This window comes from Hoplias malabaricus, chromosome 9, assembly GCF_029633855.1.
Source record: "Hoplias malabaricus isolate fHopMal1 chromosome 9, fHopMal1.hap1, whole genome shotgun sequence".
In the NCBI taxonomy this organism is placed as follows: Eukaryota; Metazoa; Chordata; class Actinopteri; order Characiformes; family Erythrinidae; genus Hoplias; species Hoplias malabaricus.
The window spans coordinates 37,514,671-37,570,510 of record NC_089808.1 but is presented as its reverse complement, the minus strand read 5'-3'; the positions used below and the strand labels follow the sequence as shown (position 1 = coordinate 37,570,510).

Genomic DNA, 55,840 nt, shown 5'->3' with positions numbered 1-55,840 from the left:
GTGTATGATGTGTTTCTCCTGGTCAGTGGGACAGCTGGTTTTGAGTCCTGCTGGGTATTTTTATTTCATTTTTGCCAGAAGTTACATAACACAAGCTTCCTGTCTCTTGACTTCACAGAGGTTGTGCAACATTCACATTGGGAACGTGTGTTTGGATCTGATTATAATTAAAGCTGGGGGGAATGAGAGGATACAGAGACAAAGTATTGCATTTTACAAAGAAAGTGCACCAGTTGTTTGTCTTTATTTGTATTTAGTTTTCTATTTAGTGTATATTATGATGAAAATAATGCAGCCATATGTGCCACAGAATAGAGTTTACAGTAGGGCTTAACTAAAAACTCCCACACAAACCCCACAAGCTAGTGTAATAGTTCATTCTTTTTGGTAGTAATAATGGAGGGTTCCTAGGAAACCTTTGGGTTGAACATTAACTTTCTCAGGCCCATGGAGAAGAAATGTACTAAGCTAAAATTCTATTAAGCTCCTATTCAACTGGGGGGGTTGTAACTCCTTCAGAAATTATGCAATTAATGTTTTAACTAAATTACATTGATAAAAGATTTCAGATATAGATTCTGATAGATGCGCTATATTTGCTCGGCTGCCTCTGTACACATATGAACTGGAGTGACATTCCATTTTTAATCCACTGGGTCTGATAGTATGTTGGCCCACCCTTTTCAGCTATAATAGCTTCAACGCTTCCAAGAAGGCTTTCCGCAAGGTTTAAGAGTGTGTTTATGTGAGTTTTTAAACAATATTTTCAGAAGCACCTTTGTGAGGTCAGAAACTTATGTTGGACAAGAGCCTGGCTCACAGTCTCTGCTCTAATTCATCTTGTAATTCAATGTGTTCTATTCAATGTGTCGGGTTGAGGTCAGGATTCTGTGCAGGCCAGTCAAGTTCTTTCACATCACACTTATTTATTCATGTCTTAATGGACCTTGTCATATTGGAACAAAAAGGGGCCATCCCCAAAATGTTCCCACAAAGTTTGGAGCATGAAAAAGTTCAAAATCCCTTGGTATGCTGAAGTATTGAGTATTCCTTTTACTGGAACGAATTGGCCAAGCTCAACTTCTGAGCTTCCACTTTATTATAATATAAAAGTTATTGGAAGTGATTGGAACACCTGAATTCAATGATTTGGATAGGTAATTGAACACTTTTGCCATATAGTGTAAGTGTATGGAACTCCAAAATACCCAATTTATATATACAGTCCTGATAGAAAAGGAAAGGGTCTTCTTAAAACTTTTGCCAAGTACAAAAAGTTGGGACACTAAACAAATTGTGAATAAAAACTGAATGCAATGATATGGAGATGGCAAATGTCAATATTTTATTTGTAATAGAACATAGATGACAGATCAAAAGTTTAATCTGAGTAAATGTAACATTTTAAAGTAAAAATATGTTGATTCAAAATTTCACAGTGTCAACAAATCCCAAAAAGTTGGAATTGGATTTGGAGTTGGACTTTTGGAATCCGGTTTGTAGTTGGAACTTTATATGTATCTCATATCTATGTATGCTGTAGTTTTAATACTATACCTCACAGGAACCAAGGACCTAGGTCAAACCCAGAAAAACAACCCGAGACTATTACCCTGTTGGTCTGTTCATTCTGGTAAGTACCATTCTCCTGCTAACTCAGATTTTGTCCAGCACACTGACAGATAATTAATCGTGACTAATCACTGCAGAGAACATGTTTCCAGTGTTCCAGAGTTCAATGCTTGTGCAGATGTTGCTTCCACAGGCTGTTTGGAACTATGTAGTGAGACATATTGGGTTTTGTTTGTACTTTCCACAGTATCAAACCAAACTATTTCTCCACATTTCTTTTTGTGGTCCTTTATGATAAATGATGAAAACTGAAACAAGGCAAGGCAAGACAGTTTGTGTTTTAGATAAATCTCATTTTCTTAAGGCCATGTGTGTGTGTGTGTGTTTCTCAAGGACTTGTCTCATGCCCTTTTTTACTGTGTGTTATTGCTGTACGTTGCGTTCTTGTTCTCAGGAGGATTAAAACACATCTGGACCTCTGTGAGCGTGTATTTTTAGTTGAGATTCACATGATTTAACAAGCTTGTAATTCACCAACTCAGTCACTTTTAAGAAAATCCCCCGTAAGCAGCACTATGCAGTGCTTTGTGGCATTAAAACATATTTTATTCTATAGTCTATAGCAGTGGTATATACTTTTTATAAACCTACTTAACTTTTGTGAATTTATTTTTATAGCAATGTTTTTATTATTATTATTATTATTATTATTATTATTATTATTATTATTATTTTGGGACCAAAACGGTCAGATTTAGCATTAAAAGGAACACAAGCAATTACTTTTACATTACACTTATAGCTTCAAAATTACTGTGAAACTGCACCATGTAACTTTTGGAGGAAGGTAGGAAACCACCCCCACTCTCTTCCGCCCCACATTGATTTCAGTACAGTGCTATGAAAGTCAGTTACACTAGGGGGAGCACCAGGAGCGAACAACCCAAATCTTACCTAGTGTTCCTTTAAAGCATAAAGAGTAATTTTTTTAAAGTTTTTTTTTTTTTTTTTTAAGAAATATGTTTTCACTTTCTTGTTTACTACATGATTTCTGCTAAAGAATTCAGGTCTTCATTATAGGGTTTTAATTTTCATAATGCACTAGCTTTATTCTATATATATTTATAGTGGGTGACAGGTCAGAACTAATTTAGTAGCTGGATTCTGTTATAGTATGGAGCCATGCTGTAATAATCCATGCAGAATTGAATTGGTCTTGATGTACTGAAATAAACAAGGCCTTCCAAGAAAATATTATATTGTCTGGATGTTGCTTCAAAACCTGTTTTGTTCAGCATTAAAAGTGCCATCACAGATGTGCAAGTCATGAATTCTATATGAAATAATACATACTGGCTTTTGAACTGTGGGCTTTGAACAAGCTGGATGGTCACTTTCCTCTTTAACTTGGAGAATGCAGCATCCTAATGTAGTGGAGGATGGATCCATATCAAGAAATGAAAAATTAAGACTCTGACTCTCTATTCTCTTTTATATAAAAGGAGAAGATGGGGCCTGCATTCCACAGAGTGTGCATGCTGAAAGACTACGCACCCCCCCACACACACACACACAAACCTATATCTGATAGCCAGAAGGCTAAGCAGAACACTTTTCATTGACCCCCAGGATGACACTGAGTGGTCCTCTTCAAACTTTATTATGACCAGATGACTAATAAACCAAAAGATCATCTTTATCACCCTCAGCGCCGGACTGTCGAACAGCTTACCTTATCGCAAAATCAGCAGATGGCCACAGGACTGGCTAATGGGGACCTCGCAATGCGAGTTGAAACCAATAAATAGCATGGACCAACAGTGCCCCAAGTGGACGTTTGCGATATCATATGCCACCCTAATCACCTTCTCCCTCTCCCTCAAAAGAGAATCATCTTGGACGCTTATGTTTCTGCTGAAACTAAGCATGTATTATGCAATGCATTATTCATTTTATCCTCTGTTATTTTCAGGTGACTGTCTACTAACTAACTGAGTGATGTGAATTAATGTTTTAATCACAAAGAAATATATATATATATATAATTTGATAAAAATACTCCAGTATACTCTTTATGATATATGCAGGTATGTATGAAGTATTAATTCATTGAGGTTATATATTTGCCAAAACATAAGTGGTCTTTTTCTTTCTTTGGAACTGGAGACGGTCACGTGGACTCCCCAAACTCAGGAACCAGTCAGAGGATGGCGACCTCCCAAGTGGGCGTGACCACGCCACCTATGAAAAAGGGAGTCACTTCCCCTTGCTTGCTTTCTCTCTCACTCTCACTCTCTCCTTACGCTCTCTTACGCCCTTGTTTTCTTGACGCTCTTGTCTCTTGTTTTTTTCTGATGCTCTCTCATTTTGTTTCTCTCTACGCTGACGGAGCCAAATCTTCCAAAACACTCTTAAAAGAAGACAGACCTTCAGGCGATGCCTTGTGTCAGTTAGCATTGCAATAGAGAATTGAAAGAGTAACAAGTGCGTTTAATTGTCAGTAATCCTGAACTTTCAACTTTTTAAATTGTGCTCGTTTTTTGTAGCCCAATCCAAGTTAAATTTTACGACTGATCTAAGCAGGTGAAACTTATTTTGGCCAGAATAAGAGCCACCGCTGAAATTAGTTGGACATTTCAAATTAGTATTAGTTATTTGCCTCGGAGTACCTCGCTTCTGAGAATCGGAGGAAAACAGCGCACTTCCTTGCAACATTCTCCCTCACTCCGGGAAAAACCAGCCAGGCCAGCAGTAATCTGTGAAGGGACTCCCCCGACTGACGTCACACCGTCTAAGGACGCCAAAAGTGGTTTTGAGCCATTGCAGTGATTTCCACTACAGAATGTTGTCTGCTTTTAATTCAGTGCCACCTGAGCCTTGAGAAATTATATTTTTGATTTTTTTTAACTGTTTGCCTATGCAGTTGCCTATGCAGTTGCCTATTGCCATCTTCAGAAAACTTAGCAGCTCTGAGATGCTCTTTGTCACTGGCCTGGTGCCAATTAACGTAGAGTACTTTACTGCATTACTTAACCATAACCCTTTCTGGAACGTGTTTCTGGTATAAAATTTAAATAAATAATTAAATATATAAATATAAATAAATAAACTGATAATAAAATAAATGTTCCAACAATGTATTTGTTCTATTGTTGCAATAACCACAGTATTGTAATACCACACTGTTGACTGCCCAACCGTGTTGAATGGCAAGCAGCCATCACAACCACAATGTATATGTGTTTTCGCTTTTTTGCCAGGTCTTTCTTGTATTAAACTTTAGTGTGTGTGTGTAATGAATGTAAAAAAAATATTTAAAAATCATTAAAAACTAAAGTTGGGTGTTACTTTTCCCAACTGTTGGCATCTGAACTGCTGCTGCTGAACAGCTGAAAGTCAGTCTTCTTTTATCGAATTGAAACAATGCCAGCAAACCTATTTGCAAAATCAAAAGCAACTTTGCCAGTTTGGGATCATTTTGGATTACAACCAAATGAAAAGTGAGAGACAGCCAGTTCAGATGAGGCAATGAGGAAAATCTGTGCCAGAAATGTTGCTATGGAATACAATGAAATACATCAAATGTGAGATACCATCTAGCTACCTGTCATCCAACTATCAAAGCTCAACTGCCTCCACCAGCATCAAGTCATGGAGCAGACTCAAACAAACAGTTCGCGCTGATCTCAGCCGACAATTAGGTGTACAACACCAGAATCAGGATAAATTAAGTAGTTTGGGGCAGTCATATCACATATCTCAGTGTTGAGTCTGTTAAATCACAGTAATTCTTTCAACATTCTTGCAAAAGCTTTATTTAAATGTTTGCACATCACTGCATTCTGTTTTTATTTACAGTACATTTTGCACAGAATCCCAGCTTATCTGGAAATGGGGTTACATCAGCTTACTAATCAGTAATGTTGTACATACCTGATGTATGTGCTTGTAAATTGTGCATCAGAAAATACATATTTAGTCCTAAAAGGGAACGCTGAATATTAATGAAATATGCACACTATATTTTCAAAAATATTTAATAATAAATATAATTTGTAGGGGGGGCGGCACGGTGGCACAGCAGGTAGTGTCGCAGTCACACAGCTCCAGGGGCCTGGAGGTTGTGGGTTCGATTCCCACTCCGGGTGACTGTCTGTGAGGAGTTGGTGTGTTCTCCCCGTGTCCGCGTGGGTTTCCTCCGGGTGCTCCGGTTTCCTCCCACAGTCCAAAAACACACGTTGCAGGTGGATTGGCGACTCAAAAGTGTCCGTAGGTGTGAGTGTGTGAGTGAATGTGTGTGTGTGTCACCCTGTGAAGGACTGGCGTCCCCTCCAGGGTGTATTCCCGCCTTGCGCCCGATGATTCCAGGTAGGCTCTGGACCCCCCGCGACCCTAAATTGGATAAGAGGTTACAGATAATGGATGGATAATTTGTAGGGAAGGATGAACTGATTGAAAATGTAACGCAAATTTCAAACAGTTCTTACAAAGTAGGCTATTGTCTTATTCTCTTCCAGGGCTGAGAGAGAGAGAACAGTGAGTTAAATATCTGTACATGGTTTGCGTTGTCAGAAGTGGACACTCCTCTGAAGAGCTGCAGTAACTTTCTCGAGCTAAGCCATAGACAGTTTTGCACAGGAGGTACAAGACATTAAAAACTATGAGGATAAAAATACCTGTTTTATTTGTGCTTTTTGTAAAGGTGACACATTGCTTTGCTGGATCAGGTATGGCAAGTCTTTTTTCCTCTTAAACAAAGCACTGCCCCTCATCTCCAGTAATGTGGAACACTTAAACAGTGTTAGAACATATTTAATTGATTTCTAAATTCTTTACAAGGAACTATGGTGTTTGTTTGAAAATGTTAGAACTAGTATCCTGTTTTTATTGCAAAATTGGTTGTGTTTAATATGTGTGGAATAAATCCTAACTTTGAGCACAGATGTTAAATCCAATAACTGCATAAACATGCGCAGGGTTGTGTTCTCTGTTAAGTTGAATTATTTTGCAATTTGATCTGATGCAGCCAAACTTTTGTACACCGTTCTCTCAAAGAACACCTTTTCCAGAAAATACATATATTGTATGCAAATGTAGAATGCAATTATTTGCAATGCACTTAAACCCTATATTTGATTAGAAATTGTACAAATTCAATCCAAATGTTGAAATATATATAAAGGGCGTATGGCTATTCAGTTTATTGGCAAGTTAGTGATGTGATTTTTTTTTTATGTAGCATATTAAAATATAATATAGATTATAAGCAAATTAGAAACCATTGATAATCATTTGTAAAAGAGATACTTAAAGTGTCAGATAAATTATTGAAAATGTCAGTGTAAAAAATAAGCTCAGATCTGAGAATGTGAATTTAGTTATTACAAAAGTCAAGGTACAAACCACATTATGATTAATGTATAAAAAGACACTCTGTCAGTGTGTATTTCATTGAGCTAGGTGTAAAATTGTTATATTTATTAACAAATATATGATGAAGCTGACAGGATTAATGGAGAAGTCCTAAAATTATAAAAGTCAGAATTCAGCAAGATCTGAGATTTAACAGTTTAGATGGGTGAGAGTTCACTATTTGGCAAATAATATGTCCAAATAATAATTCTCCCTCTGGGAATCCAATGGATGAGTCTGGGTTTGGTGGTTGCCAGGAGAACGTTACTTGTCTGACTGTATTGTACCAAGTGTAAGATTGGTTGAGGGGGGATTATGGAGTTGGGTTGTATTTCAGGATTTGGACTCTGACCTAAGGAACTCTTAATGCTTCAGCATACCAAGAGATTTTGGACAAATTCATTCTTCCAAACTGTGGGAACAGTTTGAGAATGGACACTTGCCGCTCCAACATGACAGTGCACCTGTGCAAAAAGCAAGGTCTGTAAAGACATGGATGAGCGAGTTTGGTGTGGAAGAACTTGACTGGCCTGCACAGAGTCCTGACCTCAACCTGATAGAACCTCTTTGGGAGGATTTAGAGTGGAGACTGTGACCTCACAAATGCGCTTCTGGAAGAACGGTCAAATATTCCCTTAAACACTCTCCTAAACCTTGTGGAAAGCCTTCACAAAAGATTTGAAACTGTTATAGCCATAAAGAGTGGGCCAACATCATATTAAACCCTATGGATTAAAAGTGGGATGTAACTGAAGTTCATATGTGTACAAGGGCAGATGAGCAAATATTTTGGCAATATAGTAAACTGCATGGGCTCAGAAACACTTCTTATAACCACTTTCTTTGAAAACAGCTTTTCATTGGATCCACATATGCTAGTTAAACCTCACAAATGTATTGAACATATCGTATATAAATGGGTTTCAGAAAAGCTGCTGCCTTCTCAGGGCCTGATGGATCACAATTTTATATTCAAATCACAATTTTATATTCTTCATGGAAATCCTTAATTTTGCATCTTCCAGGCTAGAGTGTACATGGAAAACACTTTAACTGAGATCCTGAGCTGCTGAGCAGCTGAAATTCCACAACATACTAGAATAGAAAAACATCACTTTCCAAAATACAGCAATTGGTTCTTTCAGTCCACAAACATTTACAGAGTGTTGTTAAAAGAAAAGGTGATGCAATACAGTGGTAAACATGGAAAGTTTTGCTGGCATCATGTTCAAAATGGGAACATATTTAAAAAAAATCTTTCTTTTTTTCAACATTTAAAATGTTTCTGTCATTTCACAGATGGGACATTTCTGATCTACAATGCCCATAAGAACCAGTGTCTAGGAGACAGCCTGCAAGAGCTGACTCTGTGTAACCCTCAGGACCCCAAACTGCAGTTCCGTTGGACTTCAGACAGCCGCATCTTTAATGTTGCCCAGAAGAAATGCCTCGGCACAGGGGTCAAGAGTGAGGGCAATAAACTGCAGTGGTTCATCTGTGATTCCAGCAGTGATTTTCAGAAGTGGGAGTGCCAGGACAACACTCTGTTTGGCCTGAAGAATGAGTCTCTCTACTTGTCCCTTCAGGGGGACACTTCTGTACTGACACTGTCCACAGACCCAGGGGACAAGAGCAAGTGGACAATCCATGGAACGACAGACAGTGTTTGCTCTCAACTCTATGAAGGTATTAGTATGCATCTTAATAAAGACTGAATAATGCAGCAATACTTGTAACATTGATTTTAAAGATCTTGAGAAACTCAGGTTATATACTCAAAAAACACCAAACATTAAGGTCACTCAAAATGCAGCAAACACCTATAGATATATCGTAACAGTGGCAGATGTCTAAGTCTGGGACTTATTAGACACTAAGAAAACAGAGATCATGTGTACATTGGGAAAGACTAGACCAGGTGCAATGAGAGCATATTACGTGCCAACAGAGAGAGTGAGCTAATCTGGGCAGTATTCTGGTGGGATTACTTAGGTCCAGCTGTTCATGTGGATTTCAGTTTGACAAGTGTTGGCTTGATTAACTTAATTTTAAAAAAGTTTAAAATATTTGCTATGTGCGTTGGAAGAGCTGTCAATTAAATAACGTACTGATGAACTATAATTTATTCTTTTTTTTTTTTTACAGAACTATACACACAAGGAAATGCTCTTGGACGTCCATGTAATTTTCCATTCCACTTCAACAATAAATGGTACACAAACTGCATAACAGACGGTCGTTCATCCAAACAGCCGTGGTGTGCAATTGAAAATGAATATGAGCCCAATCAGCTCTGGGGTTACTGCCCTACTCAGGAAATTGGTAAATGCAGTATTAATCATTTGAAAGACACTGAACACATCAAAAAGAAAAGAAATAGACCTGCTCATGAAACTTGACATATGCCTGATTTCCTGTTTGCAGTTGAAGAGTTGTGGAGGAAAAGTCCTGTGACAGATGTGTATTACCAGTTGAACCAAGTGTCTTTCCTAAACTGGTATCAGGCCAGGAAGAGCTGTCAGCAACAGGGTGGAGATCTGCTGAGCATCACTGAGCCTCATGAACAAACTTTCATATCAGGTATAGGCTTCTATGGCTCCTGAGAGAAAACAAGTTTTTTAGCTCAGTACCAATGCAGACCAGTCTAGCAGTGACAGAGTTGGCAATAATAATCTGATATGTCTCTGTATTTATCTCATACATAGCTACTTTTCCTGGAGAGCATTTTGCAGCATTTAAGAGCACAGAAGCGAACTGCCTCTTCATGTGATAAAAGGAAGATAAATGAATTGATCATTCTGAAAAATCTGAACATGCTTCTGCTGACTAAAAGCCTGTGGATTATCTAATATATTGAAACCCAAGGGCATAAATTTTACATTGGTGGGGACATATGAATCTACACATCTATAGGGAGAGGCACAGCCAATCACACTGGCCATATGTGTTAAGGGGAGGTAGGACTAGAGTAGAGAAAATAATTTAACCCTTTTTAACGTCTAGGTTAATGAGACGTTGACAGCCCTTTTATTGGGGGAGAGGATCAAATTATTGGTGGGGACAATTCAATAATCGCTGGATATTGGTGGGAACACGTCATCTCCATCCATGCTAATTCCACACCCTGATGATATCATTTTGCAATCTTATTTCAGTTTCAGATCCTCATTTTGATCCAATTCTGTACTGACCTTGTTGCAAATGTTTCACTCTACAATTACACTATTTCTAATATGTTGCCTTCAAAACTAAACAGGTCCCTCGTACCTCGCTTGGTTTGGCCTTGAGCTCTGAAAGCAAATGGGAAGTGTCTTAAATGCCTGTATAAAAAAAACTGGACTTGATCAATTACATTTTAGAGAGCATTTTTGTGTGTACAGAAATGTCCTCAATGCTGCTTGCTCTGCATATTTTTTCGCCTATTATAAATGATGGCAGCTCTATGCCCACTCTGAGGCTATAAACAAACTTCAACCTCTACCTCAATCTACCCACATTTCTTCTGCTCAGTGCTAGGCTTTTCAGGATTTGTTTTTATCAGGGTTACAATTAGCAGCATCTATCAGCATTTTTGTACTTTTACACTGTTTTCTTTCTCTCTAGTTACTCAGTGGAATGTAGATCGCTCCTATTTCACCCATATTGCTTCATTTACAGTCTCTGGGATCATCTCCAAATCATCTCTTTTTTCTTGTCAGCTGGACCCTGTCCCTCTGCTATCTCTTGTCCTGTAGCTTGTCTTATTGATGAATGAATGAATGAAATAATGCACTCTTGGATTCCTCATCAGTAATAAAACCTCTGAGAGAGTGTCACATATACATTTGTCAATATGTTTGAAATAGCTGTAGGATTCTTGTGACATATTTACAGACATTGATACTAAAAAAAATTAACTGAATACTCTATATGCTTTTTTCTAACAACCTTTGATGGTAGAGCAAAGATGGCCTGTTGATAGATTCTTGACCTTTTTGGGGGTTAGAATTAATACAAACTCTTGTTTATGTTTGAAAAAAACTTTAAAAAGCTATAATTTGGTATTTATAATTTTGTTGTTTCACAGGGCTAACTGAGAGCACAGGTCCAGCCTTGTGGACAGGACTGAACAGTTTAGATGCCTCTAGTGGATGGCGTTGGGTCAATGGACAACCTTTATGTTATTTGAAATGGCTCAGTGGTAAGTCTTTTTTTTTTTTTATCTAAACTCTACAGCAATTTTCCTCAATGGATTATGTGTCAGGATATGATATTTCTTTAATCTGATAATTAATTCTTTTATTTCTTATGTTTGTGTGTTTCTGTTAAAAGGCCAACCATCTTCTCTACCAGGCCATAGCTGTGGGGTCTTAAGTCAGCTTTATGATTCTGAATGGTCCACTGCTCTTTGCTCTGAGAAACATGGATATATCTGTCAAAGAGGTGTTTCCACTCCCACTGTTCCACCAGGTAATCAGTGTTTCCTCCATGAAATGCTCTTTGAAATCAGTTGGTCTTTGATATTCTGGAAATGTTTTTGTCTGCTTCTGTCCAATTGTTCACACAGGTTCTTGCACCAATTCATGGATCCCTTACTCTGGCCACTGCTACCTCCTCTATCGAACAAAGAAAACGTGGCAGGAGGCAAAAGACACCTGTCAACATGAAGGTGGAGATCTGCTGAGCATTCTCAGTGTAGAAGAGCAGAGCTTTGTCATCTCACAACTCGGATACTGTAAGTTACATTGCATGTCTGAAGAACCATTTGCTAGTACGGACCATGTCTGTGAAGGCTGAAATGGAGTGACCAAACTCAGACATATTTTTGGGCAGACGTTCAAAGCAGCTTTGGAACGTGTGCAAAGCCAAACCCCCCAGTTGGATAGATGAATGCAAGAGAAAGGTCCGATACGGGGGTGGGAGTGAGTTTGTCCAACATAGAAATTATGTGAGATTAGTGAGTTTATATAAGGTTGAGGTGAGGAGAAAAGGCTCATGTAGAACTCAGGGTTTATTAGTCATAAACACACTAATGGAACAAAAATTGGGAGATTTAACTTGTTTCTTTTAAAGCAATTTCCTCATTTACATGTAAGGAAATATAAGTGAGGAACTCTGACCTGTTTATTGTCATGTTTAAAAACGGCCTAACTTTGACAGTGGATGGAGGAGCTTGGGCTCCATCCCAAATACCCTATATCCTACATAGTGTACTTCATGTATTATACAACTAAAGCTACTACTACAACCAGTGTATTAAAGATGAAGCCTGTATAGCATTTTTTTGGGTGCAAAAACTTATTTTATGTCACACCTATATTGTGCACTACAAAGGGAATGGAGAAATGTGAAATGCAGCCTGTAGCTTACGTCATCTTAAAGGCAAAACTATGTGAGATGAACATGTTTTAATATTTCTTATAAAAGAAATTTGACTTTTTGGGACATAATCTACAGAATTTAGACTGGTCACTTTCAGAGACATCTCCATTTCCCCAGCCCAGATTGGAATCAGAGATAGCACCCAGAGGGTTGTAAAACCAACACTACAGGCCACTTCAGGCCCTGTTTATGACCCAAGCTCTCTAAAAGGGTAAAGATAGGAACCTTAAGTCCCATTGGTTAAAACAGTTTCAAGTTGCATATTGGATATGACTGTGTAAAATTAATTCCAGTTGGACAATCAAAAATGGAATTATAAGCATGTGTTTAAAATTACCTTTCATATTAACTTCATTTAGGAACTACAAAGACTTTCACATATGAGTATTATTTGGTTAAGAACGATGTAAAACATGGTTTTGTCTGAATATTTTACATTACATGAGCATGATTCAGAAATCTAGTCTTTGTCTAGTCAAGTGTCATGAATTATATGTGATGTCATTACTCTAGGGATGTTCTAGTCTAAAAGAACATCCAATCAGAGGCAAGAGATGCTCCAATCCTCAATCCCTGAGGACCAATCAGGCCTTCAAGGTGGGGTTTCTGAAATCTGGTTTAAAAACCAGTGGCATGGAAATAACTCTTTGTAAGCTTATTTATAAGCTGAAATAATGTCTCAGATCTATAATTAAATATTTGAAAACTTATACAAAGGTGTCACTATCCATCATAATAATGATTGGCATAGGATATTTTACATTTTATCCAGTGTATGTTTATATTACTTGTCTAGTTTACCTAGGGACTGCTGTGAACAGAGCAGCTGACAACATGCGAAAGACCTTGTTGGGCTGAATTAAGCTAGCAACCCGTAGCAGCACTAGCCACAGTGTGATCAACCATATGGATGCAACCAATAAAGGCTACATTGAGACTTATAGATGAAATACTCCTTGAGTCTGTGAGAGCAGGGGAGGAGGATGATTCACTGGAGGATTACATGGCTACGTACAATGGAACAGCTTCGACTACGAGAAAGGAGATTAACATGTGTGGATGGGAAAAGGTGACATCGGTAAGAGGACTGAGGATACATCAAGGAAAGAAAAGGTGCTTGGATGAGGGAGTACAGGGGCCCCATATTGAGCAATACTTGTTAAGGGGTTGGTCAAGTCAGTCCGCTGAAGTCCAGCGACAGGTTACTCACCACATTACACAAGATATCAACACCTCTGTTACTACTGAGGAGAACACAAGCACAAATGTACAGGAAGGTGAATTTTATGCTAACGAGAGGAATGGTAGAGAGCAGGAGAGGGTGAAACAAGGGGTGAAAGAGAAAGTTAGAGAATGAAAGTAAAATGGCCAGCTGTAGCAGATAAGGTAGGGTTGAAGTGTATAAATGATGATTTGAAAGGTATATTGACTGGTTTGAAGGGATCAGCAGAAAATAAGTTGAATAGTTTGGGTAAAGTTATTTATGAATATGGAATGGCAAGGTTTGTTATGTTGCAGAAAAAGGAAAGGGGACAAGACACAGTGAAGTCAAGACGGCAAATGGATATAGATGAAGTAATACATGAGTTAAGGGCTCTTAGACAGCAGTGGAGGCGAGTAGGGGAAGAGGAAAGAGAGGTTATTAAGGCACTACAGAAAGTGCTTAAGGATAAGCTGGCTGTGTTGAGAAGAGCAGAGAACTTGAGGAAAAGAAGGAAAAAGAAGCAATGTGCAAAGACAGCCTTCTTCACATTATGTGAAGACCTTATTTGGTAAGGAGATGGGAATGTAAAAGTTGGAAAGAGGCAATTAGAGGAGCATTTTAAAGTAAGTATATAATGATAAGGATAAAGCAAAGGAGCTAGAGTTGCCACAATATATTCCACTACTAGGTAAAATAGAGCAGTAAATGGAGGTTAGCCCACCAAAATGGAGTGAGGTTCAAGATGTGGTCGATCATGCAAAGGCAGGTTTTGCTCCAGGGCCTAATTGTGTCCCGTATTGCAAGTATTCACCTGAGGTCTTGATGTTTTTGTGGAGGTTGATGGTTATATTAGAAAAGAAAAGGATCATTCCAAAAGAGTGGAGGAAGGTAAGCATCACCCTTATCCCTAAGGGGAAAGATGCTGTGGGTTTAGAATAGCTCTGGCCTATAAGAATGCTAACTGCATGAATGTAAACACAGATGGACTGCTACCAAACTAAACAGTTGAAGTTACAAATGAGTATCTGTGGTGATTTAAACAATGACTAAAGACTTATAGACAAGTTAAAATTCAATCACGTACATTCCCATTTCATACTTAAACATACAATTAAACTTTAAAAGATGTGGAGCTTCTGAATGGAAACAAACAGGAGTTACCCCAAATTGTCTACTTTCCCTTTAAGTATCTGACTCTGTTATTTCTTGAATATACACAGCAGAGACAGATAAAGTGTGGATTGGTTTTAATGATCTCAAGACCAAGATGCTTTTTGAGTGGAGTGACAACTCCAGTGTCCCCTTTGTCTTCTGGGACAAAAACAAACCAAGTGACAAAACTGCCCTTAAAGAAGACTGTGTTATAATGAGAGGAGAGGTAAGAGAGAAGTCAGCTACATGCCCACATGCATGGAGCCAGCAACAAAGATCAAAAAATCATTGCTAAAACTGTAGGAACAATTTATTCAATATTTATTTAATCTGTTTCTTGTCTAGGAGGGAAAGTGGGCTGATGAAATCTGTCAGAAGAAGTATGGATACATCTGTAAGAAAAAAACTATTTCAGATCAATCCAGCTATATCACAAGCAGAGGCTGCAAACCTGTAAGTGTTTGAAGCACTACTGGGAGAAGCAGTAACAGTATTAGACTCGAGTGTTGGACATGGGGTTAATGAGTAACATTTTACTTTATAAATTGCATATACATGTATAAATCTCAATTCTAAAAAAAATAGGACTGTAAAAATTGTTAGTACACTTGCAGAAAAGAGCGTATATTTGAATCTACAAATACAAGATATGATTGTACAACGCTCAATGAAAGACATGTCAAAGCTTCCCAGAAACACTGCAGACTTATTGAGAATCAAACTCACCTAAAAATTACTGAGACATGGTGGAAATGCACATTGCATTATGACAAACCATTAAATAAAATAATGGCTGTTGGGCAAAATATACATAATGTAGATTTGTTAAATGTGTGAAGTTCAAAAGCCAGGGTCTGTCGTGGTGTAAGGCTGTATAGATGCTAGGATTGTCAAGGAATTTGGAACAGGAATTGGTACATGTTTGCAGGCATTACGTATGAATTTGATCTTTTGAAAAAATATCTACTTCTCATATATTTTCATATCTTTTTATCTTGGCTACTCAAGGGTTGGATGAGGTATGGTTACTACTGCTACCTCACAGGAGCAGAGACTAAAACCTTTGAGGAGGCCAAGCAGACTTGTGAGAAAACTGGATCTTATTTAGTCGACATTACAGACAGGTCAGAGATCCCTTTTATAATGAAACAGTACAATTTCATCAAATTTGTTTATTCTTGTTTACCAAGTGGATGCCATTATACAGTATTTTACTATTGGGCTAGGAATTGGATCTCAAAAAGATCAGTCTTTATTCTCTGAATCTTTTTTTCCTCAGGACTGAAAATGCATTCTTGGTCAGCTTAATTGGGGCACAATCAGACAAGCATTTCTGGATCGGACTGTCCAACCAAAAAGATCGACATGTGTTTGAGTGGACAAATACCAAGGAGGTATCCTTTGCCCACTTCAATGAAGAAATGCCAGGTATAGCCTGATATAATGGGCTTCATCTGTAAAATACATACAATTTAAAGAGATTTATAATGCTATTGTTTAATAACTGCAAATACAATATTACAGGAGGAAAACAAGGCTGTGTTGCCATGACCACTGGAGTACTTGCTGGATTATGGGATGTGTTGAGCTGCCATAATGAGGAGAAATATATCTGCAAGCAGAAAGCTGAGGGAGTAATCACAACTCTGCCCCCACCAACCACACCACCTCTTGGTTGCAGTGAGGGCTGGTATCCACTTGTAAACAGACATTACTGTGTCAAGGTATAATCAGAATAATCAAAATTTATAATACAGTGATAAATTGGGACAATGCTGTTTGTATATTTAAACTACTACATTTGAATTCAAAACGTTTGTTGGGGGAAAATTAATGATATAACAAGGTGACTGAAAGGATGGGTTACAATCATAATTTTACAAAACTTAATTCAGTAAAAGTCACATTTATCCCCACCACAGATTCCATGTCAACAAATTATAATTATTAAGTTGTTTAGGATTTGTACTTTGTAGATGGCACATGCTATTTTACAATGAATGTTTTCAGTGATTGTGGGTAATGAGAGAACAGACTAATTGGGGAAATGCACTGTAAATGTGAAATAGCTGAGATGTTTGGTGTTTTAACTGTGTAAAACCCAAAATTAGAAAAAAAGAGCACCCCTTATGATGTATAAGGAGGCCTCTGATGCAAAAATTGAAGGGTTACCTACATTTTTATGTTTTAGTAAGTTTTTAAAGAAATGTTGCAACATTGCAACATCGGGGCTGGATGGGAGCAGAATTGGTGTATTTGCACTCGCACTGTCAAAACAAATGTACCGGACAACTAATGGTTGATTTGCACAGTAAAATGTTTACAAATCTCTATAACAGTAAATATCATAATTAATAATCACACAGCGGTCATACTTTTACGAATCTAAATGTATTGGGCAAAAACAAATTATAGAATGAAAACTTTGGTGCAAACCGAGGATGCGCTGGAGAAACCCAGATTAGCGGGAGATGTGTTCATGTACAGTGGTACCCAAAAAGCCGTTCTTTTCATCTGAAAAGCACCGACGCACACCACACTTCCTGCAAAGGGTATAGGTGTAGCCTTTATTACAGTGTCTGCAGCATCCTTTCTTTATTTTTACAGGGAAATGTGCAATAAAGTCCTTGCACACATCCACTGGTTGTACACATAACCTCCTCTGAGCAGTCACAGGTCTCTGTGATATTACTGTCATGGTTGTCAAAGGGCTCTGTGATGTCACTGGTGACACAGGGCTCTGTGATCATGTCTTCTGACACAAACTTCTGGAAGTACTCTAGTGGTGTGCGGAAGGAAACAGCACCACTGGTGACATCTGGACCAGAGAAATCAGTATATCGAATAGTGAAATCCTTTTTCAGCCAGCGATATCAGTCCCGGAGCATAGTCCGATAAGTTGTTTGGCATGGTTTGGTTGCCTCAACGTCCTCATCATCATCAGCTGGGCAATCAGTGGGTGTCCACTGGACCTGCATCCTCATTCATCTCCTCATTACTTGATTCGCTGGTGTCTGATTCCATTTCAAAGTCACTGTCTCCAGTTTGGACAGCTTCAGTGATGCCTTTCACAGTGTAAACACATTTCCTTGTTTGTACCTAGTTGTAGTCCGGAATGGAAAAAATAGTGGGAAGAATTAGAGAATGCTAAAGTCTGAATCATTTTCATGCAAATTAATGCTAATTATGTGATACATTCCACCCAAGACATACAATACTATGTGACCACTTAGATCAACATACTAAAAGGAACACCCAGACCACTTAAATCCACACAGTCAAGAATATTTACACCTGTCCCCACACCCATACACTAACCATCCTACACAACCAGTGTCTGGCTTTAGATATTTGAGCAAAAAAAGCCAAAAAAAAAAAAAAAAAAAAACAGATGTATATGTATTTTTATAGATAAATAAAAAATAGAAAATAAGTTTCAAATACTGCTACTGGAAGGGCTTGCAATACCACAACAATGAATTGTGTTTTCATACCAAATTACTCAACTCTGTTCTAAACAGATACAAAAATAAATAAATAAATAAACAAAATAAAACCAGAAATTGCAATTAATCAAACACATTTTATTTCTAGTAGTAATAAGTAAGTATTTCAAAAAATGAGAACATTTGACAAGTGCTATGTCCTCATGCATTGTGCAAGGTGCATATGTCACCCAACGTTGTAAAAAAAGACATAACAAGCTGAAAATCTAAGTCGGTGCATGCATTCATCTATAATTTAGTAATTACATGTTCTAGACATTCTAATAATCACAAAAAAACAAGAAAAATCATTACCTTCAAGGACTAGTTGCCTCTTTGGACCTCCATATATCTGGTGCATCATTCGGAGCAATTTTCAAATATTTGAATGTACTACATTCATCTGTTCAGTGAATGCAGCTATAATACATTTCAGGATGGAAACATGTCCTCTCTCCTAGTGATGAACATACTTGTGTACAAAAAGTACAAATCCAAGAACAATACCAGAGGCCCTTGTGATGATGCTGAAGGAAACAGGGACCCTATATTGACTTGACCTTAAAGGCTGCTCAGAAGGGTGGAAGCCACTGTTCCAAAAACAACCATAAATACAGCAGGCTAACATGTGCATCTACATTTTGAATTTGGAAACAAAGATTTGACTTTTGGGAAGGAGGTCCTGTGTTCTGATGTAAGAAAAATGGAACTGTTTAACTATAATGACTATCATTATATAGAGAAGGTAAAGGGGGAGCATTGCAAGTAAAAGAACACTCCCATACTTGAAGCATGGGGAGTGGCAGCATAGGGGTGTTTTTCTCAGGGACTAGTTCACTTCACAGTATTAATGGAATTACGAGAAAGGAAGCATATGTGCAAAGCAACATTAGTTGCTAAAAATCCAGCAACTTATTGTAAGAAGCTTGATGAACGCTACATGAAATGTTTTGTCCCGATTAAAACATTTAACTGCATTGCTTCCAAACACTAACCATATGTAAACATCTGGCTGAAAAATATGCTGAAAAAATAAAAACTATATAATTGTTGCTACAATTGATCTTATCTTCAACCCTCTAAAAATATAGTATTTAACAGACCAAAGAGAGGCAACATAATCTAGGATTAAATATCAGCAACTGTGGGAAAAAATAGAATTTTAAGGAATGTGGCTAAGGTGCATGTGAACATATGAATTCAACTTTATAAATGGTCCAGCTACCTTTTCAACCAGTAGTTTTCATCACAGGTTTGTTTTTTGCTCATTTTGTTACAGTTGTATAAGGTGGAACCCAACCAGGAAAAGAAGTGGTTTGAGGCACTTGATTTCTGCCGGGAAACTGGGGGAGATCTGCTGAGCCTCCATAGTTCTGATGACATTCCAGTGATGCACCGAATACAGTAAGATATTAACAGTTATGTTTACACCTATTACACCTTTATTATAAAATGTCATCAGAGATTAAGTAAATATGCAAAGTTGTGGCACTGGCAACTCTGACAGTAGTGCTGCAGCCAGTATATTTTCCTTTGAGGAGGTCCATTCCAGAGTGTAACTCAGTTGTGCACACCAAAAGTTGACTGGTATGAAACACAATAGCTGGCACAAACATAGCATGCTGCAGCCACAGAAGTGCACAAGGGAAGAGAGATAACATTAGAATATCTTCAGATTAAGGTGTGTAAACATACTCTCTCTTGTGATTGGAATTTGTATGGCTGTCATACAAATGTCATTTAAATTCCCGCTGTCAGTATTACAGATTGGTCCTTTAAACTGATCTCACAAGTGTTTTAGCATCCAACTCCACAACAATCTCAGGTTTTCAGAAGTAAATGCAAATAGGACATTTTTAAGTACAAAAATTATGAATGACTCCAGGTTATATTAGTGCGCCTGCTTATTAATGTGTATATACAGTATTTGCTCATATTTAGTGGAATATATATATTTTTAAGTACATATGTGCTCAAGTATATTTCAATTCTTTGGTGTATGGCAAAAATCAGGGTGCCATTGTTGGCTAGATATTTCTGGTTGCTGGTCTATTCTCAGTCCAGAGGTGGCACTGAGTTGTAAAAACTGCTAAGTGTAATCCACTCTGTGCTGGTTTGAAATGAAGACAGAGCAGATATTGACAAGCGACTTCGAGCTTTGTCATTTATATCAGGATTTGTTACGCATAAATATGGTTGTTGGTTAATATTAATGTTTAGTCAATACTATACTTGCAGTTTTCCATTAACGGCATGGATTGGCTACGGCATCCAGAATCCCACTGCTGGTTACACATGGAGTGATGGCTCACCGGTGATTGTGATTTGAATTTCATCATCTTTTCTGTGACTCTTCAATGGGCTTGTGTGAGCTATGACATAAATAAGCTTTCATTTCTTCTCTTTCAGACGTCCTATGAGAGCTGGGCACGAGGGGAACCAAACAATGTATACAACACGGAAAACTGTGTTGAGGTGCATTTTAATAAGCGGTGAGTACAGTAGGTATTCCATATTTAAGCTGTATAATTATTATTCATTCATTCATTGCCTATAACCACTAATCCAGTTCAAGGTCGCGGTAGGTCCAGAGCCTACCTGGAATCATTGGGCGCAAGGCAGGAATACACCCTGGAGGGGTCACCAGTCCTTCACAGGGCGACACACACTCACACATTCACTCACACACTCACACCTACAGACACTTTTCAGTCGCCAATCCTCCTACCAACGTGTGTTTTTGGCCCGTGGGAGGACACCGGAGCACCCGGAGGGAACCCACGCAGATACAGGGAGAACTCCTCACAGACAGTGACCAGGTTTGGGACTCGAACCCACAACCTCCAAGTCCCTGGAGCAGTGTGACTGACACTACCTGCTGCACCACTATTATTATTATTATTATTATTATTATTATTATTATTAAAATAATGGCTGAAACAAAATAATTTTCCCAAACAAACAATTCAGTAGAAGTAAAGTAGTTGAGGCTCAAATGAGAAACTGAAATACTGAAAAACTTCAAGTGCTGCAGTGGACCTTCTTAATACATCCAGCATTATTCAGCAGGGGAACTGAAAAGTGTATAACTTATGTGTTTTTGGATCTTTTTCATGTGGAATAATATGGTAAATCTCTGCCAGTGGCAGTGGTGACCAAACCCAGAGCATCACATCAACAAAACAGAATCACATTAAATACTAAAGTGAGGGGTTTACAGTAGTCCTTTAGTAGTCCTTTACTAATACCCTTGACTAAAATGCAATTGCATGTACTTGAGTAAATGTAACAATTTATTGCCCAGCTCTTGTTTTATTACATATAGAGAAAAATAAGAATGGTTTGCTTCTCGGTGTGAAGACAGAAAGCCTTGGTACTGTGAGATTAAAAAAGGTAAACAATCAGAATTCCTGTTAAGTTCCTAAGTGCATATGATTAGAGAGAAGATGTTTTTTTTTTTTAATCTTAGTTTCAGTTGGAGTAAATTGAACTCAGTGTTTCTCAACTTTTTTGATTGTCACCCTTTAAAATTATGCATAATTTGAAGTCACCACAATCTAAAAAAAAATTAAAAAGATATACTCCCTTTAAACACTCTTTCTTGAAAAACAGAATTGTAACTACAGCACTAATTTGCTTGCAGATAAATAGCATTTTGGCTGTATTCGCTCAAATCACAACACAAACCCACCCTCCACAGAAAAAGTGTCAGATGGAAAATACTGACTAGATCACTCATGAAGTATTTTTAGATGCTGATAATTTGAGGATATTCAGAGAGAATTTTAGAGCCTTTTTTCTTTAAACATTCTAACTTTATTCTTGGATTTACCAGACCCAGGGTCATGGCCAGAGGTCAAAAAATTCCAAACAGGACCACCTGTTAATTGCCCACTTGTTGGAGCTGGCACACAAGTGAGCATGAGGTGTGTTTTTGTGCGTAAATTTCATTACCCCCAATCAAAAAAGTCAAAGTAACCCTTTAAAATTCAGGGAGATGAAGATTTAAAAAAAGACTATTTAAAAAGACAGACCCTCTGTGGGGGTAGGAAGGCCCATCTCCCGCCCTCATCACTCAGCACAATGTTAGCCAATGCCAGAATCTGTTAGCTGGCATGGCTGAATTGAACACTTAAGTGTCCTCCTTCAAGCATATTGACAACATGCTTGACTCCTAACAAGCACCCAAGGCCTGTATGTCCTAAGGTCCCCATCACATAAACAGTTTTCATCTTTGACAGAAGAGACAAATCAATGCATGGAATCTGAAAGAGTATTGATCTGTCAAGGCATCCTTACTGAGAGAAGGAATCTAGTCTGTCTGGTGTTTTCAGTTTACTGACTGTCCCAGAGCCCAGACATCGATATCATGAAATCTGTTTGGGATTACTGAACTAATGAAAGTTTGAGAGTTTGTTGAAACATTAAGTCTCCTGAAAACTATGAATCATGTAATAAATCTGAAAGACAAAGGACAAAGCATGAACATTAATAATAATTATTTTGTTGTTGAAGGGGTTGTGTACATTCCTGTTAAATTTAAAATTGAAATGTGCAAACAGATGGACTATTACTGTGGTGTTCTTTCATTTGGCCTCTGTCTCCCTCTAGGTGTGACACCAAAGGAAGTGGATCTTACAAGTAAAAGTAAGTTACCTGAACAGTGAACAATGCACACATGGGCCTACTGGTTACAATTGAATAACTAATGGTTTCGTCCTTGCTTTCACAGAATACAATAGAACAAAAGATTACTGGACCATATTCAGAGACAATCAGTATCATATTTTCGACGGTTTTCCTGTCTCTATTGATGAAGGACGGGAATTCTGTAGAAGTAGGCATGGTGATCTTGCGGTCATCAATGATGAAGAGGAGAGAATATTTCTGTGGCATTTGGTAAAGTTGATGAGGAAACATGGGACCAAATTTATGAACATATAAATTTATGAAGGGACACCTGCTTATTCAGTATTAGGGTAAATAATGGGCTAATTGTGCCCCATTTTATCAGTAGTAACAGCTTAAAGTTTAACAGTAATAGTATAAAGGTGTGGGATCATTATATGTATGAACATAATAGCAAATCATTTTAAGTCTCCACACTCACAACAGGTCATGAGTTTTAAGAAATAACCAAAAGAACAAACTCACAGTTACAAGCAGCTGAAACATATTTTCTGTCTTGTTTGCTGTGTAGTCATTTACGTTGACTTGGGCATCTGATGAGTATAATCTAGGCATGGCCAACTGGGTGGAGGCCTCAAGGTAGACCTTTGTGCAAGATTAAATCTTTCATATGGTCTGGGCTGAGTGGTAAGATACTGCTAACGTATCTGTGAATCTGGACAATACAGAACAAGTGTGGTGAGTTTTGCAGAAGGTCTGAATCTATAGAGCTACATCTGCACGCTGAAGTATATCAAGGGATGAATTCCCTGTGCATTCTCTGGAAAAATGACATGCTCTGTTCACACATGAATTCGCTCAGATTTGATGAATTATTCAGACATTTGTGTTCACACATACATTCAATACACACATACACATACACCAATCCTGCTAGTAACAAGTGCATGAACAAGTTTCACTTCATCACTTATGTTATGACATTTTGTATGAGGATTTAATGGCATGCAGCCATGAGTCTAGAGATTATAGCTCAACGGTGGGAGGGATTTATACCCCTCTAGCTGATACTAGGCATTGAGTATAGTGAACCTAATCTGCTCAACGACATCCACTTTTATTTCATGCTGTCTTGTGGAGATTATAGAAGCTGTTGAATGTCTGATTGCCCACCGTGGGGGCCCTTTAAAATAGGAGAAGTCACACATTATAAGCTGGGTAGATCATTTTTTGTAAGGTTGTGTAAATGAGAGGTCAGTGTCTCAGTTTACAAAAGAAATGTATTTGTTTCGTACACTTAACTACTAAGTAATCAATAACACACACAGGCAAAATGATTCATATCTGAGTCTGAAACTATGTCAGAGCTGAACAATAATGTTCATATGTTCACAGTAATTGTCTGGTGCTGTGATTATCTTTTCACCCCTGTGTTTTTGTGTGTTATAGATTAGAGCATCATTAAGAAAATTTTATATAGGACTGTATATTGACCTGGACAAGTCACTGTCGTAAGTTTTCCTAAGAATATCATACACTACACTGCCCATCCATAAAATCACATCAAGGATATTAACAACAATGAACTTTTCTTTGAATAGGTGGATGGATGGGTCACCGGTAGTGTTCCAGGCATGGGCTGAAAACCAGCCAGCCTTTCGCAACAGTGATGAACACTGTGTAAAAATGAGCTATTCTAATGGTAAGTAAATCACCACAGTGGAAATTGCGATAAAAAAAATATTATTGTAATTTTAATACCATTTAATGCTATTGGAATATTAAATAGTTTTAATATCCTAAATAAATAAAACGTAAATAAAATAAAACCACTGATTTTAAACAAATCAACATAACTGCTCCAGAACAGAGACCGGAGAAAGCCAGAACAGAACAGTGAAACTGGCTAAAAAAATGGTGATGTTAATATTTATGTAAACAAACATATCAGTAAACACATTAGGCAACACAGAGGCCAGCAAAAATGATTGAAAAAATGTCCATATATAGTATATGTAGATAATGTAATTACTGTGACAAGCCTATCTGTCACCAGTTCTATCATGTTGGCATACATGCTAGGACACCTCCAATCACATAAAAAGCCACCAACCTGGAAAGGTGAAGGCAAGCACTTGCTTCGGCTGAGACATATGGAGCCAGCCACCAACCTTTCTGAAAATGATATAATAACACTGAACCATTCAAGATGCCAAAGAAGAGCACCAACTTTCCAGATTTACCCAGATTACCTCATCTGACAGACATCCACATTGGTAAGCAGGAATGAGGAGAGAGCCGGACTATCCTACCTGGACTCACCTGGACTGCCAGCTTTAGATGGCTAGTGCACAGCTGATCTCCCTGTGAAAAGGCCACACAGATCTTTCACCACATGGGAGCACCTGTAATCAGAGGGCTTACCACATGGGACTTATTTTCTTACAATTTGCAACCAAATGTATAAACCATTCTCTTTTCCAGGGCTTTGGGAAAGTGGGAACTGTGGTGATAATGAGTTATTTATCTGTAAACGAAATGGTTCTGTCCCAGCCTATCATCCATTTATCGTCCCTGAGCTCCCCAAAGGAGGCTGTGCTCCTGACTGGATGAAATTTCAGACAAAGGTGATGGTAGTTTTTAATATGAAAATGTTGATTTTACTCTCAGCAACAATTTATCTCTGTAATTTGTCTCTATAATCTCTAATGGTCTTAATGTCTGAAGAGTGTAATATACTTGCTGTTACTTTGGTTGCATATGTAATGATTCTGTTTGCTTAAATACAGTGTTACAAAATAGGACAGGACCTGAAAACTTGGGAGGAAGCCAGATCATACTGCAGAAGTCTTGGAGGAACCTTAGCTTCTAGTAATAATAAATATATACAAGGTCAGACCCAGTTCATTGATCACAAACTTTGGTTATTATGTTGCTGATCTGTTCATGTCAATTAGATAAAAACATTACTACATTATCCATTGCTAAATATGAGTATATGACCACCATGACCAGTGCTAAGTGTCAGCTAGAGGGATACAAAGTCCTCCATCATTTGGCCCTGTAACAGTATTCTGCAGCTGTAACTGCATTCCCTCATGTGATGGTGCTTCACATGATGAGTTAATGTGGTGTATGTGATCCAGAACTAAATTAATTAAACAACAACAATCCCTGACATCATTCATATATTTGACTTTTAATCACACCTAATCATCACATCAATGTTCCAATATCTAGTCTAAGCCTTTCCATTAGAGTACATGCTTTAACTACAGCAAAGTGGAACAAAGCCCCTATCCATGGTTTACAGTCACGTGATTATTTAGGCACGGGCCTTACAGTGTGTAGAGTATTTTTTTTAAATATATTTTCTGTTGAACAATATTCTTGGGATAATTTAAGCTGGAACCACTTATCCAGTTCAGGGTTGTGGTGGTTCTGGAGCCTACCTGGAATCTCTGGGTACAAGGCAGGAACACCCCCTGGAGGGGGCACGAGTCCTTCACAGGGCGACACACACTCGATGATACATTCACTTACACATATGAACATTTATGAGTAGCCAATCCACCTATCAACTGTGGGAGGAGACTGTAGCACCCAGGGAGAACACAACACACTCCTCACAGACAGTCACCTGGAGGAAACCCACGCAGACACAGGGAGATCACAACAAACTACTCACAAGCAGTCACACGGAGTGGGACTGGAACCCTCAACCTCCAGGTTCCTGGAGCTGTGTGACTGCACCACCATGCCACCTTCTTGTGAAAATTTATTTTAAATTAAAAAAAATGTTTAAACTAAACCAGCTTCTCAAGGGCTACCTTCCTGCAGAGTTCTGGCCCTGTAGTATTAATAATAACAATAACAATAATAATAATAATAAGAAGAAGAAGAAATTTTAATATTTGCAATTATATGTCATTGAATAACGTACAACAAAATGTTTCCTCTGCATTTAACCCATGTGTGGCACACACACAAATGCACTAGGGGGTCACACCCATAGCCAGGGGGAGCACTTGTAGTTTCGGTTCCTTGCTCAAGAGCACCTGAGAGTTGAAACTAAATTACCTGGAGCATAACAGGTGACCACTAAAGTGTGACTCCTTACACGCCAGTGTCTTTAATTATTTAACATTGTCCTTTGTCCTCACTCTTTGTTCTAGCCTTCTTAACCTCAAAGATGGACGATGCCAACACCCCAGATTTATGGCATGGCCTGAATAATTTGGTGGAAAAAACAGTTCGATGGACAGATGGAAGTCGTTATGGTTACACAGCCTTTGCCAAATCAGCAGATGATCATCTTAAAGTAAGCTGGTCAATCCATTGGTTAATTACATTTTAATTAAGGGTTAAAATGTGACTTGAGTAATTCAAAGTAGCTACTAAACTAATATTTTTTTTTTTAACTTCTCTGAATTACAATGTGATTTTAAACAGAGATTTTTTATTTGGCACAGTCTTGTGTAAATGTGAAATCATTTAGGTTTACATTTTTTTTTAGTCTTTGCAAATATTTTACCATAAATTTTGTTTTTTAGCAATTTTTGACTAAAAGTTTGTGGACAGCTGCTCATTAAACATTTTTTCTTGAATCAAGGCTATTAATGAGTAATTCCCATTTGCAAACAGGAAGCATTATTTAGATAAAGCTTTACACTAGATTTTCAAACATACCTGTGAGTATTTGATAGTATACACTCACAAAACCATGAGTGAGGACAGGTACTGATGTTGGATTATTTGATATGGATTATAAATGCCACCCCCGCTCATCTCAGATAAACAAGAATAACATACTATTACTCCAGAGAGCACAGTTCCATTTCATTTCTATTCTATCCCTTTCATATTGTGTCTCCCTTCTTTCCTCCATTTCTCTACTATTTATTACATCAGACGTGTTACCCTGCATGCACTGTATTTCTTCAAATCTAGTTATTACGCAAATCTGGTTGTTATAGTTATTATTATTATCCTTGTTAAATGTAAAGTAACAACAATGCAATTACATTTATTATTATTATTATTATTATTATTATTATTATTAATGATTTGCATATAAATTAAATGCATATCTACAATGTTATTGAAATTCTCTTTCTTACAATATATGGGTGCTTGGAAAAGTGATCAGGTAAGGTTTATTTGGAGAATACATGACTATTACAATAGAGAAACAAGTATTCAGACTTCAGCATATATAATTTTAAAATGTCATTTATATTTTTTATTTATTAATATGAACAAAAATATTTCACAGATTTGAATCCAAGTGATGCCTCAGCTGCCCAAGCCCAGGGGTTTTAAAGAGCACAGTTGGCCACTTCCTAAGGGTGGATAGGCCATTTTTACTGTAGCTTGTCTATCAGTTGATCTCAACAGAAATTGTTCAGTGGCATTGCATCCAAAGGAGGAATCATATGCTAACTAACTCCTATCATAGGGCTGGTGGCACCCTTTGTGATATGTGGAGATTCCCTGATAGAGTGGAATTGTAGATGACTAATATTTAAGAAGAACATTCAGCCAAAATTTAGGGTAAACAAATTTAATAAATAAATATATTGTATATATGTACATAAATACTCTTGCTTTCTGGAGTTATCAGCTAAATTATAAACAACACACAAGTACAGAAATCTATTGAGCTATTGGCAACATTCTTGGAGCACTTTTGGGCACAGGTCTGGGGTGCCTCCATCCAGCAGAGCAGAGGGAGACAATGTGCACTTCCCAGGGCCGTCAAGGCCAAAGCCCTTGCTGTGTCTTTGTCTCAAGCATGGGTCAAATGATATAGCTGGTAATATTGGTAAAAGGGCAGAGAGTTTTGCACCCTCCTTGCTATAATCTATTCAAGCCTCTGAAGGTTTCTCTCAGGGTTGTTCACTTCTTCCTTTTACCATTTTTTGTGACACCTAGCCTTTCCTTTTGGTGTATTTTGTTACTTTCCCTGCCAAAACTGGTTGGTTGTAAAATTGCCTTTTCCCCCAGCCATTTATAGGCTTATACACACCTTCTATGGTATAGAGCATGAAGAAGCAGCAGGTGTTCTCACAGATTTCCTACCTGCTAAAATGTTCTCAATTAATACATGACTCACCCAGAGGTAAAACGGAACATAAAATAAATGACATGTTTCTGACCCTTTCAAATTATCATTGTGATTTCTATGCGTATGAAAATGTTATCAAGTTAGTCTATCATGACTCGAACCCATGTTAGAAGAATTCCATGCTGAGTGAGGCATTCACACGTATAACCCACTGCACGCTGTTCCTAGCTCGATCTTCTTCTTTTACTTATTCATAAATTTATATTTGTTTTGCTGATAGATGCTGTAAATGTATTAGAATAGCTTAAAGTCATTTCCTTTCTGTTCCAGTGTAGAAGCATTGATTTTTGTTGCTATAATAATTAAATTTATTATTCGTGTAATGTTTATTTTTAATATAGTGTAACATTTTTAATTCAACTAATGTTGTTTTGTGGTGGTGGTGATTATGATATGAATAGGTATTTACAGCCTAAATATTAAATTAATAATGTGCTTTCCTGCTTTCGAGTTTTTGCAAGTTTCCCACTGTGAAATCAGACAAAAATATCTGGAATCATTTGTAGTTCGGACTACGTTGATTCAAATCAAACTAATGTACAACAGGTTTGGGAAATGGTTAATTGGTTAATTTAACAATGCACTGTACCACGGTAGTTTAATGCTAGGCTCTGTCATTGTACAGGAAACACACCCGTGGCTGGCTCTAAACTCTAAACCTGATAAGCCATCACTGTTACACTGTGGTCAGGCAAAACAAAAATCTCAGAGACCATAAAAATATGAAATTGGTAGCATCATGATTAAAGCTTTTCCTTTGCAAATGTTACTGGGATTTTGCATATCATCAATAGGAAAATGAATGTACCAATATAAGATTGGCAGTTGATTTAAATCATATCAATCACAAAGACATTCTGTGATTATTTAGGATAAATCACATGTAAAAATACTATTATTTTTTGTTTGTTTGTTTGTTTGTTTTTTCGATGGGAAATTAAACAAATATGTAGTGTGTATACATGACAAACTGATTAGTAGTGTTTATGATATTTGGATTAGAATCTCTTAATTTGTTGAGTAAAAGTTTCAGGGAGAGAGATGATGATGATGATGATGTTGTAATTCAACAGTAGCAATGTTTACATCGCTAAATAAAACCACTAATACATCACTAGGCTCTGTAAAATTAGGGAATTTTCACTGTACCTGAAATTGAACATTTTTCTAGGATAACCTTTGTGGAGTAATGGGCGGCACACAAAGGGGGGGACTGGAACTGGGAAAGTGGTGGACAAAAGATTGCAAATATACCAGTGGTTACATTTGCAGTCGAGCTCTTGGTAAGTCTACACAATGATTGTGGAATAATTTTTGCATATTTTTCAACTGTTGTCATTTTTAAGTTTGGTAGATTAAAAAAAATGCCTTGTAATATATATACAGGGTGGGCCATTTATATGGATACACCTTAATAAAATGGGAATGGTTGGTGATATTAACTTCCTGATTGTGGCACATTAGTATATGAGAGGGGGGAAACTTTTCAAGATGGGTAGTGACCATGGTGGCCATTTTGAAGTCGGCCATTTTGGATCCAACTTTTGTTTTTTCAATGAGAAGAGGGTCATGCGACACGTCAAATTTATTGGCAATTTCACAAGAAAATATATACTTTTTTTCAGATCCTTCTATTGAACCAAGCTCCACAGAGGTTCCCAGAACATATATCAAGCTTGGAAATTCATTTTACATGATTGTCCAAAGAAATCTGACTTGGAAAGAAGCACAACAACATTGTGAGTCTGAGGGGTCAAACCTGGCCAGCATTCGAGAAGTCTTTGTCCAGTCTTACATTGAGCTGAAGACCTATGAACTTGGAAGACCCCTGTGGATTGGCCTTAACAATGAAGAGGTACTGTAGACGAATGTGTGAAACACTGGAAACAGACTAATGGTGCTTTTACACTGCATAGAACCTACACAACTCTACTCGACTCGGCACGGCTCTTTAGCTTTTCCACTAGCCAAACCTTGTACCTGGAACCGGGCAGGTATTCAATCCCAGCTCGCTCCGGGTTCTGACCATGCTGAGTAAGTACTAAATGGTGGTGCGTTAACCCTGCAGAGCACTGATTGGCCAGAGCCATGTCAATCACCACAAAATGCAGAGCTCATTCAAATCCAGCACAAATCACTGCTTGTAAAATCTCTTAAATTACAACAGCATTCACAATTATTTTTAGCGGACTCACAACATCAGCTTGTAACTTTACCTTGAGGTGTTTTGAAGAGGTTTAAATAATCCTTGGGTGGCCAACGAAAATATTTCCAGTGTAAACCAAATGTGCAATAACTGATCTGTGAAAACTGAAGCACGGAGCCATGTTCAGTCCAAAAAACAAAAACAACACACGACTACATGATGAGTAAACAGCGCCTAACCTTTCCGCTGCCATTGTTTTTTTTTTTTTTTTTTTTTGAAAAGCCAGTAATTCCTGTTAGAGACAGGGTTTTGCGACATCACCAGGTCCATTTCACGGGGGAGCCCTGCCAGTGGAAAAGCGACAAGCTTTAAGCGTGCCGAGCCGAGCTGTGTGAAGTCATTTGAACCCATTTGGTGGAAAAACGACAGAAGAGTTCAGGCAAGGTTCAAGACTGAACCTGATCCTTGTACATGATTTTGAGCCCCAACCAAAACAGGCCAGACTGGTACTGTTATATTTGAAACCATACCCCATCAAATGTATTGACAGAAAAGTTTATCAGTTGCTAAAAATTGCCTTGGATACAGTTCTGTCTTTCCTTTGTGACAGGGAAAGATGGGACTGGGCCTACACCCTGACATTTTGAAATTAATTGTTGGTTATATTCATGAACAGACAGATGGCTACTTCCAGTGGATTGACAAGTGGCATTTGAACATGGAGTATTGGTCTTCTAATGAACCCAAGATGGATAAACTGTGTGCTTATGCAGATGTAGGTGGAGTGTGGAAAACTGCCCAGTGCAATCTAACCTATTACAGCCTGTGTAAGAAATCAGAAGGTAAGTTGTGATAAGTGTAAAGATGATAGCATTCCTTTGTATCTGGGTTTTATTCTCCTTCTATTAGTTTGTAATTTTGTTCTAAACAGACATTTGAATAAACAAACACAATGTCTCCTTTTAACTGTTGTACACTAAGCAGCCTCAATACTAACACGATGATAGCAGAGTAGCAGCCTGACTTCAAATGTAAAATAAAGTTTTCAAATGTAAAATAAAGCTTCTACTATTGTCTCTGACAGCAATGGCACTCGTGCTGGAGTCACAAAATTTGAATTGAGAGTTGAATTTGGCTTGAGGGATTTGCGTTTTGAGTTCCCATCATTGTGCACTGCCTCTTTTTAATAACTTGATCTCCTTCACAGACATTGCTCCAACTCCACCAGTTCAGTATTCAGGTATGTGCCCCAGTGACACTGAAGAGGAACCGCCAATGGCATGGTTGCCTTTTAGAGGGCACTGCTATGCATTCATAAAGAGAAAGGTATCATGGACCACAGCCTCTGAAATGTGTATAAAGAGAGGTGAGAGCCATAATCAGGTTGTACATGAACACAACTTAAACATGCTTTTTTTTCTGGGAGGGGGGGGGGGGGTGGTTATACAATGCAAATGCAAAATAATACACATTTAATATAAATATAATACATTTAAAAAAATATATATATAACCTACATACAGAAGTGGCTTCTTTTTCCACAATAAACAAAGGTCGTCCCATTATTCCCTGTATTTATGGTTCCCTGCCAGTTTCAAAAGATATCTTATAACGTCCTACATCCAGCAGCACCAAAACCCCACTGTCTCTAGGAAAGTTAGAAAAATGCTAATTCTAGTTTTTTTTTACCATTCCATAAAATAATCAGGACCGTAGATTGTTCGTATACCAGTGTTTGTCAAATTTTCTATCATTCCCCACCTCAGACGAAAAGAAATTCACGCCCCACCTGTACCATATCGCCCCAAAAAATAGTAATAAAATACACATACACAAGTTTACAATTTTCCAATTTATTTAAATAATAACAACTTTTGTCATTAAATCAGTAGCTTAACATTATAACACCAGATAAATCATTAACATCAATGTTCCAACATTAAAAATACAGAAATTAGGCCACTAATTAAATTGTGCTTCAGTTTCTCACTTTTCAATCTGTGCATATATGAGCAGGGCGGCAGATAACGGATAATGGTTATAACGATGTGGAACAGCATTTGATTAACATTAACATTAGACAGTGAGGCTGTGTCCCAAACAACACACTATGGAAATTTACACTACAGAAAGCACTGATATATACACATACATTATAAATACATGTATACCAGTGGCGCATGCTGGTCTTTCAAGGAGGGGAAGCTCAATTTCGGCCTACATCATAAAATGTGTCGGTTTATTTATACGTAAATTCTTCCCTCCGTTCCTTTTCAAGAAAATTATCTGTGACCCTGTCGTACCAACAAGGCATCTTTTCCAGGGACTTGACTAGTGTCCTTTCAATGGCCAGCAGAGCTAGGCTACTTAAACGGCCTTGGCCCATGTGAAGTGTGTCCGTCTGTGAGTGCTTTGTGACGGTGGAGGGGCTCAGCAACACCCGCTGGACAGAAACTGCGATAGAAGTCAGAAAGAGTGATAGAAGTCAGTCTCCAAACACAAGCAGCTACAAAAAACTCCACCAGAAATAGAAGCAGATAAGAGGATTAAGAAAGTCTGGTTCAACTCAGAACAGAATGAAAATGTAATGCTCCCACGAATCTTTACACCAAATTATCGCTGATTCTCTGAATCACAAAGGGATTCAGCCTCAGACAGATCACCCAATCATCATGCAGAAGCTGAGTGCCCGGGCCAGCCGAGGCCAGCCCACTGCCCCATAGACCCCCAGAGACGCTGAGCGTCGGATGGGCGGGACAAAGCCCAGCATTTATCCAATGACTCGTCTCGTTTCCCTGCACTTCGCTGCTTCGCTATTGAACTCTGGATGCTCAGCGTCCTCACTGTTTAAAGCACTGTGAATCTGCGGGAAAGCCGTGTCTTTACCAGTGATAAGAAGCTGATTCTGAACAAAAGTTGAGTGCGTTGTAGTGCATATTTATTTACTGACATGTACACACAACAGAAAATATTTGATCACTTATTTTTTTTTTTTTTTTTACATGTTAGGGGAAGCTGATCTTCCCTTGCAGTCTTAGAGCAATCGCCTCTGATGTATAAACCAAATTCTGACGGTGAATAGGAGGCCAGTGAAGCTGATGATTGGAGCAGCTTTATATTTAAACAGGCACCTTAACAAAGGCTGAAATAAGACCCACCCTCACTGCCAAAACACGTTAAACACATTTTCAAAATAAAAAATTTGCACACATTTTTAATGCCTGGATTCTCTCTGATGCAAGTGGCGCCAAGGCAAGAGTAAACAAGAGTGGACTTAAAGTGCATGTCTGTCTTTTGGATCTAGACAAGTTAAAAAATGATGTAATCTTATTACATATTACTTCTTCTTCTTCTTCTTCTTCTTATTATTATTATTATTATTATTATTATTATTATTATATTTACTTATTGGATCTTTTGTTACTAAAGTAGATAAATTAACTAATTATTGTTTTTTCACACTTTTGCATGTACTACATACTTACTTAAATTTAAATGCCTTGGTTACAGTTATAGAAAATGATACATTTTTCTTAATAGGAGCAAATCTTGTCAGCATTCTGGATCCAATGGAGGCTAAGTTCCTGGAGATGAACTTCAGGCAGCTTAGATATGATTATAGACAATTCTGGATTGGCCTCTACAAGAACCATACAGGTAATACTGCAATCAAAGAACAGTTTTCAAATGCCATTAATGAATAGAGAGGCTTCCCTCATTGTACAGTTAGGGACTCAAGACTCACAGCTTGTCTCAGTCTTCAAATTTGGATTTTCAGCTTGGATTTCATATTTTAAATTCAGAAGCAATAATCACTGAGAGAAGACTCACGTGCGGAACTCATCATTCTCTGATAGACAAGACTACTAGCAGTAGAATAAATAACTCCTTTCCTTTCAGGGAACCTCGGTGTATATACATATAAAGCATAGTAAAAAGTTACACAGACCATAACCCTGAGTGGACAACAGGGATTAAATTTCTCTTTTGCAACAATGGATTTCCGTTACCTGGTCAGCTGTGTCATGCTTTTGACAGTTGATGAGGTGCCATGTATTGTGATGTGTTTTAAATGTCTTGTGTATGTCTAAATAACAGAGGATTAGAAAAAGTGACAATTGGCTGAAAGAGAATTAGCCTTCAAAGAAACGATTTCAAGAATTAGGGAACCTAATTTATATTATAATGGAGAGTTCCAGCACGAGTCCCATTTTCAAAAGACCAGACTTGCCTCTAAAAGTAGACTAAGTCCATTTTACTTTTAGAGCGCCGTTGTGCTTTGCACATTTTAGTGGTTTCCCTGCTATAACATCTGCAACTCTGACAGGACTAGTGCTTTAACTGTTTAGTTTAATGATTAGTTGATTAGTTGATGAGCTGGGAGAGGGGAACGCTTCCTTGAAAACTCCCTCCATTCAAACTTTAAAGGAAATGTAGCAGAAATATAAGCAACACCCCTGCTGCATTGTACCATCTGTAACATTCGTGACTGCTCCAGCAACATCAAACTATGATTTGATCTGAAAAAATGGTTAGTAAAATGGATATATATATATATATATATATATCTTGAAAAGGCTATTAAGTCAGCTGTCTTAAGTCTACTGTTTTTTAAAAGGATTTTGTGTGTGATCTCCTTAGGACGCTGGCTCTGGGTGGACAACAGTGTGCTGGATTACAGTAACATGTACGACATGATGGGCCAAATTGAATTACCTCATTATAAGGATTATGAGGACAGCCTTCACTGTGTCTTAGCCTTAACCACATCCAGCTTATGGCCAAAAGAGAGCTGTGACCATCTTGCACCATTCATCTGTAAAACAGCCAAAGGTACATTTCAAGGCAGTGGTGTGTGTGTTCAATATTCATTAAAAAAATTCAGCATACAGAATTCTGTGATCTGTTCATTCTCTCTGACTGGACAAATGTACAAAGCAATGTCTTCCAATGGAATGTCTGTTAGGAGTTCTCTCTGTGTCTGTGTGGGTTTCCTCCGGGTGCTCCAGTTTCCTTCCACAGTTGGTAGGTGGACTGGCTACTCAGTGAATGAGTCAGTGAATGTGTGAGTGTGTGTTGCACTGTGAAGGACTGGCGCCCCCTCCAAGGTGTGTTCCTGCCTTGCACCCAGTGATTCCAGGTAGGCTCCAGACACACTGCAGCCCTGAACTGGATAAGCTGTTACAGAAAATGAATGAATGTTTTCCCTGAACAACTTCATAATGTTTGTCGGTATAAACAAATATTGAATTTGATCCCTGATCCCTGTGAAAAGTTGGAAGGGAGCAAAATAAGAGAAAAGTTTATAGAAAATTTGCAATGTGAATATGAATGGTGTAATATGAGCATATACAAAAGTCTCAGTCTTCAAACAGGACGTTTCAAGGTAAGATCATAAAGAATTTAGGTCTTTCGTCTTCTACTGTACATAGTGTGAAAAGTGAAAAATCAAGAGATTTCTCAGTCTGTGTTATGCAAAGTCAGAAATGAAGAGAATAGAATCAAGAAGAGAATAATCATACATTGGCAACCACAGACTACTTAGCAGCTCATAAATCCACAGATTCATCCATAGAGTCACATATTGCTGATGGACAGTTCCTGCACCAACCAGAGTCGGTATAGGATCGGTGACTCAACTAAATATTTATTATTTTCACATGTAAGCCTTGTGTTTACACTTGCTCAGTATAAAGTATTTCCTCATCGTTTTCTTAGCCTTATTAAGCACACTCTTGTGTTTTTATCATTCTTTTTTCTAACCTTTTGCATTGTTTTTCATTGTCTGTTAACACTTATCCAGTTCAGGGTCGCGGTGGGTCTGGAGCCTACTCGGAATTACTGGGCGCAAGGCGGGAACACACTCTGGACACCAGTCCTTCACAGGGTGACACACACTCACACATTCACTCACACCCATGGACACTTTTTGAGTCACCAGTTCACCTAAAAACGTGTGTTTCTGGACAGTGGGAGGAAACACAGGGAGAACACACCAAACTCCTCGCAGACAGTCACCCGGAGTGCGACTCGAACCCACAACCTCCAGGTCCCTTTTCATTTTCATTTGTAAGATAACTAAAGGTACATTGACACCACATGGGGCCCTACCTTTGTCTCAATGTCTTTGTATTCTGTTTGTAGGAGTTAATGACAGTAGATTTGTCTGTCAGTAATTCAATGTGATAATGAGAGAAATGCCTGCATTCTAATCAAGTTTTCATCTATTTCTTTAAACAGGAAAACACAATTTTCCTAAACGATATAACGAAATAAGATCCTAAACGAGCGATTAATGGGTGATCACATATGATCTAAATATAAATCTAATCAAAGCTTTTGTTTTCTCTGCAGTTATGTTGCAACCCATGAAAATTGTGAGCACAGGTAATTATAATTTAGGTACATAATATTAGTTTTCATTTCGCGCAAAGAAAGTTGTTCATAAACCCGGAATCATCAATTGTTCATTTCTGTTGCTAAACACAATAACATGCTGTTACCTGGTCAATGCTATTGCAGTGTTCAGAATAACCCACCACCCAAATACCTGCTCTGTGATGGAAAGACGGTAAAGTAAAAGTTGGCTAACAATTTATGCAGAGCAAAAGATGGACTACACCAATGTATCTTAAGTAATATACACTGCTTACTTAGTCTGCACTGAAGGGTCATTTTAAAATAAACTTTCTAAAAACTGTACATTGCTCCCAAATAGTGCAGAGTTCTCAGTGATGGCTCTGTCATCAGGAGTGTCACTCATCACATTGCTAAACAATGCAGGTGTTTTTTTAAAGATCTGGGTGGCGTTGTACTTGAAGCATGTCATGTTTACCAGTGGTTTGAACAGAAGCTGTGGCTGACTTTTGATTCAGAGGAAAGATATGACTGTCTCATTCTTCCAGGTTGGTAGTGTGGACTGTACAATTATGTCTCACTGTCTCACAAGTGGAACTGGTAGAGATTAAATTTAGGAGGAATGGCTGTAAATCTAACCCATGATTCTGAAGTACTATATGTGTAATTGTCTGTTTTCTTGCTTGAAAGTTTTCATGTCATACTAGTAATACTGTCATATAGCTGACTTTTCACATGGGCCACATGGGGAATTTAATACTATGTCTGTGGTGCTGGTAATTGCACTGCTGTGTGTTCTGGCTGGATTGGCATCCATCTACCGCAGATTCTCTAATAGATGAACTGCAATCCACTATGTGTTTATTGTTTATATAATTAAATTGTTTAACACATTCACATACTGAATATCACTGTACTAATATTGCTTTTATCCTAGTTTTACAGACAAATATTTTCTTTTTCTTAATGTTTATTCTTTGCATGTTGAGAGGATGAGGATCTACTGTCCAAACCTGGAAACATTTTAATATGGATACACATACTGAATATATTTACCAACAATAAAAGTTCTGCATTTTAGAAGTCTTGCAGAGTTCATATGTTCATTTTTCACATATAATTTCCCCCACTTTATCGCACACTTGGTACTAGCTGTTATTCCACAGTTTCTTTAAACCTGACACTTCTCAGACATAGCTCAATTTGTTATTGTCATGCAAAAGCAAAAACTGTTTCTCAAAGTAAAAATTGATAGAGCTGTTTGTGTGGACAGGCCTAAAATGATTAGTGGGAAACATTGGGAGATTTGACCTGAAATGTTCTCAGTAGATCATACGGAAAAAAGTCCCATTTAAACTCAGGTATTTGATTTATATCTATTATTTTTATATTTATATATTCATTTCATTATATTCATTTCATATTTATATATATATTTTTTGTCATTGGGTCTTTAACTATTTGAATTTGACCTGTAATGGTCGGCTCTGGTGCTGGGCCATCTCTGACCACCAGAGAGAGACATTACTCCAACCCTGGAGCTAATCAGACTCAATGTCGCACACATGTCCAAAAGACAGGTGAAAGAGCTTCATGCTGGGTTAATGTCTCTACTACAGGTCAAAAGATACTGCCGATAATTTGGTAAAAGGGCTAAGAGCTTTTGTACTTCCTCCTTCTTTTCTTTTTTTGAGTGTCTAAATATTTATCCCTGGGTTTTTTGCGTCTCTCTCTCTCTCTCTCTCTCTCTCTCTCTCTCTCTCTCTCTCTCTCTCATACAAGCAAAAAAAAAAAAAAAAAAAAACAAAACAAAAAAAAAAACTCCCCCACCCCCCATTTTGCTTGGGTTGCCTTTTTTTTTTACTCTGACAGCTTTTGTTCTTTTTTTGTTCTGACTGCTCTGAGATCTAGCAGAAATGCACCCCCCACCCCCCCAGCTCTCATTTCGTAAGTGTGGAACTGTAATAACTGTGACTCCATTTAGTGAAACATTCCCTTATTTCTTTAGTAATGTACTATATGTTGCTGGTACCAGACCATCCTCAGGGATATTGACAGCATGGATAAATCAAAAATTATTGGATGACCAGTTTATCAGCAGAAGACTGCACATATGACCTTGCTTGCGCTCGGCCTCACTCTGTCTCTCTCGCTCTGTCTCTCTCTTTCTCGCTGGGTGGCACCAGCGCTTCCCTTTTGCTGGCTTAGTGCATGCTTGTGGAGATGGAATTTGCCTGGAAATGCTGTTCACTATTTCAACAGTATGGATTGAATGGTTTAGGTGAGCATTGGTTTCCGCTCTTTCAGTTGGCATACAATAAGTACATGCAAGGGCAACCAAACATTAAGCAAAAATAGTTGATATAGCATATCAGAGATCTTCTAAGTGATGTAGCAGTGCGTATTAACATTGGCTAGTTAAGTCTGCTTTCATGAAGTAATCCAAATTATTAGCATCAGAGAGTGTGCTGGAATTATTGTTGGAGTTATATGGCTGGTTACATTTAATAAGGGAGCTGTAACCTCTAATAAATGGAACCAGTATGTAATTGCATTTATCCTGAATATAATGTCTATGAGCACAAGCATATACTAGACTAAGTTTGATTCAATGGATGACCATCTCTTTTCTGGTTTTTGTCCCCAAAATTCAGGGCAATAAGCCAATGGTTTAAATTATTTTTGGAGGAAAAAAATTACAATAACATTAGATTTTCCAAAAGCCCCAAAATTGTCTATAATTTACTTTATATGCTATAATTTACTATAAGTTTTAATTTAAAAATAAAAAATTATTTATAATTTAAATATTTTGTTGTTGTTTTTAATTAAGTGAAATTATTAACTTTGAACCAGTGCTCAGTATTGGGTAATTCAATTTGCAGTGGCAGAAACCAACCAATCAGCAGCATTGCTCTTCAGTCTGTTTATAATTTAATTTGACTCCATTAAAAGGTGCAGCACATTCTGCATCCAGAGTCCGCTTAAAGCATCAGCACCTCACACCAAACATATTTTTCATTTCATTCAGAGCTTAGTGTGAAAGGAAAAGAAGTGCAAGTTCTGAGTCATGTTAGAGACTTTCAGCAGCACTAAGTATTCTCAATCTTGGCAAAGACAATCCACTGATTCTTGTCTAGCTCTTTGTCAGAGGCTGTATTTGCTGAAGAATTTGTTTTTTGTGGAGGAATATTTAGATGGTCTCCTCCTGAAACTTTCGCACTACAATCTGCCATTTTGCATACACAAAGCTTTGTGGGTGGTTACTGTCTCGTGGCGTTCTAGCTGTGAAACCAAAGAGCAGAGAACAGCGCACAAACACTTCATTGAACCTGCCCAAAAAATATGGTTAAATTTGTTCACAATTTCATAATGACTGGTTTTATGTTGTGGAATTTTAACTCTGACATATGGGGCAAACGTGGCCTGGTGGTAAGGGAACTGAATTTGTAACCAGAAGTTTGGCGGTTTGATCCCCAGAGCCGGCAGGTCATAACTGAAGTGCCCTTGGCCAAGGCACCTAACCACCAACTCCTCGGGTGCAGTGGCTACGGCTGCCCAATGCTCCAGGTATGTGTGCTCACTGACACCTGATGTTCACTAGTGTGAGTGTAAATGTGTGTTTCACTGCATGGATTGGGTTAAATGCAGAGTGCAAATTCCTCTGTGTGGAAGCACAGTGGCCAATAAAGTGATTCTAATCTAATAAATCTGCATTCTAGAACCACCTATGAATTCATGTGCCTTTCATTTAATTTTGAGTTCAAGGAATGTATTGTCGTTATAGTTTTGTTTCAGATTTCTAAGAATGTTGTGGAGGTTACTATTAAATTTATTTTTCTGTGTATTAACATGTTGTGATCATTCTCATTGCAATTTTCATCCTTGACCTGGATGGTTTAGTCAGTTGATTCTGTGTAACTGGAAATGACTAAGTTCCTTTTGTACTTTCAATAAACGCAGAGTAAGCTTTTTGTGTATTGTTCAGTTACAACATAATTCTACGCACAGCTCGACATGTGCTCACAACATTTTTAATGTTTCCTTTGTTTAAATTTTTTGCAGGAACACTGTTTTTACTATGGAAAAGTCTGGAAAATATTAGTTTAGTAAACACAATTATAACTGGATGCCTGTATAATAGCAATTAGTGTTTTCAAATTGTAATGTTATTCTGTTGGTCTGATTTGTGAGGGGAAAATACCTAACTGTTCAGTGAAACTGCAGATGAAGGAAGTCAATATTGAAGACCCATCATATACCCAGTTTTGTTTTCCTCAGTAATTTTTTCCTCAAAACATAGCTACATATCGTTTCATATGTGTGACTGCTTTTGCTTCAATATCCAAAAAAACTACCAAATTACAGCACTCAAGACAATGAAAGTGGTTTTACTTCAGATCTGAAGTAAGGATGGAACAGTATCCAGGTAAATTAAATACTGAGACTTTGTTGGTTTAGCCATATCTTTGTTATGCCCATAATTGTAAATTAGTTAGGAAATATGGACACATAGTAAAAGGTCCTTGTGTTACAAGATTACTTATGTTTAAGTGGAATAGTGAAAAGTAATTGTTATGTTTTCATTTCACAGATTTTTAAAAAGGTTTGTCTGCACTCCTAAATGCACTTACAACATATAAAATCAATGCAAACCTTAATTAGGCTGCAACATTACATTCTGCCCAGGTGGGTGAACAAGCTGCGATGTGCTGTATTTCCCTTCAGATGTGCCACATGTATTTAGGGCAACATTTCTTTTAAAGGTACAGCTTCAGAGAAATCTTCTTTGACATAAATGTTTGTGCCTCTGTAGGCTTTTGGTCGTTTCAGTATTTTTTCTATGTACTGCTAAAGCTTCTAGGATAGCTGATGTCAAACTTCCCAATGTGGCAAGCTCTTTCAAATACAGTCAGATTTGGATCTGAATTAAGGTCGTCAGTGACTGGCTGTTTTACTTTGGTGACTGACTCCTGCCAAGTTTCTGACCTTACATCTGTATAAATTGACCTGGGTCCTAAATTCTTATTAAGATTTCTTTCAAGTCTAAAGGACTTCTAAGAATCTCAACACGTTATGTTGGAAATATTCTTATGTTGTATTGAGGGAATTTTAACATAAAATTGTTGTATCCGAAGTCCAAGCAGACTTCAGAATGAGTGAGCAGTTGTGTATATGTAGCCTATTTTAGCATTTTATGACTATATTTATTTAGTGACGGTAGTTTAAGTGTGTTTTTACTCTGAGAAAAGCAATTGTGAATTGAAATAAACATGTTATTTTATTTGTTTTCCTCATTGAGTTAATAAAATGTAGACTAATCCCCTTGGAGCAAAAGGCACGTGTACACCCAACAGGGGATCCATCTCACAGTGGGTATGGTGGGAGTAATATTGTTTCTTGCATGCTCCAATTCACATCCGATTTGAACACAGAAACGCTGCTTCACTCACTGCATTGTGGACTTGGCACTCAAATAGGAGCTACTGTGATTGGATAAACACACTGAGATTCGATACTCGACATCTGACACCTAATAACTGACAATTGAATAGTGATAACACAGACATGAAGCAATGTGTTATAATACTTTATATTCTGATACATGACGACTTGTTAAAGCATGACTGAAACTTGATGATGATCTCTGAAGATGTCCTAAAATGGCCACCATACCCAAGATCAACAGTCAATGTAAATAGTAGCAATTTTGCAGCTGGTAGCTGGAAATAGACCACCCTCAGTGCAGCAGCAAAGTTCACAGGTCGCTAGCCACAATCAGTCTATATTGAGGACATGTTCCCCTGACCATCACCAGGAGCAGCACACACAGCAGGCTATCTACAGTCCGAGGGGACAAAGACAGGCAGGTAGCTGCTGAAGGTTAGTGATGGAAACAGCTTCCCTGGTCAGTTGGCCCCTGGTCAGTTAGCATCGGAGATAGCAAACAGCTAACCTTGTAGTGACAGAGGGAGCCAGTCCCCCAGGTTAGATCTCACAGCAGCAGATGAGAAAAACCCACCGCACACAGACATATATTAAAAAAAAAAAGACATTGACGAGATGAATGCCAGAGTGCTCTGACCCGGCACTGACAGACACAAAAAAGGTGATCCAGGTGTCCGTAATGTTACTTGCCATTGTTTTCAATGCATTCAGGCTGGAAGTAGATGCAGATTTCATATCTTCTATTTCGGACTGAATAGGTTACACCAACTTAATACCTGGACATCCTTAAAGAGAGAATTCTGAGCTTACACCTTAACTAAATATTAAAATTTTTCTGGTGCTTCATAGCATTCTTTGTAGAAATTATTTGTTGACCTAACAGCTTATTTAGTAAAGATACAATGACCTAACCTTGTCTACATTTGCTGCTGCTTTCTTTGGCCCCATATCAGTACTTGAATGCTCTGCTGTGAAGCCTAGCATATTTCACTTTTGCCTGTAATATATCCTTTGGCCTTGGCATGGCTGCTAATGAATGAAAGAACAATGTGTTGTCTGTCCTGTGATTTCCCCTGAAAAACAAACAATCTATAATTCCAGATTTAATCATTCATAAATGTGCTACTCTGTGTGTCAGTTATGTGATTTTAATTTTGATTTGATTTTATGTATTTTAATTATCTTTGTTTTCCTTCCTCATTTACAATTAATTAACATTTAAGGGTGTGCACATCCCTACCTTGGATGTGTGAAACATAAAAAGTGCAATAACAAAATTTTATATATTATTTATTTTATTTGTCAGCATGGTTATAGTTCACGTAACTACTATGGGTCAGCCATGATCTTGAGGTAAGAGAAGCGAATTGGAGGCCAGATAGTCACCAGTACAAGTCCAAGAGTTTTGCTCTGTTTGGCATTAGTTGTTACCAATGTATTTCCTGGAGAACATTATTGCTTTAGTCATAAACTATCTATATAATATGCATTTTGAAACAACTTCATTCATACCTTGCTGAGAGAGATCAGTATGTTACAGTTGGTTCTCATAGATCTTATTTGGCCCCAGTAGATTGTGATGTTCCACAGGGACCAGTCCTTGGTTCTTTGCTCTTTATTATTTATATTTCTCCTCTTGGTTAGATCATCCACAAACATAGTTTCAATTCCACTGCTATGCCGACGATTTCCAAATCTACATCTGCAGTTCTTCCCTCACTGCCTCTGCCATTGCTTTGAATACATGCATTATGTAGTAAAATATCTTGCAGAACAACTTCCTCAAACTAAATGCAAACAAAACTGAAGATTTCATGTATCAAATATCTCTGTAAATGTTGATACCAAACCAAACCCATTCTATTAAGAACTGCCTCCTAGATTTGAGTTTCACCCTTGACTCTCATGTTGATCTTGTCTCTAAAACTGTGTTTATCATCTGTGGAGTATTGCATGCTTAGGTACCATGCTGAGTGACAGCGATGCAAAAATGTTGGTGAATGCTTAATTGTTTCTCATATTGATTACTGTTCAAGATTAAATACAAAATCCTTCTTCTCACATTCAAGGCCTGGACTGGCTTCTTCAAATCTGTCTGAACTAATTTCTTTGTATTGTCCTTCCTACTATCTCAGCTCTTACAGCTCTCATCTCCTTACTGTTCCCTCAACTAAACTTTCTACCATTTTTTCAGTGCTGCTGCCCGTTTGGAACTTCCTGCACCCGTTTCTTCACAACTGTTCAACTTTGTCTTCTTTCAAATAACTGCTAGAAACATTCCTTTTTTATCCTCTATTACTCCAAGTATTTTAATCCTCAGAGTGTTTTTTTTTTGTCCCCCTATATGTAGTGTCCTTGGGTTCAGGAAAGGAGCTATTGAACAGTATTATTATTATTATTATTATTATTACTTAAATAATTACATAAACAATAATTCTCATTGCTTAGTGTCGTTTTCTTCATTCTCTGTGTTTAGCAGTTTTTTTGAACCAGACATACTCCTGTTTTACACTGCCACTAATGGTTAAATAAGTAGTGGGTATGAACATTTGAGCGTGGCATTATAGAAAAATAATAAAATACTGTTTTGCTCCATAAGTAAGATTCTGCTTTTTCCTGACCTTTTACAAAATATCTAAATAAACTGATACATTATAACTCCAAACATTTTTGCAGAACTTCCCAAACAAATATTGTACAATTGTAGAGTGACTCTGTGACCACATGTTTTCTTTTCTGTTATTTGGTATGTTTACAGATGTACGGACTGTCTGGTGTAGTACTGCTGTTTCAGCATTAACAGTCAAGTCGCACCACACACAGAAGGTCATGTTATGCAAGACATGGGGTGGAAAAAAGGAAATGAAAGCACTCGCTATATTTTCCTGGATGGCCCTGTGATACATTAACCAAATATACAACACAAACATTTAATTAATTCCAAGACTAGTATTTAAGATATGGAAAATTCTAACTAAATATTCTTAAATATGTCTTTAAAAATGTTAGTGTGGCCCAGGAAGTGTCAAATTTTACTGTGTAAAAGTGAAGGGCATATAGATCAGCTTCCATAGTCAGTGTGCACCTATTTTGAGTCTGTTAACCCTTATTGATACTTAAATAGCTAAATCAGTCACATTTTTTTTAAATATGTGTGTGTGTGTGTGTGTGTCGTATTTGATTTTCAATTTGCTTTTATATTGGACAAGTAACTGAAGCCTCAAACTTGTATTTATACAGTTGGAATATGTCCCTACAAGTCCTAAATTTTGATATTTACCGAATAAAAAAATAAGACTTAAATATTAGACTTGATCATTTATTCATTGAGGATAATGACTGAGTATTACATACCTGTGAGTGGCTAAAGTATTTTAAACTTTGCTCTTATCATCTGGTGTGACCTCCTTGCGAAGCAAAACTGCAGCTAAATGTTTCCATTAATTGTTGATTAGTCCCAGACATTGGCTTGGAAGAATTTTAGTCCATTCTTCTGCACACTTCCTCTTTGACCTGCTTGATTTGGGTCCTTCCATAACATTTCTATTGGATTAAGCTCAGGGGAATTATTTGGCCATTCCAACACATTAACTTTATACATCTTTAACCACTCTTTTGTAAAATGACTTATGTGGTGAAGATCTTGTCTTTCTGCATGATGCATGTTCTCTGGAGATTCAGCTCATGGAGAAATAAGATTCATTTAATATCATTGCACATCTTCAAAGAAATTGAACAGCAATCCAGCAGTGCTTTACACACACACACACACACACACATATACACACAGTAAATAAATAATCGACAAAAGACCAGTGCAGAATTAAAGAAAGAAAAAAAAGTCCTGACGTTTTCCTTTAGAATTTGCTGGAGTAATTCAGGATTCATTGTTTTATAAATTATGTCAAGCATTTTCTAGCCCAGATGCAGCAAAATAGGCTCACACCATGATAGTAACACCACTGAATTTCACAAATGGGATTAAATTCTTTAAAATGTCAGGAAAAATAATCAAGAAATGGAATGTTTGGTGAGATCAGCAGAAACAATTTATGCCAAGGAACGTAATTAATCTCTGATAGAAAAAGGGGTTTTCTTTAGTTTTCCCATTAAAGTTTTGTCATGTTTTGTGTTTGTGTGTGTGTGCATGCATATGTGTGTTTTTCCTTAATCAAATACCTTACGTGACACGTGTCATATGACATTTTTATGTTAATTTCTGTTAATTTGCCTGGACTTTCAGGCAAATTAATTAAGCAAGAAAATATCATTATTGTTTAACAAATAGAACAAAAAGGACACAAGGAAACAACATTGGAAATAAAAAACAATGAAGAAGTAATAACATTGTTACAGGAAATCATTTTGCAATACCTACAACCCATGAAAAAAAATTGCTTCCCTAAGATTTCTAATGGGTTGTGCCACTTTTGCGGGAAGCGTTGCAACCAAATTCTTTGTAGAATGAGAGAGTAGTATTTCACAACAATGTGGTGGATTTATGCTTTTTTTCAGCTTGAGCCGTACTGGAGGGCTTTTGAACATTTACTACCCATTCAGTGTTCTATCACAGTTCTATCTATCTATTTCAATAAGGCCTAAGTATAGTAAGCAACTTCAGAATACGATGCATTAAATAATCCTATGAATTGAAAATGCTTTATATTTATGTAAATATTGTGTTGCAGTTTTCATACTTCCAACATTTGTGGTGAAACAACAGTTAAGCATAACTTCTGATCACCCTTCTGTGTAGATGGTGTATGTCTAAGAACACTGCACTATAGGCATATGCACCACTCGCCCTGTTCCCTAATGTATTAATGGGTTTGCAAGAATTTTTTTCTTGGTATTTCTGACTATTTAGTCTTGACTGGTTTGACTGACATGTCCAAACACTCTCAGAAAAAAGGTACGTTAGAGATACATTAATGTCACTAAAGGTACACACAGTGTAAATGTACCTTAAAAAAAAAAAAAAAAAAAAAAAAAAAACGGTGATGCCCTCATCCTGTCATGTCTGCTTTCTTGGCACATGGCTCTGTTTGTTATTGTTCGTGTCTCCGCCCTCGTCCTCGTCAGTCTCGTTGGTAATCCGTCCCCCTCGTTATCTGTTCCAGGTGTATCTTGTCTGTGTCGTGTATTTAAGTTCCCTTGTGTCACTTCCTGTTTGTCGGTCATTTGTATTGTTGTGTTTCATGGTTTCCAAGTCTGTCTGTCTTCGATTCATTTCATGTCGTTTCCACTATTGTCATCGTTTCCTTTCCACCATCATTGTAGCAAGTTTGTTATTCCTTGTTTCGATTTGTTTCCAGTTACTCATTTTTTTTTTGTTGTTTTTTTTTGCCCAAGTCAGCCTGTCTCTGTTTTGTTATAGTTCGCTTTAATAAAGTCCCTGTGTTTTAGCGGGTGCGTCCACCTCCGTCAGCACATGCCCTGTGAGCAGCACAAGCCCCTGCTTCCATGGACGTCGTCGCAGGGCCCCCTGCCTCCATGGACATTGCTGCAGGATCCCCTGTCCCTGAGGACGTCATTGCAGGACTGCTTACGACTCCTGTCCCTGAGAAGGTGGCTTCCATGGCCACTCCTGTCCCCGAGAAGGCAGCTTCCACGGCCGCTTCTGTCCCCGAAAAGGTGGCTTCCACGGCCGCTTCTGTCCCTGTGTTGGCAGCAACCCCCGCTACGGTTCCTGTGATGGTGGCGCCCCTGGCCGCTTCTGCACCCTTGATTGTGGCTCCGGCTGTTTCTGCACCAGTGACTATGGCTCCGGCCACTTCAGGTCGTGTCTGTAGGTCACTTGTCCTGTCATGTCTGTTTTCCCTGCCAAGTGCTTTCTTGGCACATGGCTCTGTTTGTTATTGTTCATGTCTCCTCCCTCGTTATCTGTTCCAGGTGTCTCTTGTCTGTGTCATGTATTTAGGGTCCCTTGTGTCCCTTCCTGTTTGTCTGTCATTTGTATTGTTGTGTTTCATGGTTTCCAAGTCTGTCTGTCTTCGATTCGTTTCATGTTGTTTCCACTATTGTCATAGTTTCCTTTCCACTGCTATTGTAGCAAGATTCTGGTATTCCTTGTTTCAGTTTGTTTCCTTGTCTGTTTCATCTATTACTCGTTTTGTTTTTGCCCAAGTCAGTCTATCTCTGTTTTGTTATAGGTCGCTTTAATAAAGTCACTGTGTTTTAGCGAGTGCAGCCACCTCCGTCAGTCCGTCCCGTTTTCCTGACACTGTTAAAGTCTACCTCTACCAGCTCCTGAGAACACCAGCTGTACTGGTGGAATCAGTTCAGTAGCAGGTTAGTATCACAGAGCTGCTCAACTGACAAACTTAGAAGATCTTTGGTCCATAGAGCCATCAGGCTCTTCAACACTTCCCATGGGAGTCAGAGGATGGAGAAATAATGACTGAGTCATATACACAATGCACTGATCTATTCAGTTTTGCAAAAGCAGTTTTTGCTGTGCACTTTTAACCCTGTTGCCCTATGCACTCATTCAAAGTTTACACCCTATAGCCTTGTGTATAAGACCTATATATAGGATTGTATAGTCAGGTCGTTATATTAGCCAGTTTACACTGCATTTTTTTCCCATTGTTTACACTGCACATATTAAAACATTAGTTCAGCATCTTGTTTCTGTTTGCATGGTTTATCATTGTGCTGATCTTTTCCACTGCTTCCATATATTCCCTTATATTTGTATTCTCTCTAATAACATTGTGTATGCCTTTATAGCTTGGTCTGCTGTACGCATTTTTGCATGGGTGCAGTTATTTTACCTTGTCTTATATATAGTAATATGGTCATGCTGAATACAAAGAGACAGGTAAGTGCTGAAAATGTTTACATTTTGCAAGACAAACAAGTACACAAAAAAGGTCATACACAAAATTGGGAAAAAAATCTCAACTGCAATGCAAAGAAAGACAAACTATAATATTTAACCAGCAATTACAGGGAATACTAATCAAGAGAGAGAAAAATAATCAAAAACAAACAATAATCAGTTTAGAGACACAAAGAAACAAACAACAATATAGTAAGCACAAGGCAAAAGGACAAAAGGAAACAACTAAGCTAGACAAAGGCATTAACATAAATAAGAAACTACAAAGAATCACTATGAGAAAAGTAACATGAGAAAAACTAGAACAAACAATAAAATCCTAAACAAAATGTTAAACATGGAGAAAGCCAAACATGGCAAAGCTAGCACAGAGCAGCATAAACAGAGACATAGAACAAACTAAAAACGGTGTCTAAAAACTGAGACTGGGAACAGGGCTTATACTTTCAAGGGACACAAAATACATGTGAGTGGTTGAGGCACATGACAGGGGTGTGGCTAACAACATGAGGACCCAAGGAGCACATAGGGGAATAGAAAACAATGAGACAATGTGCAGAGCAAAACAGGAAATCGAAGGCAGAAACAGAACTAGACAGGGAAAGAGAGCAGACATCTGACAAATATCCTTTTTAATGTGAATTGTACTATGTTATTCTCTTGTTACTGGCTGCTAATGTATTTGTCATAGTACCACTTACAACAAAATTTGCCTTCCGCATTTAACCCATCTTTGGTAGTGAACACACACACTACATTTACAGGTTACTGGTATTAGAGGTAGGCCATTGCAGTGTTAGGCGTCATGCCCAAGAACTATTTATGTAGCACAGACTGGTTGCCCCAACCTGGAATCGAACCCAGGTCTCTCAGTTGTGTCTAAATAAATAAAATAAAAGGGAACACTTAAACAACACAATGTAACTCCAAGTCAATCACATTTCTGTGGAATCAACCTGACCAGTTAGGAAGAAACACTGATTATGTAATGGGACAGCTATCCAGATACAGATAGTTGTTGACTGATTTTGAAGAAGCCAAAAGCAAAAAGATTAACTTAAATACGTATTGGGGCTTGTGACTACCAGGGAACCATAAGAGGAGGATAACATTTTTCTAAAAAAAAAAAAAGTACAGGAGAAAGCAAATCAGCGAGACAAAAAGTCCCAACAGGAAAATACTCTCCAGACTCCTGGAGGATAGAAAGAAAAGGGCTTGTGAGTAGAATTAACTCCAACAGTTGAAAATACAAAAGAAGATCAAAAGACTCCTTTTGGAGAGAAATACCAAATTACTGGCAAGGTCTGGCTTTTACAAAACTCAAGACTCTGCACTGAAGACACAGACTGAAGGCTTAATAAAGGGTAAGCCCCAGCTGTTCTCAATCGGGATGATTAACATGGTTCCTGAGAAGTGGTTGCCCCCTGTTGGTGGGAGGCCCACGGCGCGGGCGGCCCCTTATAGGACACCCCCTTGGAGGGATGGCTCTGGAAGTACTTAGACCAGCTGCCCAATCACGCCGAAAGGTCCAAATGAGATCTGGATCCAGAATACAATTCTGGGACCCAAGAGACATTCCTCGGGACCATATCCTTCCCAGTCAACCAGGTATTGGACTCGACCCTGTACTCTGCTGGAGTCCAATATCTTGTTAGGAACCCTGAGCGGTAAACCTTTGGTTGCCAACAGCACACGCTGACCCTGACGAAAGGAAGTTCCTAGTCTCTGTCTATGATCCACCACAATCTTACGTGCCCTACATTGCTTAAGCAAAGTGGCACCGGCCCGTCACCAGTCTTGCAGCAATGTATCATCTGGGCAGCTTACAGGGCTGTGGTGTTGAGGACTTGATCAGAAAATAAGGGAGGTGGATAACCAAACTGGCACTCGAATGGGGACATACCCAGAGATGAGTGCCAGAGAGTGTTGTGGGCATATTCTGCCCACAATAAGTGATCTGCCCAAGATGCAGGGTTAGTGGGTGTTAAACACCACAGGGTTTGTTCCAGGTCCTGGTTAATCCTTTCAGTTTGACCGTTAGATTGAGGATGCTACCCAGACAACAAGCTAACAGAATCCCCCAGAGAAGAGCAGAAGGCTTTCCAGAACAGACAGGAATTGGGGACCGCTATCTGACACTAGGTCCTCAGGTACCCCATGGTAATGTACCACATGTTGGAGGATCAGCTGGGTGGTTTCACAGGCTGAGGGGAGTTTAAACAAAGGGATAAATAGGGCCACTTTGGAAAATTGATCCACAACAACTAATATAATGGTGTACGCCCTAGAATTAGGTATACCCATTATGAAGTCCAGGGAAAAGAGGGACCGGGGACGATGTGGGATAGGAAGAGGATGGAGCAAATCTGATGGTTTAACCCTGGGTTCCTTATTGCGAGCACATGTGTCGCATTCTGCTACAAACTGCCGGATGTCTCTTGCCATGTTGGTCCACCAAAATCGTCTTTGCAGGAATTCCAAAGTGCGTGTGTTTCCTGGATGTCCTGAGACAGGGCTGGTATGTCCCCAAAGCATAACTTGACCTCAGACTGTAGAGGGTACATAATGTTTGCTTGCAGGTCCTCCACCTGGATCAAGTTCATTTTGTAGGGCAGTTTCTATCACTCCTTCAATCTCCCAATGTAGTGGCACAATGATGCATTCAGGAGGGAGAAAAGGAGTGTGAGGCAAAACAGAGAGTTCTTCCCACTGTCTTGAGAGGGTGTTTGGTTTGACGTTCTTAGAACCTGGACGGTAGGAAAGGGTGAAGTCAAAATGATTAAAAAGCAAGGCCCACCAAGCTTGTCTGGGATTCAGACATTTGGCCCCCTGGATATATGAAAGGTTTTTATGGTCAGTCCAGACTAGAAACGGATGTTTGGCCCCCTCCAGCCAGTGTCTCCACTCTTCAAGTGCCATTTTGACAGCCAAGTTATGTCCCCTACATCATATTTTTTTTTTTTTCTGTGGGGCTTAGACCATGAGAAAAGAAGGCGCAGGGGTGGAGTTTGTTGTTTGAACCCAAGCGTTGTGACAAGACAGCGCCCACCCCTGTGTCAGAGACATCAACTTCCACTACAAAGGGAGGTTAGGATCCGGAAGATGCAAGACTGTGGCAGTTATTAGTCTGTGCCAAATCTCCTCAAAGCTTTCTGGGCTTCATCAGTCCATCTAAAGGGACCTGTTCTCTTACGAGTCAAAGCAGTAAGAGCAGCAGCCACTGAACCATATTTTCTGACAAACCGACGGTAGAAGTTAGCAAAGCCCAGAAAGCGTTGGACCAAACGAAGAGTAGTAGGGCGAGGCCACTCAGCCACTGCTTTCAATTTGGCTGGATCCATAGCTAAACTACCCTTGGATACTAAAAAACCCAAGAAGTGTACCACCGATACATGAAATTCAGACTTTTAGAGTTTTCCAAAAAGATGGTTTTCTAAGAGTAGTTGCAGAATGTGTATATTGGCCAATGGTCTCGTGCAGGATCTCATTCATCAAGCCAAATGGCATCACTAGATACTCAGTGGCCAGTAGGAGTGATGAAAGCCGTCTTCCACTCATCCCCCTGCTGAATCCACACTAAAATTATAAGCGCTCCTGAGGTCCAATTTAGTGAACACTGCATCCTCTTGTAGGGTTTCAAAGGCAGTGTTTATCAATGGCAAGGGATGTTGGTCCTTGACAGTGATTTTATTGAGTCCTCTAAAGTCTATGCACGGGCGCAGGCCCCCATCCTTGTTCCCTATGAAAGAATCCTGCACCAGCGAGAGACATGGAAGGACGGATGAAACCTTGTGCCAGAGACTCCTGAATATATTTTTTCCATAGCCTCTTTCTCTGGGCCAGACAAGGAAAAGAGACATCCTCTTGGAGGGGTAGTACCAGGTACTAATTCAGTGGCGCAGTCGAAATTCCAATTAGGTGGTAAGACCTCCGTTTTTTGTTTACTGAAGACCTCAGAGGTCATGATAGACAGTAGGCACCTTACTTAAGCCAATCAGAACATCTATGGAAGTGATTTTCTAGGGTACCTGGGCATAGACAGGATGACTGACAGTGGGGTCCCCAGTTTCGGATGGATTTGGAGAGCCAGTTAATTTGGGGATTGTGTCTCTGCAGCCAAGAGAACCCTAAAATGATGGGCAACTCAGGAGCTCTTGTCAAGAAAAATGATATTCTCTGTGTGTTGGCCCACTGAGTATAACCGGTTTAGTTCGCTGTGTTACGGCTTGGCGTGGTAAGAGACTCAATAGGGAGACCTAATTTTTGAGCCATAGTTGTGTCTATGAAGTTACTTGCTGGCCTGACTGGACACATTCAATTTATGGTAATTACCTCCACAGTACATACAAAGAACCAGGCGACGTCAGGTCATGGCTTCCTGGGGTGTGAGTACGACCCAGTTGCATGGGTTCACTCTCCTCCACTCTGGGAGGGGATCTGGTATGAGATGGGTTGTCTGGAAGCACATGTTGACTCCTTTTACTTGCTCGACGACGATCTTGCAGGCGATAAAAACCCGGACATCCTCCCAGCTCACCGGCATATCTATTAGGGGCTGGGAGTGTAACCTCAATGGTGGAAGCAGGAAGAGGCTGCACTGGTGTAGCAGAAGATGCAGTATCAACCTGAGGTAGGGAAGTGAGTTGTTGTACGGCGACAGTCAGTTCCTGCATGCATTTTTCCAGCTCCCCTAAATCTTCTCCATGTTTGCCCAGGCATGTCCCTGTAGGTGACATAATATATCACTTATAAGTATTTCTTGTGCACAGTAAATGTATTGTTCATGTCCGAGTGAAATTTACTTATGCTAAATCACAGCTTAGGAATTACTCTATTAAAGAAACTGGTAGGATATCACATGTAGTTCCAGCGGAAAACATTATAGAATGACAGTTTAATGCAAAGGGTGGGTTGTTAACAGCACAGGGAGGGTTTTAAAAGTCCAAATACTTGTTAAATACGTAAAAAAAAACCATCTTTCCTCTACTTTCCAGAAATTTGTTTTTCACTGGTGGTCTTGGAACGCATCCCCTGTGAAAACGAGGGATTGCTGTAAACCCCTACTTCGGATGAGGAACTGAGTAAAAGGAGGATCCAGGTTGGTGGAAGACAGGACTACTGGATAATTGCTTGTCAATCCCTAAGAAACCTTGACTTGCTCATTCTTGTTTCTTTGTTTTATTGAGGCTTTTTGATGTCTTTGGAGGGTATATGTTTCCGTTTCCTGAACCTATTAGTGACAGGAAGCTGTGGACATTAATGCCTTTTACCCAACTTATAGAATTCTGCAACAAACTGATCTTGTATTCAAATACATGTCTTCTTTCTTTATTCAAGCTTTCTTGCTGTTGTTGATGCTGTTAGTGTGTTGTCTATTTTAGGGTAAATTAAAGTAAAATCTTACATCCCAAGCTCTGGGATGGAGTAATCTGCTCAAATGTTTATCTCATTTCTCACCAAACTAGTGACTATTTTATTATCAACTGCTGACTGGTCATATTTTTTACACACCTTTTTACTCTTGCACAGCTGCCCTTAGCATTTGGCCTTTAAATACAAACCACAGAAACAAAGATGTGGCTGACTTGGCTACAAATGATGATCTTATGCTTCTGTATTTCTTCTCCAATTAAACCATTGGCCTTTTTTTGTATAGCTGCTGTTGCAAGCTGTTATTCCTATTAATGTCTGAGATATAAACTAGTCATTCTTAATGTTGTCTCTGGTGATGTGGCCTTTTCAAATGATTTCCTAAACCCCACACTACTTTTTGCATTGCAATTGATTAGTCATGTCCCCTCTGTTGGCTAACTTTGCTCCGCTTGCAGATTCCACCTACCTCCTGCCTTTGTGACTGAGAGCATCCTTAGTACATTTAAAAAATTCTCAAACTAAACCCCACACTACTTAGTACATTGCAGAATGCCAAACAAGATGGGATTCTAGATGATTATGAGCAGAATACTAGAGCAACCATCCATCCATCCATCCATCCATTATCTGTAACCGATTATCCAATTTAGGGTCGCGGGGGGTCCAGAGCCTACCTGGAATCATCAGGCGCAAGGCGGGAATACACCCTGGAGGGGACGCCAGTCCTTCA

General features: G+C 38.5%; 1 pseudogene; it reads left to right on the top strand.

Annotated features, from left to right (window-relative positions):
* Nucleotides 1-6,232: 6,232 nt before the first annotated feature.
* Nucleotides 6,233-38,287, top strand: LOC136706686 (macrophage mannose receptor 1-like; annotated as a pseudogene).
* Nucleotides 38,288-55,840: the final 17,553 nt, after the last annotated feature.